Source organism: Rutidosis leptorrhynchoides, chromosome 2 (assembly GCF_046630445.1).
Source record: "Rutidosis leptorrhynchoides isolate AG116_Rl617_1_P2 chromosome 2, CSIRO_AGI_Rlap_v1, whole genome shotgun sequence".
Lineage (NCBI taxonomy): Eukaryota > Viridiplantae > Streptophyta > Magnoliopsida > Asterales > Asteraceae > Rutidosis > Rutidosis leptorrhynchoides.
The window spans coordinates 508,933,582-509,005,670 of record NC_092334.1 but is presented as its reverse complement, the minus strand read 5'-3'; the positions used below and the strand labels follow the sequence as shown (position 1 = coordinate 509,005,670).

General features: G+C 33.8%; 2 protein-coding genes across 3 annotated transcripts; both read left to right on the top strand.

Annotated features, from left to right (window-relative positions):
• Positions 1 to 39,783: 39,783 nt before the first annotated feature.
• Positions 39,784 to 43,766, top strand: LOC139892810 (uncharacterized). 2 transcript variants are annotated; one of them, XM_071875937.1, is made up of 2 exons: positions 39,784 to 39,847; positions 41,013 to 43,766. In XM_071875937.1, the coding sequence occupies exon 2, from the start codon at positions 41,089 to 41,091 to the stop codon at positions 43,312 to 43,314; it is 2,226 nt and encodes a 741-aa protein (XP_071732038.1). In that variant the 5' UTR covers positions 39,784 to 39,847; positions 41,013 to 41,088; the 3' UTR covers positions 43,315 to 43,766. The 2 variants fall into 2 exon arrangements, with proteins under 2 accessions (XP_071732038.1, XP_071732037.1); XM_071875936.1 differs by lacking the exon at positions 39,784 to 39,847 and adding an exon at positions 39,905 to 40,026.
• Positions 43,767 to 45,099: 1,333 nt separating this feature from the next.
• On the top strand, positions 45,100 to 46,093 carry LOC139892809 (uncharacterized). The gene is made up of 2 exons (XM_071875935.1): positions 45,100 to 45,736; positions 45,848 to 46,093. Exons 1-2 carry the CDS (start codon positions 45,135 to 45,137, stop codon positions 45,939 to 45,941), a joined length of 696 nt encoding a protein of 231 aa, XP_071732036.1. The 5' UTR covers positions 45,100 to 45,134; the 3' UTR covers positions 45,942 to 46,093.
• Positions 46,094 to 72,089: the final 25,996 nt, after the last annotated feature.

Here is a 72,089-nt window from a genome sequence, read left to right as displayed (position 1 = left end):
TCGGAATGAATCAACCAATTAGCTATCATCAATTCTGGATGAGTTGGGGATGGGTTCGTAATCGACTTAATCAATAGAGACGAGAAGAGAGCGATCCTTTCCATCAACCAAATTCACCTCTTGGCGATGAACCTGAAGCACTTACCGGTGAACCTATCCGAAACACCATTTTCACCCTCATTTCCAAAGTATCTCGTCATGATTATATACTATCTCAGATTCTAGATCTTATTCATTCGCTCGTCCGAACCGACAATCATCCCGGAGTAATAACAGAAGTCAACGAGCTTCGCGCCCAAATTATAGCTTTGGAAAATATGATGCAAAATTTACCAGCTTCAGCAACATCACCGGCACCAACAGTACCATCAGTAACAGCACCAGTACCACCAACAATCCAAGTTCAAACATCACACGTCTCAACATCTCATTTTGTACCTCGAGCATAATCATCGTTCTACGTATCGTTCTACATCAATTATCTTCATTCTTCATGGCGATTATGTAATCTCTAATGTTTTAGAGATTATATATTCTTGTTCTAACGGTAAATCAAATGAGTCTAAAATCATATTGACTCATTAAATCCATGATTACATCTGAAGAAAATATATATGTATATATGTTTTCATAAAGGTTGTAATTAAAAATTCTTTCGTACAAACTGTTAATGATGAAAATATTTTAACGGGTAATTAATACCCGAGGAATATTTTGATTTCACATTAATAAGTTACATTGCACATTCTTCGAATATGATTCAACAGTCATTTACTATCCTACTTACATCCACAAGATATACATATTCGTTCACCGCAGAATAACCATTTTCATTCAATTTCATATTTGGATTTTGACCTATCAGAATCCAACAAGTGGCATAATGAAGAAATTAAGAAAACATTGGACAAAATAAAATTTGTTAGAAACAAACAAATTAACTATGAGAAATTTTGTTAAGAATTCACGCTAACAAAATCCTAGTTAACTGTTCCCAGCTAACTGTTAATTCCTTATTACATTTATTTATCGCATTTTAATTATCGCAATTTTAATTCTCGCAATTTTATTTATCGTCATTTAATTTCTGTTATTTATTTTACGCACATTAAATATCGGGACACGTATACAAGGTTTTGACATATCATATCGATGCATCTATATATATTATTTGGAATAACCATAGACACTCTATACGCAGTAATGCTTGAGTTAGCTATACAGGGTTGAGGTTGATTCTATAATAATATATATACCTTGAGTTGTGATCGAGTCTGAGACATGTATATAACGGGTCACGACATGTATTAATTATTTCGAATATAATATATTAAACTATATATAAATTGTTGAATTACTAACTGTGGACAACTAATTATGGACTACTAAAATTGGACAATTAAAATGAATTAAAATATTAATTATAACATATGAAACTAAACATTTCTTCAAGTTTGCCACTTGATTTCATCTTAAACCTCAATTGTATCTTGATGATTACAATCTGCGTTCAAATCTTTCGTGATTCTTGAAAAAACCTCAATCGAGAGGATGAACCAACCGCACTTCATCTACAGAAGAAAAGATTAATGCATATAGTTATGCACCTGAAAACACTCGGAACCTGAGTAAACGTTTAACACGTATCTGTGCTAGCTGTGACGACCCTGAAATTTTTGACCAAATTTAAACTTAATCTTATAATGATTTCGACATGATAAGCAAAGTCTATTAAATCGAATTTCAGAAATTTTGAATTGTTTTATATATTCAATTGACCTTCGACCATACTCGATGATTCACGAACAATTGTTTATAGTTAGATATGTTTAAATATATATAGAGATATATAATTCTTATTGTAGCGACCCCGACAAATCGTCAAGTGACGGCGTCGGCTACGTGGGTCCCATTACCTGATTATAAGTCTTTAAGATAACGTTTGACCGAAAATATGTCGCATACAATTCATAAAGGGTGTTCCAATGTTTACAAAAGTAATTCCCAAGATAAGTACATAACAAAAGTTATTATTCATATGAAACACGCGCGACATAGTTTAAAATAGCCAAAAAGACGCTCCACGTATGCAAGTATACTCGACATCCAATGCAAGTATCAAAAAGTATGTGCGGAAGCATGTATCACTTAAGTTCAAGGACCTGAGAAGAACATAGAGAATCTGTCAACGAAAACGTTGGTGAAATCATAGGTTTAAATAAGTAAATGAGTAATAGTAAGTTGAACCACAAGATTTGCAACATCGATAAAGCCATAGTACATTCTAAAAGTTAATATTCACGAGCACCCAATTATCAAAGCTTAACGTTCCGTCCGTTGAATACCCCATCAATTAGTGCTAGAACAACACTGTTCCCGAAAATATATTTCATTCGTAAACGGTAGCGAACCGTTTGAATGAGGGTTTGTCAAACCCATATGGCCATATAACATAAGTTCTCGCTTACACCATCTGATGTAACTAATGATAATCGGATTGAGGATTTTCGTTCTAACTCGTATGTAGAATGTTTGTTTTCCCGTTCTTGTGTTCACTTAGTTCAAAAGTATCGTTTATGTTTTCTCATCCCAACTGTAAGTTTAAAAGAGTAAAAGTGGGACTATGATCTCACCTTGAGTGCACGAGTAGTAAAGTACTTCAACAAGTAAACGTGTGTAAAGAACAATGCTAGTCTTGACCTAAACAATAGGTTGTATCAATAACGGTAAACACGATAGGTCAAAGATGTTCAATTAGTCCTATGGCTCGTTACGACTCAATCATAATAGCATGTGAATCAAATTGTCATGTTTCATGCAAGGTACAAGTATAAAAACATGTTAGAACGATTGCACAAATATTTGGTTAAGTTTGATTAAAAGTCAACTTGGTCGGGTCAAAGTCAACAGAAAAGTCAACGGGGTCGGGTTGGATATCCGACAATTTTTCTAAGTTACATAATCATATATGAGCATGTTGGCCAAGTTTCATGTTAATCGGAAGTCCGTAGCATAGCAAACATTTTCATGTCAAATGACCAAGCGAACAGCCAGTTTTAGCTATATGGGACGGCGTCCTGGGAAGCTAGACGGCGTCCCGGTTTGAAGGCTGGGACGGCGTCCCGAGAAGCTAGACGGCGTCCCGGCTTGAAGGCTGGGACGGCGTCCCGAGAAGCTAGACGGCGTCCCGGCTGGTTTCCAGGCCCTGTTGTTTCTAAGTGCACGAACCAACAATCAAACCAACCCAAATTACAAACCGCAAACAATTAGAACATGTATTTTATATCACCGGAAAGGTAATTTGACGAGGAAAACACCTAGACACATTTCATCAAGCAATTCAACACTTACACACCCCAAAACCGCATTTAAACGTCCATAATCAAGGTTCAAGTTCCAAATATGCATTTCATGATTCGGGCAACCAATTTACATGTATGATATGCCGTTTCGAAGGTAATCATACACACATTGCAACAAAATTATTATCTACAATATTTCATAGCATTTGGCGCATCAAAAGTTCATCTAAAGCTTATCAAACCCTAATCCAAGTTCACAAAATCACTAATCATGTTCTTGGAGTTTCCTTAATCAACCTATACATCAAAACGAAGCTAATGATACTAGGAACACAATTAGAACATGAACTTTTAACATCTAACAACATATGATCATCCAAAATTCAAGTACAACACACCAAAATTCAAGCTCATGCTAGTTACACTAAAACAACGAGATCGAGCGTACAAATTACATACACGACATCACAATGAGCCATAGACACTAACTAACAACCTTATAACTTAAAAATCTCAAGAACACAAGAATTAGTGATTTTAGAAAGTTACCCAAAATTGATGAAATCGGTATGGAAACGAAGAGGAGATCACGAGGAGTTCAAATATGCAATTTGTTTGGCAAGACGACCGCTAGCTCGATTTTGGATGATGAATCTTTGTATGGAAGTTGAGAGAAAAGTTGAAGTAGTAAGAGTGAAAGAGATGGGATTGAATGGATGAGAATGAGGGTTGACTCTTTGACCTAGTCAAAAGTTTCAACCCTTGGCAAGTTTGGTCCCTCAACTTTAAACCGGGTGCGGAAATTACCTAAACGAGATAATTCAACGCAAAAATAACGGGATGTGTTATAAACCTATAACGGAACTTAAATAGTTAAACGGAAAAGTAAACGGAAAAAGGCGGGATGTTACATTACCTACACCTTAAAAGAAATTTCGTCCCGAAATTTAAGTAGGCGTAGTAGTCGTTGTTTCTTCCTCGAGATCTTGCGTTTCCGAATTCACGAATAGATGAGGATACTTCCTTTGCATTTGATCTTGCCTTTCCCAAGTAAACTCGGGTCCCCTTTTGGCGTTCCAACGGACTTTAACAATCGGGATTCGGCTTTGTTTCAATGTCTTGACGGAGGTGTCCACAATTTCAACCGGTTCCTCCACGAAATGAAGTTTGTCATCAATGGTGAGCTCCTCGAGAGGAATGACGATATCGGGTTCGGCAAGACACTTTTTCAAGTTGGATACATGGAAAGTAGGATGAACGGAGCTCAATTGAGGCGGAAGATCTAAACGATAAGCAACGGTTCCAATACGCTCCAAGATTTCGAAAGGACCAATATACCGCGGATTTAGCTTCCCGCGTTTCCCAAAACGGATTACACCCTTCCAAGGTGCGACTTTTAACATTACTCGGTCACCGGCTTGAAATTCAAGATCGTTGCGTCGTTTGTCGGTATAGCTCTTTTGACGACTTCGGGCCGTCCTAAGCCTATCTCGAATTTGAATGATTTTCTCGGTGGTTTCGTGAATGAGTTCGGGTCCGGTGATTTGCACGTCGCCTACCTCGGCCCAACAAAGAGGTGAACGACATTTGCGGCCATATAGCGCTTCAAAAGGTGCGGCTTTAATACTCGCGTGATAACTATTGTTGTAAGAGAACTCGGCGAGAGGTAAGTGCTTGTCCCAAGCTTTTCCGAAATCAACCACGCAAGCTCGTAACATGTCCTCTAAGGTTTGAATTGTACGTTTGCTTTGTCCATCGGTTTGAGGATGATATGCGGTGCTCATGTCTAAACGCGTTCCCAACGCTTCTTGCAATGTACGCCAAAATCTAGAAACGAAACGGCCATCTCGGTCGGAGATAATCGATAAAGGTACACCGTGTCGGGCTACGATCTCCTTAATGTAAAGTTGTGCAAGTTTCTCCATTTTGTCCGTTTCTTTCATGGCAAGGAAGTGTGCGGATTTGGTGAGACGGTCAACAATAACCCAAATGGTATCATAACCGCCCGTCGTTTTTGGTAGCTTGGTGATAAAATCCATCGTTATCCTTTCCCACTTCCATTGCGGGATCTCGGGTTGTTGAAGTAGTCCGGACGGTCTTTGGTGTTCGGCTTTGACTTTGGAACATGTCAAACACTTGGAAACATAAGTAGCTACGTCCCTTTTGATGTTCGGCCACCAATATAGTTGTTTAAGGTCGTGGTACATCTTATTGGTACCGGGGTGAATCGAGTATCGTGACTTGTGGGCTTCATCTAAAATAAGGCTTCGTAGGTCCCCATAACTAGGCACCCAAATCCTTCCGGCGTAATATCGGAGTCCGGTCTCCCTAATTTCGAATCGAGAGACGAGAATGTTCAAGAGCTCGTGTGAAAGGTTTTCATCCTTGAGAGCCTCATCTTGGGCTACCCGAATTTGGCTATTAAGGTTTGTGTGGATGGTGATGTTTAAGGCTCGGACACGAAGAGGCACCGCTCTTTCTTTTCGACTTAAAGCATCGGCTACTACATTTGCCTTCCCGGGATGGTAACGAAGCTCGCAATCGTAATCGTTTAAGGTTTCAATCCACCTTCGTTGTCTCATGTTTAGTTGCTTTTGATCGAAAATGTGTTGAAGGCTTTTGTGATCGGTGAAGATAGTACTCTTGGTTCCATAAAGATAGTGTCTCCACATTTTAAGTGCAAAGACAACGGCTCCGAGTTCGAGATCATGCGTCGTGTAGTTTCGTTCATGAATTTTGAGTTGTCGAGAGGCATAAGCAATGACTTTCGTTCGTTGCATCAATACACACCCAAAACCATGTTTTGAGGCGTCGCAATACACAACAAAGTCATCATTGCCTTCGGGAAGTGACAAGATAGGAGCGGTGGTTAGCTTCGTTTTCAAGATTTGGAATGCGGATTCATGTTCGGTCGCCCAAATGAATTTCTTTCCCTTGTGAGTCAATGCGGTTAGAGGACGTGCAACCAAAGAGAAATTTTCGATGAATCTACGATAGTACCCGGCGAGACCCAAAAATTGACGAACGTGAGTAGGAGTAGTAGGAGTCTCCCATTTGCTAATGGCTTCGATTTTTGTTGGATCGACTTTAATACCTTGGTCACTTACAACATGACCAAGAAATTGAACTTCCTTTAACCAAAATTCACACTTGGAGAATTTGGCATAGAGTTGTTCTTGTCTTAAAAGTTCAAGCACAAGTCGGAGATGTTGTTCGTGCTCTTCTTCATTTTTAGAATAGATCAATATATCATCGATGAACACAATAACGAATTTATCGAGATACGGTTTGCACACGCGGTTCATAAGATCCATGAACACCGCCGGTGCGTTAGTGAGACCAAATGGCATGACAAGGAATTCATAACTACCATAACGAGTTCGGAAAGCGGTTTTGGAGACATCTTCCCCCTTAACCCTCAATTGATGATAACCCGAGCGGAGATCGATTTTCGAATATACACAAGACCCTTGTAATTGATCAAAGAGGTCATCGATGCGAGGAAGAGGATATCGGTTCTTAACCGTCAATTTATTTAGTTCACGATAATCAATGCACATTCGTAGGGATCCGTCTTTCTTTTTAACAAACAAAATCGGAGCGCCCCAAGGTGAATGGCTAGGTTGGATAAAACCACGATCAAGTAGTTCTTGGATTTGACTTTGCAATTCTTGCATTTCAGATGGAGCGAGTCTATATGGTGCACGCGCTACGGGTGCGGCTCCTGGAATAAGATCGATTTGAAATTCAACCGGTCGATGAGGTGGAAGACCCGGCAATTCGTCGGGAAATACATCGGAGTAGTCACTAACAATTGGCACATCATCGATGTGCTTCTCATCGGACTCGACTTTCTTAACGTGAGCAAGGATCGCAAAACAACCCTTACGGAGTAGTTTTCTAACTTTAATACTCGAAACGAGGTTGAGTCCGGTGCAACTCTTATCGCCATAGACGATCAAAGGTTCACCATTCTCGATAGGAATTCGGATTGCGTTAAGATCACAAAGAATGTGAGATTTCGTTTTGACTAACCAATTCATACCGATTATTACATCAAAGCTTCCTAGTTCCATGGGTATCAAGTCAATTTCAAATTCCTTACCCAAAATTTTCAAAGTACACCCCCGGTAGTATGTGTCGGCACTTAAGAGTTTTCCATCGGCCACTTCGATGGAATAAGTAGTATCTAAAGGGTGTGGTGGAGTGCAAAGGGTAGGAGCTAAAGTCTTGGACACAAAACATTTATCGGCACCCGAATCGAATAAGCAAGTAACATAAGAGTTGTTGAGAAGAAACGTACCCGTGACTAGTTCGTTGTCATCTCGGGCTTCCTCGGTGTTGATGTTAAAGGCTCGGCCTCGGTTGTTGGGGTTGGCCTTCTTCTTCGGGCATTCGTTCTTATAATGGCCTGTTTGGCCACATTCATAACAAGTGACCGTTTTTGGAGGATTGGGCCCCTTTCGAGCGACGGGGGCGGTGCTTGTGCAATTGTTGGCCCTATGACCAACTCCTTGGCAACGGTGACAAATTAGCTTGTTACATTCGCCGTAATGATGTTCGTGGCACTTGTTGCACAAAGGTAAGTTTCCGACATAACCCTTCTTGCCGTCGTTGTTGAAGGGCTTTTTGGTGGAGGTGTTGTTGTTGTAGTTAGTTGATGGAGTGGCTTCCCATTTCCTTTTGTTGCCACCCGACTTGTCCTCGGCCTTAGGTGCCGGAACTACGACTTCGTCAACCGTTTCAATTAGTTGGCGAGCCATGTTCATAGCGGCTTGATGAGTAGTGGGTTTGGATGACATCACCCCTTGTTTGATGCTTCTTGGAAGACCGAGCATGTAGAGCTCAATCCTTTGAGATTCGGGGTTAACAAGATTAGGACACATCAAGGATAGTTCGGCGAAGCGTTGATTATAAGCCTTAAGATCGTTTCCGACCGCTTTCAAAGCTCTTAGTTCTTCCTCGAGCTTTCGGGTTTCTTCGCGCGGAAAGTATTCGACAATCATCTTTTCCTTCAAATCGGCCCAAGAGAGGGCATGAGCTTCATCGGTACCCACCGATTGAACATAGGTGTTCCACCAAGTGAGAGCAACACCGGAGAACGTGTGGGTGGAGTATTTAACCTTGTCTTGATCCCGACAACCGCTTATGCTAAAGACGGCCTCGGTTTGTTCAAACCAACGAGTAAGCACAACCGGTCCACCGGTTCCATCATAAGTGTGAGGTTTGCACCCCATGAAAGCTTTGTAGGAGCATCCCTCGTTTGAGTTACCGGCCCCATTGTTGTTGTTGTTGTGGTTGTGGTTGTTGTTATTGTTATTGTTGTTGGAAGAGTGACCGGCCATGGCCGCATCTACGGCGGTAGCTATCATCCGTTCGAGAGCTTGTTCGGGAGTTTCATTGCGGCGTACACGACGAGGAGCCATTGTTCCTTCAAAACAAAAGAATACCGTTGGTTAGTATTCTAAATGATACTAACCGTGATATGGGATAAAGATAGAGAGAAAATTATCCTTGACCCGCCTTAAATTCTTTATGTCATAATGTCGGTATGTTCATATGAGTCACCGTAATATAATTTCCGGGAATTATATTACCCTAATTCATATGTGCATTCGACATTACATCATATAGTCAAGGTGGCGTGTCAATTAAATTATACAACGCAAGATTTGAATAGGATAAGAGTAGATATGAGTAAGAGAGTTCGAGTATAAATGCACAAATAGTCAAGTAATTCCTACGTCAAGTCTATATGCCGGTTGTAGTCTAGATTCACCTATGTACCCTATGACTCGGGGTGGACACAAATGAACTCTAAATCCCTACAACCAAGGCTCTGATACCAACTGTAGCGACCCCGACAAATCGTCAAGTGACGGCGTCGGCTACGTGGGTCCCATTACCTGATTATAAGTCTTTAAGATAACGTTTGACCGAAAATATGTCGCATACAATTCATAAAGGGTGTTCCAATGTTTACAAAAGTAATTCCCAAGATAAGTACATAACAAAAGTTATTATTCATATGAAACACGCGCGACATAGTTTAAAATAGCCAAAAAGACGCTCCACGTATGCAAGTATACTCGACATCCAATGCAAGTATCAAAAAGTATGTGCGGAAGCATGTATCACTTAAGTTCAAGGACCTGAGAAGAACATAGAGAATCTGTCAACGAAAACGTTGGTGAAATCATAGGTTTAAATAAGTAAATGAGTAATAGTAAGTTGAACCACAAGATTTGCAACATCGATAAAGCCATAGTACATTCTAAAAGTTAATATTCACGAGCACCCAATTATCAAAGCTTAACGTTCCGTCCGTTGAATACCCCATCAATTAGTGCTAGAACAACACTGTTCCCGAAAATATATTTCATTCGTAAACGGTAGCGAACCGTTTGAATGAGGGTTTGTCAAACCCATATGGCCATATAACATAAGTTCTCGCTTACACCATCTGATGTAACTAATGATAATCGGATTGAGGATTTTCGTTCTAACTCGTATGTAGAATGTTTGTTTTCCCGTTCTTGTGTTCACTTAGTTCAAAAGTATCGTTTATGTTTTCTCATCCCAACTGTAAGTTTAAAAGAGTAAAAGTGGGACTATGATCTCACCTTGAGTGCACGAGTAGTAAAGTACTTCAACAAGTAAACGTGTGCAAAGAACAATGCTAGTCTTGACCTAAACAATAGGTTGTATCAATAACGGTAAACACGATAGGTCAAAGATGTTCAATTAGTCCTATGGCTCGTTACGACTCAATCATAATAGCATGTGAATCAAATTGTCATGTTTCATGCAAGGTACAAGTATAAAAACATGTTAGAACGATTGCACAAATATTTGGTTAAGTTTGATTAAAAGTCAACTTGGTCGGGTCAAAGTCAACAGAAAAGTCAACGGGGTCGGGTTGGATATCCGACAATTTTTCTAAGTTACATAATCATATATGAGCATGTTGGCCAAGTTTCATGTTAATCGGAAGTCCGTAGCATAGCAAACATTTTCATGTCAAATGACCAAGCGAACAGCCAGTTTTAGCTATATGGGACGGCGTCCTGGGAAGCTAGACGGCGTCCCGGTTTGAAGGCTGGGACGGCGTCCCGAGAAGCTAGACGGCGTCCCGGCTTGAAGGCTGGGACGGCGTCCCGAGAAGCTAGACGGCGTCCCGGCTGGTTTCCAGGCCCTGTTGTTTCTAAGTGCACGAACCAACAATCAAACCAACCCAAATTACAAACCGCAAACAATTAGAACATGTATTTTATATCACCGGAAAGGTAATTTGACGAGGAAAACACCTAGACACATTTCATCAAGCAATTCAACACTTACACACCCCAAAACCGCATTTAAACGTCCATAATCAAGGTTCAAGTTCCAAATATGCATTTCATGATTCGGGCAACCAATTTACATGTATGATATGCCGTTTCGAAGGTAATCATACACACATTGCAACAAAATTATTATCTACAATATTTCATAGCATTTGGCGCATCAAAAGTTCATCTAAAGCTTATCAAACCCTAATCCAAGTTCACAAAATCACTAATCATGTTCTTGGAGTTTCCTTAATCAACCTATACATCAAAACGAAGCTAATGATACTAGGAACACAATTAGAACATGAACTTTTAACATCTAACAACATATGATCATCCAAAATTCAAGTACAACACACCAAAATTCAAGCTCATGCTAGTTACACTAAAACAACGAGATCGAGCGTACAAATTACATACACGACATCACAATGAGCCATAGACACTAACTAACAACCTTATAACTTAAAAATCTCAAGAACACAAGAATTAGTGATTTTAGAAAGTTACCCAAAATTGATGAAATCGGTATGGAAACGAAGAGGAGATCACGAGGAGTTCAAATATGCAATTTGTTTGGCAAGACGACCGCTAGCTCGATTTTGGATGATGAATCTTTGTATGGAAGTTGAGAGAAAAGTTGAAGTAGTAAGAGTGAAAGAGATGGGATTGAATGGATGAGAATGAGGGTTGACTCTTTGACCTAGTCAAAAGTTTCAACCCTTGGCAAGTTTGGTCCCTCAACTTTAAACCGGGTGCGGAAATTACCTAAACGAGATAATTCAACGCAAAAATAACGGGATGTGTTATAAACCTATAACGGAACTTAAATAGTTAAACGGAAAAGTAAACGGAAAAAGGCGGGATGTTACACTTATAACTTGAAACCATAACATATAATATAGTTGTTAGAAATTATTGATGCACGATAATTTAAGATATAAAATAAAAATTTGTAATTTAAAATGTAGTTATATATATATATAGACTTTTAAAATATATAAACTTTGATTACTTTATTTGAAAATATACGTTTTAATTTTTCTTATGTAATAACGAATACTTATATATACAATTGTGGGTTAGTATATATAAAATACTTATAAATTTTTATACATAATTATTATATGTACATTGTAATGCATATATATAAGTTATAAATTAACTTATAAATATTACATGTAGGAATTTAGAACATTTCATTCTATATGAGGATGTATATGTTAAAAATAATTTGCTATATTAATATTATTACTGTCATTAATAATATTAATATTATTATAATTAGTATTATCATTTTTATTATCATTAATAATGTTATTATTATTATTTTTATTATTATTATGATAATTAGTATCTTATTTTATATTATTATGTATTAATATTATTTATTAATTTTATGACTTCACTATTTAAGAACTAAGTAGTAACATTTAAAAACATTTTATTATTAATATTAACCTATCTTTATATTTAATATATTTAATAATTATTATTATTAATATTAATTAACTATAATACATATAGATAGATATAGAAGCAGATATACACCATCCATCAGTTTCACCTTTATTCTGTTTTCTTTTTTTCTGTCTTTCCTTCACCCGTGAATTGCTGTCGAACATCAACCACCCCGCAAACAATATTGATAAATTATTAATTCTATATCAATCATTCAATTATCCTGATAAAACCTCTGTTGTTCTGCTATTCATAAAAAAAAAGAACAGAACAGATATATTTTTTTATTTATTTATCAAACCCATTTAACCTCTAAAATAATACACAACGAATTAAAGAAATCTTGAAATGCAGAAGTGTCCTAAATCACATCGTAATTGTTTCTTCAAAATCTCAACTCTCAATTCTTTATATCGATCTTGAATTTTCAAAGTCAAAGTTTTTGATTAAAAAAGTCAAAGATTGTTCATAGATTAAATTCGAGTTCAAGGTAATGTTTCCAGAGTAATTGTCGATTGAGAAAGATTCTTTGAGTGATTGGAAACCTTTTTGATGTTGCAAGCATTAGCTAAAACATCATCAAACTCAAGATCAATTTTTTTTTCTTTTCTAAACCGTAAGATACAGCAGCTTGCTGTTATGTTTATTTATTTATTTATTTATTTTTGCTTAATCGAATACAGATTCAATTACAGGCATTTTTCATTTATGTTTTAGGTTTAATTCAAACCTCATATTAGTTGTGATGTTTGTTAAATCGTAACATGGTCGAATTAATGGTGCAGAAGAAGAAGATGAAGAGGGAAACAGAAGTATAAACGTCTTATATTTATAAAAAGTTAGAACATAACAGATAAACAAACATGGTCCGATGGTTGAGGGTGTTGTGGTGTGAGCGAGAGGTCTCGAGTTCGATTCCGATCTGAGACATTTCTTTTTAGAAGAGCCTTTGAGGTAGTTTTTAAATTTTAAAAATTATTATTATTACTATTATTATTATTATTGTTAATATTAATTTTATTATTGTTGTTATTGATAATATAATTAATATTTGCTTATATTATCATTATTTGTTAGTATTATTAATATGCTTAATGAAACTAGGGGTTGTTATTATGATTATCATTATAAATTAGTGTTATTATTATCAGGATTATAACTATTATTATGAATGTCATTACTAATATATGTATTATTATTATTGTGATGACCCAGAAATTTCGACTAAATTTAAACTTAATCTTTGTATGATTAACATTTCCGACACGATAAGCAAAGTCTGTAAAACTGAATCTCAAAATTTTTGAATTACTTTTATATATTTAAATACCCTTCGGTTGTTTTCGACGATTCGCGAACAATTATATGTAAATAGATACATATATACTATAACATGAAAAGGTAACAATGTATTAATTGTTTGATACCGTACATTAAACTTATTGGTTTAAATATCTATTCGAATGTATATGATAAGTTGAAATATTTATTATTAAAATTTATTTATAAATAACTTCCAATGTGTATTTAAAAACTGATTTATGTATATTAAAAAGATATATACATATATATAATAAACGATAGTAACATTCGTTTATTGATTCAATTGATATTTAGTTAAGTTAACTAAGGCGTTTAAGATGAACCAGTTAAACACTAATTTGTTACAGTGTTTTCAAATTGCCACATTACTCAAAATGCTACAGTGTTTTCGAAAATCACTATTTGCTACAGTGAAATTGACTTTGCTACAGTGAATTGCTACAGTAAAATTTGACTTTGCTACAGTAACTTTGCTACAGTAAAACACTATTATAAAAATGTGTTTTAACAAATAGCGAGACGATGATTTATAGAAGTAAATGACCAAAACACTCGAAAGTTTAAGATACACTTTGAGTGATATAATTAAGGGATAATTTAAGGCTATATTTTGACAAAGGTACGTGTCACGAAATGTAAAATGCAAGTTTTCTAAGCGTACGAAAATGCGTTCGAGAAACCGGAACCGGGACATAAGTCGAGTGATGACGTACGACTTATCGGACCAAAAATATCTAGTCTACTATGCACAAGAATAAAATATAATATATAAATAATTATATTAATTATTTATATATTTATATTTATTTTATATTATGTCGACAAGCTAGGAGCCAAAACAATGTGAGCTGTCCCTGGTCCTCATGCGAGTCGCATGGCCAGAAGGCCATTTCCATGCGAGTCGCATGACTCCAGATTCCAGGCCAGGTACTATAAATTCAGGTGTTTTGCTCGAATGAAAAATCAAATATATATTACTCCGTATAATATTTATTATTATTATTATTATTATTATTATTATTATTATTATTATTATTATTAAGATTATTATTAATCTTATTAATCTTATTATTAGTATTATTATTTTTGCGATACAAAAATAATAATGTACATCAAATATTACGACGGAGTGCTGTCCAAGTAATTTTCAAAATGAGTTTTCGAGCAAGCTAGAGCTAAGGAAATTATGGGTTATTGCCAAGGAGGTTATGGGTAATGTTCGGGGGTATTTTTTTTTCTGAATCAAACCTCGTGTTTATCATCTCCGATGCGTCTACGTGCTTTCCTGCAATATTGTATATCAATATTAAACAGTGAGTTTCATAAGATCCCTTTTACTCTCTACATTTTTGGGCTGAGAATACATGCAAATGCTTTATTAACCGATATACAATATTTATATGCGTGAGTTTCATTGCTCCCTTTTTAAATGCTTTTGCAATATATTTTTGGGCTGAGAATACATGCAATTTATTTTAAACGCAATGGACACAAGTACATACTAAATTCTACACTGAGTTTGAACCGAAAATCCCTTAGCTTTGGTAACTAGTAACTGCCAGTTATAAGAACTGGTGGGCGCGAGTAGTAGTATATGGATCCATAGGGCTTGATATCCCCGTCCGAGCTAGAGCACTAGCCTTTTAACGGACGTATGCTATTTGAGAAGCGTACACGTTGGTTTGCGTGTATTATTAAGATGATTATACAAAGGGTACAAATTATATAAGCATTAAAGTTTAGTTACCAGGGTGCTCAATTTTGTAGAACCGATTGATAAACGTTTCGGATGAAACAACTGAAATCTTGTGGTCCACCTTTTATTTAAAACATAATGATAAACATTTTGAATGAAACAACTGAACTTTTGTAATCCACATTGATATACGGATTATGTGTAATATTAAAACTATGAACTCACCAACCTTTGTGTTGACACTTGAAGCATGTTTATTCTCAGGTTTCTAGAAGTCTTCCGCTGTTTGCTCATACGTGATACAAGTTATGTGCTTGGAGTCATACATGCTATATACAAGAAACTTGCATTCATCAAACCATTACCATGTATCTTATTTTGACTGTATGGTCAACAGATGTATTATTGTAAACCATTTAAATGGTGATTGTCTATACGTAGGAATCATCAGATGTAAAAAAAACTGGAATTTATATATTCATTTATGAAATACCTTTTCAAACGAATGCAATGTTACAAAACGTATCACATAGAGGTCAAATACCTCGCAATGAAATCAATGAATGACGTGTTCGTCCATATGGATTTGGAGCGATCGTCACAATTATTAACATGTTTAGGATTACTATTATTATCATTAACATAAAAACAACAAAATTAATTATTATTTTCTTTAATTAGTATCATTTTATAATTATTAGTATTTTATTATTATCATTATTAATATTATTATTATTATTATTATTAGTGTTATCATTATTAATAAAGTTATTATTATTAGTAACTCACTAATGTTAAAAACTATTATTTTTTAACAAATAAATAATTTTATATATAAAATGTATTTAATACATATACTATAACTATGTTGATTTTTTTTCATATAACTATATACATTAACATTATCTAAATAAATAATTAAAGGTAAAAACTATTGATTTTCAAACATAATAATAATAATATATATATACATACATGTATGTATATATATATATATATATATATATATATTAATATAACTAAATGAATAGATATTAATCAATTTAAAATATATATACAATATATATATATATATATATATATATAAATATATATATAACATATAATTTAAAATATAATATAAGCATATGTTTTTAAATGGAATTTAAAATAAATTCTATATAACTGCAAATATATATATAAATAATATATATTAATAAATAAAATGATGTGATCTCCATTTATATGTTTTAATATATATATATATATATATATATATATATATATATATATATATATATATATATATATATACACACAAATGATATAGGTTCGTGAATCCGAGGCCAACCCTGCATTGTTCAATATAGTCATATGTATTTTTACTACAAAATACATTAGGTGAGTTTCATTTGCCTTTTTACCCTTTATATTTTTGGGCTGAGAATACATGCGCAATTTTTATAAATGTTTTAAGAAATAGACACAAGTAATCGAAACTGCATTATATGGTTGAATGATCGAAGTCGAATATGCCCCTTTTAGCTTGGTAGCCTAAGAATTAGGGAACATCACTAATTTTGAGAATTAGTGCACGCCTAATTGACGCGAATCCTAAAGATAGATCTATGGGCCAGACGAACCCCATCCAAAGTACCAGATGCTTTAGTACTTCGATGTTGTTTTATATCATGTCCGAAGGATTTCCCGGAATGATAGGGGATATTCTTATATGCATCTTGTTAATGTCGGTTACCAGGTGTTCAATCCATATGAATGATATTTTTGTCTCTATGCATGGGACGTATATTTATGAGAAATGAAAATGAAAATCTTGTGGTCTATTAAAATGATGGAAATGATTATTTATGTTAAACTAATGAACTCACCAACCTTTTGGTTGATACTTTAAAGCATGTTTATTCTCAGGTATGAAAGAAATCTTCCGCTGTGCATTTGCTCGTATTAGAGATATTACTTGGAATCACTCATGACATATTTCAAAAGACGTTGCATTCGAGTCGTCGAGTTCATCAAGATTATTAGTAAGTCAATTACAGTTAGATATATTATGAAATGGTATGCATGCCGTCAACTTTCGATGTAAAGCAAGTTTGTCTTTTAAAAACGAATGCAATGTTTGTAAAATGTATCATATAGAGGTCAAGTATCTCGCGATGTAACCAAATGTAATGTATTCGTCCAGATGGATTAGGACGGGTCGCTTCACTAGCTCCTTTGACATTGTTATTACCGAAAATAACTTTGCAATCCCTCTCCAAGTAGCCAGTTTTGTCACAGCTCCAGCAAGTCAACTTCGACTTTTCGTTCGAAACAACCTTATTATAATCTTGATATATATGCGTGATCTTTTATTGTTACCAGAAAACCTTTTATATTCCACCATATTACCAGCAATCAGTATTTCGAATCTCGCTGCGTTTCTACATCAACAGTTATATGTATACATATAACATTTATCCCCTAGAATTTTGATCTTCCATTCTGATATTCTGAAAAGCACTTAAATTACGAATCAATACTCCAAATTTTGAAAAAGCTGATGAAGCAGTGAAAACTGAAGACTGCCTTAACAGTCAAAAGTTTAATGATAAAGAATGGAGTGTTGGAAACACTCAATGCAAAATTTATACTGGAAAATGAATTGAGCAAATCAAGAAGGAGGTTGTGGACAAATCACAAAGACTAAACCTGCCTTCAAAGAATCCAAATGATTCAACATCTGTTGAAATCTTTAGCGAATACCTTGCTCCTTAATCGCTCTAAATCGTCGTGAATAAATTTCTTCATCACAATTTGATTCTAAAATTCCAAGATATTATTGTATCTTTCATTATTAATATCCTCAATATTTCTGAAGATATCTTCATAAATATTCTCGTCCGATATTAATTATCTTTCCGCGCTATCTGTATTATATCATAAAAGGAAACTGTTTTAGTTTCTATATTCTGTGAACCTTCGACTTTAAAATATGAATATTTTTGAAGTAGTGTTGGGAACTGAGGCATGAGTTAGTATAATATAATGACACTTGATCAACGTGATTATATTACAGTAAGTCATGCTGAGTTTCTAAATGGAACGTGATGATTCACAGACTATAACGTCATCATGTGCCATGTTACAGGACTCTTACATTTTACTTAATCTCAAACATATCGAGAACATATTTTCTTGATAGTCCTATCTTTTCTCTTGAATTCTGGTAATTTAACCAATCAAGATCGTGCCATTACAATTTCCTTCTTAGAACATAAATTGTGTTCATTTCGAACTTCATATCTATAAATTCTGGACCATTATTCGCTTGACTTAAAGTCGGGAAGAGAAAGCAAAAGTATGAAACTCCGAATTATATGGGAGAATATAAAACCCGATAACAACACATAAATTACAAACTGTGTATATCAATGTTTATCGCAACATAAAGACACGGGAGAATTAAAAACACTATAACCCCAAGGGCGAAGTAGAAGTAAACAGATTCCTCTGATGGAAGTTGAAAAAGGAGAATGATTGTTGCGATAGTAAGGATAAGGACAAGGATCAGAACTGGATTAAGCATTTTCACAATCTTTTGAATTTAGGAATTGAGTATAGGAATGGTAAGAGTAATGGAACGGAAGAAGTTAATTTATAGTGAAATATCTGATAAAGAAATCAAGACAGATCTCCGCATTTAATTAGAGAGATCCTAATTTCCTGATTTACCGAAGAATCAAATCTTATATAGATTCGAAGATTATCTTTAAATCCCATGAATTCCGAAAATCAACCCTGTCTACATCAACAGATATGACGAAACTTTACTTTACTTATTTCACTCTTTTACAATAACTTCACTCGTACTCTTCGAGTAATCTAATTGTTTTATCCATATTACTCAATGGAAATAAAACTCTATTTATCAGCTCATATTCGTCATGAAAACATTTTTTATTGTTAGCCATGACGACCTCAATCAAATTTCGGGACGAAATTTCTTTAACGGGTAGGTACTGTGACGACCCGGAAATTTTTGACCAAATTTAAACCTAATGTTAATATGATTATGACACGATAAGCAAAGTCTATTTAATTGAATCTCTAAATCTTTGAACTGTGTTCATGTTTACATTTGACCTTTGACTAATCCCGACGATTCACTAACAATTGTTGTTAGAAAATATGTATATATGTATATGTATATATATACATATAAATATATGTGTATAAATAATAATATGAAATAATAAAATACAATTTAGTCATTAGAATTAAATATGTAAAAATAATATATAGAATAAATAAGTTGTAATTTAAAATGAATATATATGAGTTCAATATATAATTATTATTATATTGTAATGTATGAAGATTAAATATTCAGTATATATTATTATATATTACGTAACAAATAATATGTAATATTAATATAATAAGTTTGTTTACAGGTTAAAATATAGTTATTATATTAATAAATATTACTTTCATTATTAATATTGATATTAGTAGTATTAATATTATTAATTTAATACATAATATATAAATGTGAGATTTGATAAGCATAATTCGTTATATCAATATTATTAGTATTACTCTCATTATTAAAATTAATATTAATACTAATATTATCATTATTATTTGTATTATTTCTATTATTATAATATATAATATATAGATATAAATTGAAACATGTAATTTGATATTACTAGTATTATTATTAAGTATTTTCATTAAGAATTATTATTATTATAAATTATTATTATTATCATTAGTGTAAATGTGATTATTAGAAAATAATACAATATATTGTTTTTTTTATCATTTATAATATTAGTATTTCTATTATTATTATTATTATTATTATTATTATTATTATTATTATTATTATTATTATTATTATTATTATTAGTGTTTCTATTTTTTTTTATTAATCAATACTACTAATAATATAATTATTATTAACTAGTATTATTATTATTAATATACATATTAATTATTGATAATAATTATAAAATTTTTTTTATATAAACTTGTAAAGAATCACAGAAGTTGTTAACTGTAACTTTCAGACTTTATCTTATTCGATTGCTGTCTCTAAAATCAGTACTAATCATGACTTTAATCACAATAAAATCCAAGAAGCTGTTAAGGGTACATATCTGTTTTATTTTTTTATTTCCATCTAATTCATAGTGCTCGTACTACTTGTCTAATATGGTTATACATTTAAATCCAGCCCTAATGCAAACAAATTAGGAGTGATTATAAGTAATACAATCCACTAAATGGCTCAGGGGATTTCAATCATCACAATAATTCACAAATTAAATAGAAAAAAAAACCACGTCGACCTCTGTTCTTCATTTTTTTTTTAAAACATCGAATTTGAGTTTAATTTAAAATTCTATTAATGCAGTTTTATCCTAAAATCCTCCATTTAAACTTTCGGGAAGATTTCAAATCCCAAATTTTAGTATCGAGTGTGAATTTTGGAGTCAAAGTTTGTTTTTAAAAAGTCAACAGTTTTGTTCATAATAAAATTCGAGTTCAAATCAATGTATTGGATCCAATTGTGGTTACAGAAAGTTTATAGGAATGTTTTACTACCTTTTTTGAAATGTCCCGTTCTTATTGATTAAAAACGTTCCATATTAATTGATTTCGTTGCGAGGTTTTGACCTCTATATGAGACGTTTTTCAAAGACTGCATTCATTTTAAAACAAACCATAACCTTTATTTCATCAATAAAGGGTTTAAAAAAAACTTTACGTAGATTATCAAAGAATGATAATCTAAAATATCCTGTTTACACACGACCATTACATAATGGTTTACAATACAAATATGTTACAACAAAATAAGTTTCTTGAATGCAGTTTTTACACAATATCATACAAGCATGGACTCCAAATCTCGTCCTTATTTAAGTATGCGACAGCGGAAGCTCTTAATAATCACCTGAGAATAAACATGCTTAAAACGTCAACAAAAATGTTGGTGAGTTATAGGTTTAACCTATATATATCAAATCATAATAATAGACCACAAGATTTCATATTTCAATACACATCCCATACATAGAGATAAAAATCATTCATATGGTGAACACCTGGTAACCGACATTAACAAGATGCATATATAAGAATATCCCCATCATTCCGGGACACCCTTCGGATATGATATAAATTTCGAAGTACTAAAGCATCCGGTACTTTGGATGGGGTTTGTTAGGCCCAATAGATCTATCTTTAGGATTCGCGTCAATTAGGGTGTCTGTTCCCTAATTCTTAGATTACCAGACTTAATAAAAAGGGGCATATTCGATTTTGATAATTCAACCATAGAATGTAGTTTCACGTACTTGTGTCTATTTTGTAAATCATTTATAAAACCTGCATGTATTCTCATCCCAAAAATATTAGATTTTAAAAGTGGGACTATAACTCACTTTCACAGATTTTTACTTCGTCGGGAAGTGAGACTTGGCCACTGGTTGATTCACGAACCTATAACAATATATACATATATATCAAAGTATGTTCAAAATATATTTACAACACTTTTAATATATTTTGATGTTTTAAGTTTATTAAGTCAGCTGTCCTCGTTAGTAACCTACAACTAGTTGTCCACAGTTAGATGTACAGAAATAAATCGATAAATATTATCTTGAATCAATCCACGACCCAGTGTATACGTATCTCAGTATTGATCACAACTCAAACTATATATATTTTGGAATCAATCTCAACCCTGTATAGCTAACTCCAACATTCACATATAGAGTGTCTATGGTTGTTCCGAAATATATATAGATGTGTCGACATGATAGGTCGAAACATTGTATACGTGTCTATGGTATCTCAAGATTACATAATATACAATACAAGTTGATTAAGTTATGGTTGGAATAGATTTGTTACCAATTTTCACGTAGCTAAAATGAGAAAAATTATCCAATCTTGTTTTACCCATAACTTCTTCATTTTAAATCCATTTTGAGTGAATCAAATTGCTATGGTTTCATATTGAACCCTATTTTATGAATCTAAACAGAAAAAGTATAGGTTTATAGTCGGAAAAATAAGTTACAAGTCGTTTTTGTAAAGGTAGTCATTTCAGTCGAAAGAACGACGTCTAGATGACCATTTTAGAAAACATACTTCCACTTTGAGTTTAACCATAATTTTTGGATATAGTTTCATGTTCATAATAAAAATCATTTTCTCAGAATAACAACTTTTAAATCAAAGTTTATCATAGTTTTTAATTAACTAACCCAAAACAGCCCGCGGTGTTACTACGACGTCGTAAATCCGGTTTTACGGTGTTTTTCGTGTTTCCAGGTTTTAAATCATTAAGTTAGCATATCATATAGATATAGAACATGTGTTTAGTTGATTTTAAAAGTCAAGTTAGAAGGATTAACTTTTATTTGCGAACAAGTTTAGAATTAACTAAACTATGTTCTAGTGATTACAAGTTTAAACCTTCGAATAAGATAGCTTTATATGTATGAATCGAATGATGTTATGAACATCATTACTACCTTAAGTTCCTTGGATAAACCTACTGAAAAAGAGAAAAATGGATCTAGCTTCAACGGATCCTTGGATGGCTCGAAGTTCTTGAAGCAGAATCATGACACGAAAACAAGTTCAAGTAAGATCATCACTTGAAATAAGATTGTTATAGTTATAGAAATTGAACCAAAGTTTGAATATGATTATTACCTTGTATTAGAATGATAACCTACTGTAAGAAACAAAGATTTCTTGAGGTTGGATGATCACCTTACAAGATTGGAAGTGAGCTAGCAAACTTGAAAGTATTCTTGATTTTATGTAACTAGAACTTTTGGAATTTATGAAGAACACTTAGAACTTGAAGATAGAACTTGAGAGAGATCAATTAGATGAAGAAAATTGAAGAATGAAAGTGTTTGTAGGTGTTTTTGGTCGTTGGTGTATGGATTAGATATAAAGGATATGTAATTTTGTTTTCATGTAAATAAGTCATGAATGATTACTCATATTTTTGTAATCTTATGAGATATTTCATGCTAGTTGCCAAATGATGGTTCCCACATGTGTTAGGTGACTCACATGGGCTGCTAAGAGCTGATCATTGGAGTGTATATACCAATAGTACATACATCTAAAAGCTGTGTATTGTACGAGTACGAATACGGGTGCATACGAGTAGAATTGTTGATGAAACTGAACGAGGATGTAATTGTAAGCATTTTTGTTAAGTAGAAGTATTTTGATAAGTGTATTGAAGTCTTTCAAAAGTTTATAAATACATATTAAAACACTACATGTATATACATTTTAACTGAGTCGTTAAGTCATCGTTAGTCATTACATGTAAATGTTGTTTTGAAACCTTTAGGTTAACGATCTAGTTAAATGTTGTTAACCCAATGTTTATAATATCAAAAGAGATTTTAAATTATTATATTATCATGATATTATGATGTACGAATATCTCTTAATATGATATATATACATTAAATGTCGTTACAACGATAATCGTTACATATATGTCTCGCTTCAAAATCATTAAGTTAGTAGTCTTGTTTTTACATATGTAGTTCATTGTTAATATACTTAATGATATGTTTACTTATCATAATATAATGTTAACTATATATATAACCATATATATGTCATCATATAGTTTTTACAAGTTTTAACGTTCGTGAATCACCGGTCAACTTGGGTGGTCAATTGTCTGTATGAAACCTATTTCAATTAATCAAGTCTTAACAAGTTTGATTGCTTAACATGTTGGAAACATTTAATCATGTAAATATAAATCTCAATTAATATATATAAACATGGAAAAGTTCGGGTCACTACAGTACCTACCCGTTAAATAAATTTCGTCCCGAAATTTTAAGCTGTTGAAGGTGTTGACGAATCTTCTGGAAATAGATGAGGGTATTTCTTCTTCATCTGATCTTCACGCTCCCAGGTGAACTCGGGTCCTCTACGAGCATTCCATCGAACCTTAACAATTGGTATCTTGTTTTGCTTAAGTCTTTTAACCTCACGATCCATTATTTCGACGGGTTCTTCGATGAATTGAAGTTTTTCGTTGATTTGGATTTCATCTAACGGAATAGTGAGATCTTCTTTAGCAAAACATTTCTTCAAATTCGAGATGTGGAAAGTGTTATGTACAGCCGCGAGTTGTTGAGGTAACTCAAGTCGGTAAGCTACTGGTCCGACACGATCAATAATCTTGAATGGTCCAATATACCTTGGATTTAATTTCCCTCGTTTACCAAATCGAACAACGCCTTTCCAAGGTGCAACTTTAAGCATGACCATCTCTCCAATTTCAAATTCTATATCTTTTCTTTTAATGTCAGCGTAGCTCTTTTGTCGACTTTGGGCGGTTTTCAACCGTTGTTGAATTTGGATGATCTTCTCGGTAGTTTCTTGTATAATCTCCGGACCCGTAATCTGTCTATCCCCCACTTCACTCCAACAAATCGGAGACCTGCACTTTCTACCATAAAGTGCTTCAAACGGTGCCATCTCAATGCTTGAATGGTAGCTGTTGTTGTAGGAAAATTCTGCTAACGGTAGATGTCGATCCCAACTGTTTCCAAAATCAATAACACATGCTCGTAGCATGTATTCAAGCGTTTGTATAGTCCTTTCGCTCTGCCCATCAGTTTGTGGATGATAGGCAGTACTCATGTCTAGACAAGTTCCTAATGCTTGCTGTAATGTCTGCCAGAATCTTGAAATAAATCTACCATCCCTATCAGAGATAATAGAGATTGGTATTCCATGTCTGGAGACGACTTCCTTCAAATACAGTCGTGCTAACTTCTCCATCTTGTCATCTTCTCTTATTGGCAGGAAGTGTGCTGATTTGGTGAGACGATCAACTATTACCCAAATAGTATCAAAACCACTTGAAGTCCTTGGCAATTTAGTGATGAAATCCATGGTAATGTTTTCCCATTTCCATTCTGGGATTTCGGGTTGTTGAAGTAGACCTGATGGTTTCTGATGCTCAGCTTTGACCTTAGAACACGTCAAACATTCTCCTACGTATTTAGCAACATCAGCTTTCATACCCGGCCACCAAAAATGTTTCTTGAGATCCTTGTACATCTTCCCCGTTCCAGGATGTATTGAGTATCTGGTTTTATGAGCTTCTCTAAGTACCATTTCTCTCATATCTCCAAATTTTGGTACCCAAATCCTTTCAGCCCTATACCGGGTTCCGTCTTCCCGAATATTAAGATGCTTCTCCGATCCTTTGGGTATTTCATCCTTTAAATTTCCCTCTTTTAAAACTCCTTGTTGCGCCTCCTTTATTTGAGTAGTAAGGTTATTATGAATCATTATATTCATAGATTTTACTCGAATGGGTTCTCTGTCCTTCCTGCTCAAGGCATCGGCTACCACATTTGCCTTCCCCGGGTGGTAATGAATCTCAAAGTCGTAATCATTCAATAATTCAATCCACCTACGCTGCCTCATATTCAGTTGTTTCTGATTAAATATGTATTGAAGACTTTTGTGGTCGGTATATATAATACTTTTGACCCCATATAAGTAGTGCCTCCAAGTCTTTAATGCAAAAACAACCGCGCCTAATTCCAAATCATGCGTCGTATAATTTTGTTCGTGAATCTTTAATTGTCTAGACGCATAAGCAATCACCTTCGTTCGTTGCATTAATACACAACCGAGACCTTGCTTTGATGCATCACAACAAATCACAAAATCATCATTCCCTTCAGGCAATGACAATATAGGTGCCGTAGTTAGCTTTTTCTTCAATAACTGAAACGCTTTCTCTTGTTCATCATTCCATTCAAATTTCTTCCCTTTATGCGTTAATGCAGTCAAGGGTTTTGCTATTCTGGAAAAGTCTTGGATGAACCTTCTGTAGTAACCAGCTAGTCCTAAAAACTGGCGTATGTGTTTCGGAGTTTTCGGGGTTTCCCACTTTTCAACAGTTTCTATCTTTGCCGGATCCACCTTAATACCTTCTTTGTTCACTATGTGACCGAGGAATTGAACTTCTTCCAACCAAAATGCACACTTTGAAAACTTAGCGTACAATTCTTCCTTCCTCAATACTTCTAACACCTTTCTCAAATGTTCACCGTGTTCTTGGTCATTCTTTGAGTAAATAAGTATGTCATCAATGAAAACAATGACAAACTTGTCAAGGTATGGTCCACACACTCGGTTCATAAGGTCCATGAACACAGCTGGTGCATTAGTTAAACCAAACGGCATGACCATAAACTCGTAATGACCGTAACGTGTTCTGAAAGCAGTCTTTGGAATATCATCTTCTTTCACCCGCATTTGATGATACCCGGAACGTAAGTCAATCTTTGAATAAACAGACGAGCCTTGTAGTTGATCAAATAAGTCATCAATTCTCGGTAGTGGGTAGCGGTTCTTGATGGTAAGTTTGTTCAACTCTCGGTAGTCGATACACAACCTGAATGTACCATCTTTCTTCTTGACAAACAAAACAGGAGCTCCCCACGGTGATGTGCTTGGTCGAATGAAACCATGCTCTAAAAGTTCTTGTAATTGGCTTTGCAGTTCTTTCATCTCGCTGGGTGCGAGTCTGTAAGGAGCACGAGCTATTGGTGCAGCTCCTGGTACAAGATCTATTTGAAATTCAACGGATCGATGTGGGGGTAATCCCGGTAATTCTTTCGGAAATACATCGGGAAATTCTTTTGCAATGGGAACATCATTGATGCTCTTTATTCAGTTTGTACTTCCTCGACGTGTGCTAGAACAGCATAGCAACCTTTTCTTATTAGTTTTTGTGCCTTCAAATTACTAATAAGATGTAGCTTCGTGTTGCCCTTTTCTCCGTACACCATTAAGGGTTTTCCTTTTTCTCGTATAATGCGAATTGCATTTTTGTAACAAACGATCTCTGCTTTCACTTCTTTCAACCAGTCCATACCGATTATCACATCAAAACTCCCTAACTCTACTGGTATCAAATCAATCTTAAATGTTTCGCTAACCAGTTTAATTTCTCGATTCCGACATATATTATCTACTGAAATTAATTTACCATTTGCTAATTCGAGTAAAAATTTACTATCCAAAGGTGTCAATGGACAACTTAATTTAGCACAAAAATCTCTACTCATATAGCTTCTATCCGCACCCGAATCAAATAAAACGTAAGCAGATTTATTGTCAATAAGAAACGTACCCGTAACAAGCTCCGGGTCTTCTTGTGTCTCTGCCGCATTAATATTGAAAACTCTTCCGCGGCCTTGTCCATTCGTGTTCTCCTGGTTCGGGCAATTTCTAATAATGTGGCCCGGTTTTCCACATTTATAACGAACTACATTGGCATAACTTGCTCCGACACTACTTGCTCCTCCATTACTCGTTCCGACACCATTTGTTCCTTTCGTTCTATTAACCCCTGGTCCGTAGACCTCACACTTCGCCGCGCTATGACCATTTCTTTTACACTTGTTGCAAAATTTGGTGCAGAACCCCGAGTGATTCTTTTCACACCTTTGGCATAGCTGCTTCTGATTGTTGTTGTTGTTGCGGTTATTATTATTGTTGGGATGATTGTTGTAGTTGCTGTTGCTGTTGTTGTTGTTGTTGTTGTTGTTGTTGTTGTTGTTGTTGTTGTTGTTGTTGGGCCGTTTGTTGTAGTTGCGATTGATGTTGCGATTGTTGGGATAATTGTTGCGATTATTGTTGTAATTGCTGTTGTTGTTGTATTGGTGATTCTTATCACCGTTTTCCTCCCACTTTCTTTTGACTTGCTTCACATTGGCCCCTTCAGCAGTCTGTTCTTTAATTCTTTCTTCAATCTGGTTCACTAGTTTGTGAGCCATTCTACATGCCTGTTGTATGGAGGCGGGCTCGTGTGAACTTATATCTTCTTGGATTCTTTCCGGTAATCCTTTCACAAACGTGTCGATCTTCTCTTCCTCATCTTCGAATGCTCCCGGACACAATAGGCACAATTCTGTGAATCGTCTTTCGTACGTGGTAATATCAAATCCTTGGGTTCGTAACCCTCTAAGTTCTGTCTTGAGCTTATTGACCTCGGTTCTGGGACGGTACTTCTCGTTCATCAAGTGCTTGAATGCTGACCACGGTAGTGCGTACGCATCGTCTTGTCCCACTTGCTCTAGATAGGTATTCCACCATGTTAACGCAGAACCTGTGAAGGTATGCGTAGCGTACTTCACTTTGTCCTCTTCAGTACACTTACTTATGGCAAACACCGATTCGACCTTCTCGGTCCACCGTTTCAATCCGATCGGTCCTTCGGTTCCATCAAATTCCAAAGATTTGCAGGCAGTGAATTCTTTGTAGGTGCATCCTACACGATTTCCTGTACTGCTAGATCCAAGGTTATTGTTGGTATGTAGCGCAGCCTGTACTGCGGCTATGTTTGAAGCTAGAAAAGTACGGAATTCCTCTTCATTCATATTCACGGTATGTCGAGTAGTCGGTGCCATTTCCTTCAAAATAGTCCAATGGAACAAGTTAATCATACAGAATATTAAGAGTAGTTAATAGTATTTCGTAGCATAATATGAACTCATTTATAAAAGCTTTTTCTTCATATTAGCGTTTTATAAGTTTAAATTCGGGTAGTACCTACCCGTTAAGTTCATACTTAGTAGCTAATATACAATTCAACTGCTACAATTCTATATGAAAAACTGATTATAATAATATTTCGCGTTCAAACTTTTACACAATATTTTACAAACTTACAATACCGCTTATTTTACATATAGCATGAAATATAGCACACAATAAATTTGATATAAGATGGTTGTGAAGATAATTCTAGCTAGTACACAAGTCGTTCAGCAAAGGCAATAAAGACACGTAATTCATACGTCCAGAAACAAGTCATGCATTCTGGTTTTACTAGGACTACTTCCCATCCTTGGTCTTGTGGAACATAACCGTTATGGCCATTGATAAGACAGCGTGTTGTAACGTCGTCAAAGGGACGAGGGTTACGTAATGTCCAACAGTCCTGTAATAATCTAAAAACCTCATTTCTTACCCCAATTACCGACTCCGTCACTTGTGGAAACGTTTTGTTTAATAGTTGTAGCCCGATGTTCTTGTTCTCACTTTGGTGAGAAGCGAACATTACTAATCCGTAAGCATAACATGCTTCTTTATGTTGCATGTTAGCCGCTTTTTCTAAATCACGAAGTCCAATATTCGGATATATTGAGTCAAAATAATTTCTTAACCCGTTGCGTAAAATAGCATTTGGGTTCCCCGCAATATATGCGTCAAAGTAAACACATCGTAACTTATGGGTTTCCCAATGTGATATCCCCCATCTTTCAAACGAAAGTCTCTTATAAACCAAGACATTCTTGGAACGTTCTTCGAATGTCTTACAAACTGATCTCGCCTTAAATAGTTGTGCCGAGGAATTCTGACCGACTCTAGACAAGATTTCATCAATCATGTCTCCGGGTAGGTCTCTTAAAATATTGGGTTGTCTATCCATTTTGTGTTTTTAAACTGTAAAATAGACAAGAGTTAGATTCATAAAAAAATACTTATTAATACAAGCAATTTTTACATATATCATAAAGCATAAGCACACTATATTACATATATTACACCACACGAATACAACTATCTTATTCCGACTCGCTCGTTTCTTCTTCTTCTTCTTCGGTTTTGGTTCGTTTTGCCAAGTTTCTAGGGATATATGATGTTCCCCTAATACGAGCCGTCGTTATCCACATTGGTTTAGAAAAACCGGGTGGTTTAGAGGTTCCCGGGTCATTGTTACAACTTAAGGACTTCGGGGGTTGATGATACATATAAAGTTCATCGGGGTTGGAATTAGATTTCTCTATTTTTATGCCCTTTCCCTTATTATTTTCTTTTGCCTTTTTAAATTCAGTTGGGGTAATTTCTATAACATCATCGGAATTCTCGTCGGAATCCGATTCATCGGAGAATTGGTAATCCTCCCAATATTTTGCTTCCTTGGCGGAAACACCATTGACCATAATTAACCTTGGTCGATTGGTTGAGGATTTTCTTTTACTTAACCGTTTTATTATTTCCCCCACCGGTTCTATTTCTTCATCCGGTTCCGATTCTTCTTCCGGTTCCGATTCTTCTTCCGGTTCCGACTCTTCTTCCGGTTCCTCTTCGAAAACTTGTGAATCAGTCCACGAATCATTCCAATTTACATTTGACTCTTCATTATTATTAGGTGAGTCAATGGGACTTGTTCTAGAGGTAGACATATATCACATAATATCAAACGCGTTAAGAGATTAATATATCACATAATATTCACATGTTAAAAATATATAGTTTCCAACAAAATTTGTTAAGCAATCATTTTTCAAGTAAACACGGTCGAAGTCCAGACTCACTAATGCATCCTAACAAACTCGATAAGACACACTAATGCAAATTTTCTGGTTCTCTAAGACCAACGCTCGGATACCAACTGAAGTGTCCCGTTCTTATTGATTAAAAACGTTCCATATTAATTGATTTCGTTGCGAGGTTTTGACCTCTATATGAGACGTTTTTCAAAGACTGCATTCATTTTAAAACAAACCATAACCTTTATTTCATCAATAAAGGGTTTAAAAAAAACTTTACGTAGATTATCAAAGAATGATAATCTAAAATATCCTGTTTACACACGACCATTACATAATGGTTTACAATACAAATATGTTACAACAAAATAAGTTTCTTGAATGCAGTTTTTACACAATATCATACAAGCATGGACTCCAAATCTCGTCCTTATTTAAGTATGCGACAGCGGAAGCTCTTAATAATCACCTGAGAATAAACATGCTTAAAACGTCAACAAAAATGTTGGTGAGTTATAGGTTTAACCTATATATATCAAATCATAATAATAGACCACAAGATTTCATATTTCAATACACATCCCATACATAGAGATAAAAATCATTCATATGGTGAACACCTGGTAACCGACATTAACAAGATGCATATATAAGAATATCCCCATCATTCCGGGACACCCTTCGGATATGATATAAATTTCGAAGCACTAAAGCATCCGGTACTTTGGATGGGGTTTGTTAGGCCCAATAGATCTATCTTTAGGATTCGCGTCAATTAGGGTGTCTGTTCCCTAATTCTTAGATTACCAGACTTAATAAAAAGGGGCATATTCGATTTTGATAATTCAACCATAGAATGTAGTTTCACGTACTTGTGTCTATTTTGTAAATCATTTATAAAACCTGCATGTATTCTCATCCCAAAAATATTAGATTTTAAAAGTGGGACTATAACTCACTTTCACAGATTTTTACTTCGTCGGGAAGTGAGACTTGGCCACTGGTTGATTCACGAACCTATAACAATATATACATATATATCAAAGTATGTTCAAAATATATTTACAACACTTTTAATATATTTTGATGTTTTAAGTTTATTAAGTCAGCTGTCCTCGTTAGTAACCTACAACTAGTTGTCCACAGTTAGATGTACAGAAATAAATCGATAAATATTATCTTGAATCAATCCACGACCCAGTGTATACGTATCTCAGTATTGATCACAACTCAAACTATATATATTTTGGAATCAACCTCAACCCTGTATAGCTAACTCCAACATTCACATATAGAGTGTCTATGGTTGTTCCGAAATATATATAGATGTGTCGACATGATAGGTCGAAACATTGTATACGTGTCTATGGTATCTCAAGATTACATAATATACAATACAAGTTGATTAAGTTATGGTTGGAATAGATTTGTTACCAATTTTCACGTAGCTAAAATGAGAAAAATTATCCAATCTTGTTTTACCCATAACTTCTTCATTTTAAATCCGTTTTGAGTGAATCAAATTGCTATGGTTTCATATTGAACCCTATTTTATGAATCTAAACAGAAAAAGTATAGGTTTATAGTCGGAAAAATAAGTTACAAGTCGTTTTTGTAAAGGTAGTCATTTCAGTCGAAAGAACGACGTCTAGATGACCATTTTAGAAAACATACTTCCACTTTGAGTTTAACCATAATTTTTGGATATAGTTTCATGTTCATAATAAAAATCATTTTCTCAGAATAACAACTTTTAAATTAAAGTTTATCATAGTTTTTAATTAACTAACCCAAAACAGCCCGCGGTGTTACTACGACGTCGTAAATCCGGTTTTACGGTGTTTTTCGTGTTTCCAGGTTTTAAATCATTAAGTTAGCATATCATATAGATATATAACATGTGTTTAGTTGATTTTAAAAGTCAAGTTAGAAGGATTAACTTTTATTTGCGAACAAGTTTAGAATTAACTAAACTATGTTCTAGTGATTACAAGTTTAAACCTTCGAATAAGATAGCTTTATATGTATGAATCGAATGATGTTATGAACATCATTACTACCTTAAGTTCCTTGGATAAACCTACTGAAAAAGAGAAAAATGGATCTAGCTTCAACGGATCCTTGGATGGCTCGAAGTTCTTGAAGCAGAATCATGACACGAAAACAAGTTCAAGTAAGATCATCACTTGAAATAAGATTGTTATAGTTATAGAAATTGAACCAAAGTTTGAATATGATTATTACCTTGTATTAGAATGATAACCTACTGTAAGAAACAAAGATTTCTTGAGGTTGGATGATCACCTTACAAGATTGGAAGTGAGCTAGCAAACTTGAAAGTATTCTTGATTTTATGTAACTAGAACTTTTGGAATTTATGAAGAACACTTAGAACTTGAAGATAGAACTTGAGAGAGATCAATTAGATGAAGAAAATTGAAGAATGAAAGTGTTTGTAGGTGTTTTTGGTCGTTGGTGTATGGATTAGATATAAAGGATATGTAATTTTGTTTTCATGTAAATAAGTCATGAATGTTTACTCATATTTTTGTAATCTTATGAGATATTTCATGCTAGTTGCCAAATGATGGTTCCCACATGTGTTAGGTGACTCACATGGGCTGCTAAGAGCTGATCATTGGAGTGTATATACCAATAGTACATACATCTAAAAGCTGTGTATTGTACGAGTACGAATACGGGTGCATACGAGTAGAATTGTTGATGAAACTGAACGAGGATGTAATTGTAAGCATTTTTGTTAAGTAGAAGTATTTTGATAAGTGTATTGAAGTCTTTCAAAAGTTTATAAATACATATTAAAACACTACATGTATATACATTTTAACTGAGTCGTTAAGTCATCGTTAGTCATTACATGTAAATGTTGTTTTGAAACCTTTAGGTTAACGATCTAGTTAAATGTTGTTAACCCAATGTTTATAATATCAAAAGAGATTTTAAATTATTATATTATCATGATATTATGATGTACGAATATCTCTTAATATGATATATATACATTAAATGTCGTTACAACGATAATCGTTACATATATGTCTCGCTTCAAAATCATTAAGTTAGTAGTCTTGTTTTTACATATGTAGTTCATTGTTAATATACTTAATGATATGTTTACTTATCATAATATAATGTTAACTATATATATAACCATATATATGTCATCATATAGTTTTTACAAGTTTTAACGTTCGTGAATCACCGGTCAACTTGGGTGGTCAATTGTCTGTATGAAACCTATTTCAATTAATCAAGTCTTAACAAGTTTGATTGCTTAACATGTTGGAAACATTTAATCATGTAAATATCAATCTCATTTAATATATATAAACATGGAAAAGTTCGGGTCACTACATTTTTCATGTTATACATTTTATCTAAAAAGATTTAGAATTTGAGTTTGGATTTGAGTTTTTCGTTTTCTTTCACGAACCTGTTTTCCAGCTATTATGTATTAAATTCTCTTGTTTTTGATTCTGTTAAATTAGAATCACAATTATAAATTATTATTATTATTCAAGTATTGAAACTGAATCAAACATTTATTTGATGATTGGGATTTATTTATGATCGATGGTTAATCAAAGTGGAGAAGAAGAAGACTTTATTTATACGGGTTATATTTATTCAAAACCATATTAATTCAGAAATAGAGAAATAGCGGGATGGTGAAGAGTGTTAGCGGGTTAACGAGAGGTTGGGAGTTCGAGTCCGGGCAATGGCATCTTTTTTTTTAAATCCTATTTTAGTGAGGTAGTAACTCTAATTCTTTTAGTATTATTATTATTATTATTATTATTATTATTATTATTATTATTATTATTATTATTATTATTATTATTATTATTATTATTATTATTATTATTATTATTATTGTTCTTATTGTTATTATTATTATTGTTATTATTATTATTATTGTTATTGATGTTGTTATTATTATGATTGTTATTATTAGTGTTAAAATTATTATTATTATTACCATATGTATATCATTATCATTATTATTATTATAGTTATTAATAATACTATTATTATTATTAGTAATCTTATCATTTTAGTATTATTATCAACATTATGATTATGATTATGATTATTATTATTATGAAAGTAATAAAAATTTACTATTATTATCATTAATATTAGAATTTATATCATTTTATTATTATTAGTATTATTATTATTAGTAATAACATAAGTATTATTGTTAATGTTATCATCATTATTATTAATATGATTATTAGAATTGTTATTATTAAACTTACTATCATGATTATCATTCTTACAAAAATTATTATTTTGTTGTCACTAAAATTATCAATATTATTACGAATAGATATTTTCATATAAAAAAAAAATTACATTACAGTATATATATTATTAAAGAGATATTAATTAAGCTATATATATAAGAAATATCAATTAACATATAAATATATATTTTTATCTTATGTAAACTTTAATATACAGTTTTATTATTAATGATAAATACTAGTTATATATAACATATAAATTAAATATATTAAATTTATCTAAATAACATATAGTATAACAAGTATATATATATATATATATATATATATATATATATATATATATATATATATATATATATATATATATATATATATATATATATATATATATATTGTTATATATAATTGTTCGATTACGATTATATATATTAACGAATATACAAATGATATAGGTTCGTGAATCCGAGGCCAACCCTGCATTGTTTAGTATCGTCGTATGAATATTTTTACTACAAAATATTGTATTGTGAGTTTCATTACTCCATTTTATATATATATTTTTGGGACTGAGAATACATGCGCTTCTTTTATAAATGTTTTACGAAATAGACACAAGCACTTAAAATTACATTCTATGGTTGGATTATTAAACCGAATATCGCCCTTCAAGTCTGGTAACCTAAGAATTTAGGGAAATGGGCCCTGATTGACGCGAATCCTAAAGATAGATCTATGGACCTTGACAAGTCCCATTCGGGGTACGAATGCTTTAGTACTTCGAGATTATTATTATACAGACGAGAGGTTCTGTTTGGGGATATTCTACGCATTAAATTTAACGTCGGTTACCAGGTGTTCAATCCATATGAATGATTTTTTATTCGCAGGTTACGCGTGTTAATATGTACTCGGGTTACGTGTACAATTAAATATATGAAATCTTGTGGTCTATTAAAATGATGAAAATGAATGATTATGATAAACTAATGAACTTACAAACCTTTTGGTTGACACTTGAAAGCATGTTTATTCTCAGGTATGAAAGAAATCTTCCGCTGTGCATTTGCTCATATTAGAGATATTACTTGGAGTCATTCATGACATATTTCAAAAGATGTTGCATTCGAGTCATTTAGTTCATCAAGATTATTATTAAGTCAATTATAGTTGGATATATTATGAAACGGTATGCATGCCGTCAACTTTCGATGTAAGAAAATTTTGTCTTTTCAAAACGAATGCAATGTTTGTAAAATGTACCATAGTCAAGTACCTCGCGATGTAACCAAATGTAATGTATTCGTCCAGATGGATTAGGACGGGTCGTTATAAGGCATAACACATAAGTGTTAATCAACAACTTGTGATCTTAATTCTTATCTAGACATCCTTAGTATGATCATCAAGTACCAACACACTTAAGCCAATGTCACTAGAACAATAACTACTATTAAAGATGACTTAGTGATTAATTAAGGGAAATGCTTTCAAGTGTAACTAGTAAAGACTTGTAATTCTAAAATACACTTAGATACATTTAGGATGGTCACCAAGTCCCAACTAGATATTGCTCTTCCCTTGTGCATGTGTTGGACATTAATGTGTGCTTACACATTAATCATGCAATATGTTATATTGCAAGTAAGCTTGCTAAAAGCTTAAATTACAAGTTGTGTGAATATCTATATGATTGATCTTAGAGTAACCATCTCTTGCTATGTGTGAGTATTACTTGCTATTTGCTAATATGTCTAATACTCATAAATTTGTCAACTTGATTAACATGCTTGCTATGTGCTTACTAGTTAGGATTCAAGTAACTAGTCTACTCCAACAAATTAAGTGTAAATTGGTTCACAATGAAATTATGATCAATTGTTTACTTGATCTTGTCTAAGTAACAAATTGTGATTGCTTGTTCAAGTATGACTTAACTTTGATGTCTCTACATACTTAATGATTATCTTAGAAAGACATCATTCAATTAATCTACCTAAGCTTAAAATAAACATGACTTGTGATTCCAATTAAAACTAGGAAGTTAATGACATATTGACTAGTATTTAGAATTGAACCAAATGCATTAAAGTGACTAACTAAGTCTTGACCAATCTGAGATTTCCCAAAATATCAATCAAGACACTTCTCCAAGAATGTTGGGTTCACCACTAATGGAGTGTTATGTCACTTTCACACAATAAGACCAAATCTCACACACTTAATGCATATAGTACTTGTATAGGATGTTTGGTTTCTTTTGCAGGTGCTAGAAGGAGTAAAGGTGTCAAAATGTGGTGTTCAAATTTGAGTCAAATGGCTTTACAACGGATACCAATTTTAGACTGGAGCACGCACGGTCGAACCACGGTCGACCGTGCTGGCAACCGTGTGTCAACGACCATTTTTTGAATCCTACTATAAAAGGAAAGCATTGAAGAGCATTTGAAGTTGACCCACTTGCATATTTCAAAAGCTTATTTCCAGAGATCACAAGGGCTCTAATTACTACTCAAATGTGATCAAGCAAAAGAAGATTCTATGATCTTATAGATATAGAATTTAGTTGTTGTAAACTTACTAATCAAAATCATTAATCTTGTGAGTTTACTTAGTGTAATGTATGTCCTAGTATTGTCTTAGGATCATCATTACAAAGTGTATAAGTCTTGTAACTTCAATTAGTAGAACCATAGGCTAGCTTAGTGATCTACTTCCTTAAAGGGACTTAGGAAGTTGATTAATATTATTTGAAGATTAATACTTGTCGAAGGTGAAGATAAGTTGATCTAGGTTGGAGTTGATCTTTCAAAGGGATAGAAAGATTAGGTTTGTTGTCTACCAAAGAAGTTGAAGACTTTTAAATCGGATCTCCACCGGGTTTGAAGAAAAGTGCTTAGTGAAGCAACAAATCTCGATTAGTGTAATCGGTGAGTGGATTAAGGTGGATTAGTTAACATCCACCCGAACCACTATAAATCCTTGTGTCTATGTTCTTTACATTACTTCATTCATCATTTTGAACATATACACTACACACATCAAGTTTGAGTTGAATTGGTTGATCATAGTTAATCGAATTTGATGATCAATCGAAAAAGTGTTAAAAACGTATTAAGTAACTATTCACCCCCCCTCTAGTTACTTACAAATTCGATTAAACCAAAATTAATAAACGTTTACGAAAACATCCTACAAAATATTATGTCTCGCGGCAATTACATTTTCAATGTTTGACCAAATTTTAAAGAGAAAGAAAATGAAAAAGAAAATAAAAAGTACGTTATTTCTTTTGCGTCGTCATCCTCAATAAGTATTGTCGCAACTGGTTGGCAGACTCCGTTGATGGTCAAATAGGTAAAATAATTTCTCGTAATGGGTCTTTTTGTGGCAATATTTCATCGCCTCAAAAGAGTTAGTCACCCGTCCTCATTTTTCTTGCAGTGAAGGTCCAAAATATAGACCATATGATAGTTTTGTTGATAATCTTCCTCCCTTGTCGTGTCATGGTTCTGAACAGAATTCCAGAACTACCAATCATCAATAGAATCTAACTTAATTTTTTTTTTAACGGTAGGTAAATATAAAAAATGGGCACTTGTGGTAACTTAAATCTTTATATTTAACTAAAGATTGACTATATAGTTATCAATTTTTTTTTTATTTGCACGATCAACTTTTATCTTTGCGTTAAATCTATGTATACACACATGCTATAGAACTTGAATTTCATTCTATAAGTATGCACATAATATACATGATACAATTGCGTTACTTTATAAAAGTTAAAAAATAATGCATTTGTGAATTAGATTTTGTTATATATGGAAAAAAAATATTGGTATAATTTATATATGTTGTAATCAAATAGAATTATAGAAGGATTTAGTTTAATCAATATGTAGATATTGATTTAAGATACTTTTTAATAAATACTTTTAAAATAATTTATACAATAAAATAATTATAAATATTTTTTTAATAATGTAAAGGTAGAGAACCAAGGGTGAGAGAGAACTTATAGAACCCACATATTGAGTAAATTTGCGCAAGATTGAGCTCAATCTACACACATATTGAGTTCAGTCTTTGTTCTCTCTAGATCCTCACTACACACACACATACATATATATATATATATATATATATATACATATATATATATATATATATATATATATATATATATATATATATATATATATATAAAATATTGTTATGAGGGAAAAGTTAATCTCAATTATAATATAAAATATTATTTTGATTTTTAGTTTAAGAAGAATAAGAATAAGAATAATAATGGGCCAATAGCCTAGTGGCGAATGACTCACTCTCCCTTAGGGGAGGTGAGTGTTCGATTCCCACTAGGTGAGGATTTTTCAAATAATTGGATCAAAAACCATTCTTACCGGGCCCAAATGATCCCTTGGTCTCACGCATGCGAAGATTGAAACAATGACAATGCATGTTCGTTTATCGGGCCTGTCATGCTGTGGGGAAATGGGTGATGGTGTTTCGCCAGGCTCCAGTGGGCTACCGGGGACCGCTGGATGGGTTGAAAAAAGTCAACACATGGCTAACATGTCCCTGCCGATACACATTTTTTTTTTTTGAAACAAGAAGAATAAGAATCTTCGTATATGATTTTTTTTTTCTTGTGTATCTTAAGATAACACAATTCAAAATAGTATTGAATAATATTATATATTATATAATTATAATTATATTACATTAAATTCAAATAAAGCTAATTATTTAAATAAATTCATTTTTCAATAAATTTTGATTGGTTGATTGAATTTTAATTTTAAATTAAATTCTTAAAACTCTTTCTTTCTTTATATATAAAGAGAAAGAGATTATAGGGTTTTAAATAATCATATTATTTTAAAATTATACTATTGTATTATAATTAAAATTAAAATTAAAATTAAAGTTATATTTATTCGTAATATTTATTAAATTATTAATATTAATGTATAGATATAGATAGAAGAGTTGCTCTAAAATAAAATTAAAAATTAAATTACAGAAGAAAACAATTGGAGTACAAGAAAGCAACGTTTGCACCATCTCTTTCTCTCTGGTCCGGGAAAAGGTAACACTCACCATCCCGCCTGAAAGTTAGGGTTTCGTGATTATTTTTAAGAAACTTATTCCCTATTTCACTTTTCACTTTTCAATATTTTTATATATTCACAAATAAACCTTAGTGAGGGAAACAAAGTTTCGAACATTTTTTTTGTGTTCTTTCTACTGGTCTGTATTCCAAAACAGGTAATCAGCTCAATTTTGTATAATTATTTGTTGTTTACTATTTTTTTTTTATTTTTTTTATTTTTATCTTTGAGTGTTTCGTTCGTGTGTGTGAAAGGTGTTTAAAGTTTTGGTTTGATTAAATACTGTAGTTTAAGTTAAAATTAAGTGAATCTATGTTTGTATGGTAGTGTTAATTCATTGACAACATGCTTGTGTTTTAATTGGAGGTTGATATTATCATGTTTAATGTTTCATGCTTAGTAATAGAAAATTTTAATTTCAATTTACAGGGTATAATTATTATTAATTAATAATTTATAAATTATTAATTTAATTATTATTATAAAACTGGGGTATATTTGGAGGTGCTAATTTTGGGTTGTTTTCCCCCTTCCAAGTTAATTGTTTTTTCTGTACTTTTGAGGAAACTTTTGATATGGTTTTTGTTTATTTTTTGTTATCATGTTTCATTAGGTAAACGATGGAATAGTTGTCGTGTGGATTTGGTTGCATTGCATATTTGACATGAGTGTGAATGAATATACTTCATATGGTGATTTCATGTTCTGTTGATGAGTTTAGGACTATTTTAGGGTTAAAATTAGACGAAGACGATCTATATAACTTGCAAACAGTAGCATATTGTATAATCTTTTGATAATCTAGACAATGTCTCTTTTGTTTTTTCTATTTTTAGTATAACGTTAAGGAATTTTTTGACTTCAGTATATTATGATCTCGTGAATAGTCAAAGTGCTACATAACATAAAGAAAACCGGTAAATATAACATCAACAACCCTTGGTCACGTCTTCAAATCTTAGAAAAATATACTAAAAATAGAATCTAGGTGACATTGTCTGGACTATTTAAGAGCTCACGAGAACAATTAAGATATATTTTCGTCTATCATGCTTATTACAAATGAGTTCCCCTTCCTGAATTATTCAGGATATATTTTTGTCTATCGTACCCAACTCCACTTGTATAATGTGATGTTTGCAGGGTACAGAATAAATTTATGTAACATACTGTTTGTTTCGGTTCAAAATTAGAAATCTTAACCGGCAGGTGAATAATTATGACTTTGGAGGACTTCTTTACGTCAAGTGAGTTAAAAGATGGGCTCACAACTCCCGATAGAGTTAAGGAGCTCATCACTGTGATGCAAAGTGAGAAAGACTTGGTCAACGTTAGTCAAACAACCCGGCAGTGGTCAACGGTTGCAACCATCATTGCAGCCACAGAGAACAAGAACTGCCTTGATCTTTTCATCAATTTAGGTGGATCATCTATCATAAATAAGTGGCTCAAGGTTGCTCAGAAGCTTCAAAATGATAACGAAAACGGTGCGGTTGAAGAAGTAATGATTGCGTTATTGAGAGCACTCGAGAGACTGCAATTAGATAAGGAAAGCGTGGTTAATTCTGAAATAGGTAAAACCGTACTGGATCTTGGTGGTCATTGTAGTTCTAGGGTTCGTGAAAAATGTAAATCGTTGTGTGATAGTTGGATGCTAACTCAGGAAAAGATTGATGAAGCTCCAAAATACGTAAAAAATCCCGAGTCGTCTAGTGGTGATAATACGGAAACTAGCCCACCATCAAATAAAGAAATGGACTCAGTAAACACGAATCAGGAGGTTCTGGATTGTGTTGAGGCGTCTTGTAAATCGACAGTTAATGTTGAAAAAGATAATTTGGTTAAAGATATTTTAGTTGAGAAATTGGATGTTAAAGATGAAAGGGAGATTAATTTTGGGGCTAAAGGTGACTTGACTGAAACGTTAATTGTATCAAGTTCATTGGAACAGATAGCTTCGAGTGCTGATGTGGACAATCTGTTACAACCTTCTTCTAGAAACACTGATGTGTTAAGTGATAAAGATGAAGAAATGGTTGATGATGGTGAAAGCCCAAAAATATCTTCAAATTCAGAAGGTGACAGGGAAGCTGACACCTCAACTGGTGATATTTTGAGTAACGGAAATACAGAAAATGGTTTACGGTATTTAAAATTTTCAATAAATAGCAAGGCATCAGATATGGAGCTTGACTATGGGATGATCGACCCGCTGGATATCGCTGGACAAGTTGCTAATGAGATGGAACAACATGTTGATTCACAAGAACGAAGTTGTAGTACCACAGAGAAAATGTTGGGCGGTGGAATCGATAAACAGTCAAGAAAGTCAACAGCAGATTCCGTAAACGGTCTAGATAGTCAAACGCCAGTTGTGGCCGAATCAAATAAGGAGATCTCATCTGGGCCCGTACCCGAACATGTGAAAGATGCAGAAACCCTAGTTTCGCAAATTTCCGAGGTGGCTCAAGAATCAGAACCCGACACTGGAAGACGGTTCTCGGGGTTTGATTTGAACCAAGATGTTTGTTCTGAAGAAGACGATAATCCGGTCTCTGAAGGTAGGGGGACCCGTGAAAAGTCAAAGCAGCAGTCTGAATTTCTTGATTTCGATCTTAATGTAGCTGATGATAGTGAGGATAAAATGGAAATCGTATCTGGTCCTCCGTCTGGGGAGGAATCCTCTGTAGCGAACCCTAGGCTACTCGAAAGGCCTCAGTTGGATCTTAACAGTATTATCGGGGACAACCGAAACGGGTGGCAAAGTCCATCTCGTTCATCTTCATCGTCATCAAAATCAAAACTACCTCTAAAAAGAAACATTGATCTGAACTTAAACGATCAACACATTTTCTCAAATGACGATTCGTTCGATAATTCTGTTATTTCCATATTTGGTAAAAAAGTTCAGGTGCCGAAAAAAGACCCGTTTATCGAACCTAAAATGGATTTCGGTTTAGGGAGACCTCTAGAATCTTCCTTGCATTATGCTAAGCCCGATCCTAATCCCGGTCCTAACTCAAATCCACCCTTTTATGGGCATCATAACGGCATGTTTTTCACCGTGCCTATGTATGGATCATCGCATAGTATTCCAATGCAAATGCCATACATGCTTGATTCAAGAGGAGCCCCTTTTGTACCTCAAGTTATGCCGTCTCAGCAACCGTCACCTTTCATCATGAACATGACTGCAACCGGGGGCCCACACCTGCAGCAAAACGTTGATCTGAACACTGGTTTAATGATCAATGGTGGAAATAGGGAGACGAATCGTTTACGACAGTTATTTCCTATTCCTCAAAATGTTGATGAACGATACTTGAGACCAAATAACTCACTACAAGCGCCTTCTAGTTCGACTGTTGGGGTGAAACGTCATGAGCCCGAATCAAGATTTGATTTTGTTCCGGTTAACAAACACCATCAACCACCGTGGAGGTAGAGGTTTGTTTCCATATCATGTGAATTTGGTTTCTGCAGTCATACATAGCATAGCGTTGAGGGATGTTAGTACAACTCGAATACAGATTCTTGAAAAGTCGTTTTTGGGACATTTAGACTTGTTGGTTTTGAGAAACCAGATGGTCATTTTTAAATTTTTATCGATTAAATTAATTGATGAAAAGGAAATAGGTTTCTTATCTTTGGCCATAGACATTTATTTCTTATTCAAGTTTTGGGTACTTGATAGAAACTTTGTTTTTCTTTCTAGTTGTATATGTCTTCTCCATTCCATATTCCATATATATATATATATATATGAAAGAAAATTAGTAACGGTTCAAGTATTTACATATGTTTTTTTTTGGTCGTCTTGCTAGGCTCTATATGTTTCATTGATTGAGTAATTATGGAACAAGTCTTATTATTGTGTTTGAAACCGGAAATGTGTAATGGCATATATATGTACACATGTAGATGTAGAAGTGAACATTGTGTATTTTCCATTTTTTGTAATATATAAACTTTCTACATATCATCGTACCTCATTCGTCTACACCTAAATCTTCTGTTCCAAGATTGCTTTCCAAAGCAAGTAAGCAACTACACGTATATTATTTCCCAATCAATTAGTTACTTTGGGGTCTGTCTGATAAGAATACGAAATTAAAGTATTTTTTATTATAATTTATTACAGTATATTTTTTTTTTTTTTTTGGACGACAGTGTTGTTTGTTTACAAACGGGTAAATAGATAAAGTTTTATTACTTGGGGAGGATGAATATCGGCATAAACAGATTATTCGTGATTGGTTCTAATCTTTTTTTTTTTTCTTTTACGACCTTACTTGAACATGATTTTTTTTTTTCCTTCTTGGCAAAAGGTGTAGATGGACATGAACACTCATATCCTACATTTTCCTCGGAAATTCACCGAACTCACCCCGTAAGAGTTAGATGCTTGTAAAATACTTCCACTACCGATGTGGCAGGAGTGAGTATTGACGCCGTTCGTAAAAGAAAAAAAACGAGTATTGATATCTCTCAACTAATAGATTTACGTTGTCGTGGACGCCGTTGATAGAGTCTACAGGTTTATTGTTTATTTATGTGTTGGGTCTTAAATCTATTATTTCTTCCTTTAATAGTACATATGACATATGATCGTTCTTCCGATAAATTGAAAATAGGAGTGGAGTTGTTTTTCTAGAAACTTAAATGAGTTTAATTGTCTTTTTAGATGAAGAAAAATGTCATAAGATAACTTAGTGGTTGAGGTTCTTGTGTATTCATGAGAGGTCTTATGTTAAAAACTCGCTCTCACGGTCATGAAAAAACCCAATTACGCGGGCTACATCTCAACTCGCTATTAATAGAATAATCTGAAGTCCAAGGGCGGTTTATGCAACTACGGGAGATGAACGCGTGGGTGGTTAAGTCTCCCTGGGTGTCCCAAACTGATGTCCAAAAAAAGAAAAAAATAGAATAATTTGAAGAAGAAAAACCTTTTTAGCTTACGTTGAATCGAGAAATAGGTTTGATTGTCACATAACAATAACTTCTTTGTATCTAGTAATCAGCTTTGCCAAATGGAAAGAAAATTGGGTCATGTGTTCTTCCTGTCTTCTTCTTGTCTTCACCCCCAATTTAGACGGCAACCTCACTTTCAAAGAAAAAGACTTGGGTCAAGTCTACTAACATTGGAGTGTCGTTTGGGTTTAACTTTACTTGAAGAAAAATAATAATTATACTCTTATTTCCTTTTTAAATATCTTAAGGATCATTTAGAAAATAAATTACATATTTAAACTCAATATAACCATGCTTCCCTTTCATGGAGTTCATAGTATTGATAACAATAACATGTCCTCTCAATCAAAGCTCCATTCCATTAAAGAAACAACAGATTTCACATTTTGTGACATACCAAAAACAGAATATCACCACGTACAAAAATCTGATAATGAAGACTCTTTTGAATTTTCACCACCTCCATGGTCCAAAGACGTTCGTTCAGATCGTTCTAATAACACGCGTCAAGCATCTTCCATGGTGGAAGGAAGGAAAGAGCTAATGGAAAAGTTTGAAGACATGCCGGAATCATGTTACGAGTTGTCACTAAACCATATGGTTGCAAAAGATACAAAGCCCGAGTTGAGGGAAGAAAAAAAAGGTGCAAAAAAGAGCTCGGTTTCAAGGAGTGTGAGCCTTGATACCGGAGTCTTTCTTCTCAAGATGTTTGTCCCCACCTCTTTTGGCTTGAAGAAACATACAGTTCCTCGAAGTACGTCGATGGACGGTTTGCAAAAACGTCCCGTTGATGCAAAAAAGTGGAAGACTTGGTTTCTTGCTTATAACAAAGAAAATGATGGTAGTAGATCAGGTAACAGTAATAGAGGGTACCATACTGCCACCAAAAACAGGTTTGCATTTTTTTTAGTTCTGTTATTTGGAATAAATTTATATATAATTTATTGCTTTTTAAATGTTTTTCTAACATATCTATTTCATCTTACTTGGTGGTTTGCTTATAGGTATGCAGAAGAGACATTGAAGCCTGGATGTATGTTCAAATCAACAAACCAAAAGGGTTGCATCTTCTTTTGTTTGAAAAGTGTCAACAACTAAAACGGATCGAAAATCTGTTCATGTTACATGGGAGGGCAAATATCATTTCACTCAGATGTACTCGGTCTAAACAGGTTATCATATAATTGTTTCAGACCCTTTCGATGTCAACAACTAGAAAGCATGTAATTCGTGTTATTTTTAGAAAGGTAAGATAGATATAAATGTTATCTCATTTTTTATATTTGAGCAAAAATAGTAATCAGATCGTGTATTTACATCATTAGAATGCAGAGTACCTACAAATTTCCTTTCAGTTTGTATCTGTAGAGATGGCAATTTGCAAATATTAAATTTTATGAAACGAAAATGAAAGTAGATAACTAATTAATTCTGTTGTTTTAAATCGCTCAGTACTTTGTCATCTATCTGTAATAACCATGATAATCAGCTTGTGCTAAATAATTTACAATATCTCAAGCTTCAAAAGTTTAGATAAGTTGTCTTTGTAAATGACTACAATTTAAAAGTACATAAAACTTATTATTTTCTTTGGAACAGCGATTGAGATCACCCGAGAGGGACTAAACTACCCGTTGCGATCATCTCCCGTTTCGACTATGCCGATGCAACAATAATAACCCCGCCCCCATCGCTGCCCGGGAGTAAACCTTGAAACCGATCCAAGGGCACGGCCAAGTAAAACCCCTCTCCCCTTTACCCCCAAACGATATGGGAAAGGTATCATGGGTGGATACTTCATGGCGGCAAGGATGAAATTGTGTTTTTCAATATGTAACCAACGGAGGTCGAACTCCTGACCTCCCCTAAAGGAGGCAGACCATCAATCACTGGACCACATCACAACTTCATAAAACTTATTATTACACTAAACAATTTTGAGCCATGACTAAGTTCAAGACTGAATGTTAATGGTTGTCTTTGAGTACCCAAAAAAATTGTTACCATGATCAAAGCGTATGAATCAATCCTTAAAGCAAACATATCATCAAACGGTTCTTAAGGTTAAAATCAACCGTGTAACGAATTACTGCCTAAAATTGCACGTGATTAACCGGCGTCTGTCAGTTCTTTTACCAGTTAAAGGATAATGAAACCAAAAACACAAATACTGAATTTAGGCCACATTAATTGTTTTCCATACACAACTGCTCTGCAGTCATGATAATTTAGTATTTTTTTTTAAAGTCAAAATTGGACGTTGGGGTCATTATCTAGAATATTCTACCCATGACAAACGTTATACCATTTTCATTTTCTTTTACCATATTATCTCGTGAGTAGGTCCCACAACAGACATGAGACTTGATAACAACAAATTTCAGCATAACAATAACAAAAATTATGAAAAACTCAATAGAATTACTGAATTAGTATTCACTATTCACTATATCATGATACCACACAGTTAAAACTTGTTTAAGGATGGAGATAAATGATATTTTTAAAAGGCCCTTGATCATACTAAGAATCGTCTTAGCCTTTTCTGTTACCAAAAACAACGCAAACCCTTTCAATGTATTAATGCTTACCGGGAGAAGATGAGGCAATATATATATGGAACCCATAGGATAGCAGAAAAATGCATACAGGCACATAAAGATGGGGGCAATAAGCATAAGCATGCTTCAAGTGTATCAAGCAATGCAGGCCATTGCTATATCACGAAACAAATTTTTTTATATATTCTTGTATTGATGCAGAAGATAACGAGTGAGATCTATACTATTTAAAAGTGTTTATTAACTCTCATACGTTCATTTACCAAGATGAATAGGTCCTCGTGTAACACCAAAGAGACTTTCACCATGAATAAATACTATTTAGAGCACTGGGAGTGGTGACTTAGGTCACTTGGAATGTCAGGCTTGACTTGGTGAGTCAGAAAAAGTGGAGAGTGGTGACCTATGTCAGTTGGGTATGTCAGTTTTTATTTTTGTATATGAATGTGAGTTGAGAATATTTATATTAATTTTTAATTATTAATTATTAAATCGGTGCCTCAATTCGCGTCGCCTGTGGGACTGACCAAGGTGGGACGAGCAAATGTGAAGGGATGGGGGAGTGGTGCAACGTGCGACGAGGGTCCCGACGGGAGGGACTGGTGCTCTTAAAAGTGTTTATTAACTCTAATACGTTCATTTACCAAGATGAATATAGGTCTTCGTGTAACACCAGAGACTTTCACCATAAATAAATAAATAAATAAATAATATACAAATGAGGTTTTCAATGTTTGAGTTACCTGGAAATAGCATGTCCAAACCTTTTCTCTGGTTATAGCGATGTTTGAACATGAGACATGTTGTGAGAAATATTAGGACGCTAACCACTACTTCAATTAAAATGGTATAAGCAGCACTCTTTTTTACTAACCATAAAATTTCCCTAACAAACTATTTTGGCCAAACTATTTTCCCTAACAAACTGCTCTGTAACTTTTCTATATTTATTTTTTATTATTATTTTAATTTTCTTTCTTTGGAACAGATACTTTTTTCACGTAAAATTAGCAGTGAGAAAAAATCAACGAGGCTTACCAAGTCAATACAAGGGGTTGAGGTCATGATCATTAATTTTCTAACCCATCATAAACGCTATTTCCTTCACCTTGTTATAATTCAGTAGGCTTATAACTACCTTTAGAGGTTTGATTCTTGATGTTATAATTCAATAGGCTTATAACTACCTTTAGAGGTTTGATTATTGATTAAGAATGCTAATAATGAAGTGTAAGAACAAAGATGATAATGGAGAGAAAGAAAGAAACACTTTGTAAGTGTGAGAAATGGTGCAAGTTTAATGCTTGCATTCATGGCTATTTATAGCAAAAATATCACAAGTTTAGGTAATACAATAATATTACTTTTGTGTACCAATAATTGACTATCCATTTATATATATATTTATATATTATAACACTCCCCCTTGGATAGCAATTTTGTTTGTTGAAGATCAACTGTAAGTTACTGCCTCGTTAAAAACCTTGCTAAAGAAAACCCAGTGGAAAAAAACTTTAGCTAAGGGAAAAAGAGTGCAGCATGGAGTTGACTCCCCCTCAAGTAGACATCGCTTCAGTTGTTACATCTTTTGAACATGTCTCATGCCAATGTTATGAACGTGTGTTCTGAAAATAGCAGTTGGAAGTGCTTTCGTGAAAAGATCAGCAGAGTTTTTGCTGGATTGAACATATCTCATTTCAATCTCGTTGTCCTTAATGAGATTTTGAGTGTATGAGAAGAATCTAGGAGGTATGTGTTTGGTTCGGTCACTTTTGATATACCCTTCTTTCATCTGTGCTATGCAAGCTGCATTATCTTCATAGATAATTGTTGGACTTTTATCGCATTTTAGTCCACAAGAATCAGTAATGATTTGTGTCATTGATCTCAACCAAAAACATTCCCGAGTAGCTTCATGTAATGCAATCACTTCGGCATGATTTGATGATGTAGCAACAAGTGTTTGTTTTTTAGAACGCCATGATATTGCAGTACCTCCATTTAGGAATACATATCCAGTTTGAGATTTAGCTTTATGTGGATCAGATAAATAACCTGCATCAGCATAACCAACCAAATCTTGTTTTGATTCGTTAGAATAAAATAATCCTAAATCAGTAGTTCCTCGAAGGTATCGAAATATGTGTTTGATCTCATTCCAGTGTCTTTTGGTAGGAGCAGAGCTGAACCTTGCCAACAAATTAACTGCAAAAGAAATGTCAGGTCTTGTACAATTTGTAAGATACATAAGAGCTCCAATTGTACTAAGATATGGTACTTCTGGTCCAAGAATATCTTCATGATCTTCACATGGACGAAATGGATCAGTTTCAACATTGAGTGATCTAACAACCATAGGAGTACTTAATGGTTTTGCCTTGTCCATATTGAAACGTTTCAAAATCTTTTCAGTATATGTTGTTTGATGTACAAGTAAACCATTAGACATATGCTCAATTTGTAAACCAAGGCAATACTTGGTTTTTCCGAGATCTTTCATTTCAAATTCTTTCTTTAGAAGTTGAATGGCTTCATGGATCTCTTTATTTGTACCTATGATGTTAAGATCATCAACATAAACAGCTATGATCACATATTCGGATGTTGTTTTCTTAATGAAAACACAAGGGCAAGTAAGGTTATTTGTATACCCTTTGCTTATCAAGTAATCACTTAATCGGTTATACCACATACGTCCCGATTGTTTTAACCCATATAAAGATCTTTGTAATTTAATCGAATACATTTCTTTGGGTTTTGCATTTGATGCTTCTAGTACCTTAAATCCTTCAGGTACCTTCATATATATATCACTATCAAGTGATCCATAAAGATAAGCAGTCACAACATCCATGAGATGCATTTCTAAATTTTTAGAAACTGCCAGGCTGATTAAGTATCTAAAAGTAATTGCATCCATAACAGGAGAATAAGTTTCTTCATAATCAATTCCCGGTCTTTGAGAAAAACCTTGAGCTACAAGTCTAGCTTTATACCTTGTAACTTCATTTTTCTCATTTCTTTTTCGAACAAAAATCCATCTGTATCCTACAGGTTTCACATCTTTAGGAGTGAGAATGATGGATCCGAAAACTTTTCTTTTATTGAGTGATTCTAATTCAGCTCGTATTGCTTCTTTCCATTGAGCCCAATCATGTCTATTTTGACATTCAACCATAGATGTTGGTTCTGGATCATCATCATTATTCATGATGTCATATGCAACATTAAATGAAAATTTCTCATCAAGATTTTTCATTTCATTTCGGTTCCATAATATTTTTGAATGTGCATAATTGATTGCAATTTCTGTATTGACATCATCAATCTCCTCTGCAGTAGGAGTACTGATTTGTGGTTCTTCTTGAACACTTTCTTTTACCTTATTATCAGCTGATTTTCTTTTTCGAGGATTTTTATCTTTGGAACCAACTGGTCTCCCACGTTTCAGACGTGGCATAGATTCTTGAGTGACTACATTATCAGTTTTCCGATTTGGAATCTCAACTCGAGCTGGAGTATTAACTGCTGGTATATATGATTTAGTCACACTTTTTGTATCTGTGAATGCATCAGGCAATTGATTTGCAAGTTCTTGTATATGCATTTTCTTTTGAACTTCTGTCTTGCATTCTTTTGTGCGAGGATCAAGATACTTTAATTGAGGTTCACACCATGAAACATCATTTTCTTTATTTTTTATTTCTCCCCCTAATCTAGTAAACAATGTTTCATTAAAATGACAATCAGCAAAACGTGATGTAAAAACATCACCTGTCATAGGTTCAATATACCTTATGATTGAAGATGTTTCATATCCAACATATATTCCCAACCTCCTTTGAGGACCCATTTTTGTACGTTGTGGTGTCGCAATTGGAACATACACTGCACAACCAAATGTTCTAAGATGGAAAATATTTGGCTCTTGACCAAAAGCAAATTGTAGGGGGGAATATTTATGACTTGCACTTGGTCTGATGCGAATCAATGCAGCAGCATGTAAAATTGCATGACCCCATATAGATACAGGGAGTTTTGTTCTCATTATCAATGGTCTAGCGATTAACTGTAAACGTTTAATCAATGACTCGGCTAAACCATTTTGTGTATGCACATGAGCAACATAATGTTCAACAACAATTCCTATAGACATGCAATAGTCATTAAATGCTTGAGATGTAAATTCACCAGCATTATCAAGTCTCACCCTTTTAATGGTGTAATCAGGAAAATGAGCTCTCAATTTAATAATTTGGGCAAGAAATTTTGCAAATGCCACATTACGGCTTGATAACAGACAAACATGAGACCATCTTCTAGATGCATCTATTAGAACCATGAAATATCTAAATGGTCCACATGGTGGATGAATTGGTCCACATATATCACCTTGAATTCTTTCAAGAAACATTGGTGATTCTTTCTCAACCTTAAGTGGTGAGGGTCTAGTTATCAATTTTCCAAGAGAGCAAGATGTACATGGAACCATTGTATCATGATGGATTTTTCTATCCTTTAGTGGATGTCCATGAGTACATTCAATAATCCTTTTCATCATTGTTGATCCTGGATGGCCTAATCTGTTATGCCATAAACTGAATACACCAGGATCAATATATTTTTCGTTAACTACCATATGTATTTCTGGTACATTTATATGTGTATAATGTAATCCAGAACTAAGTCTTGGCAGTTTTTCAACCACATGACTCTTGTCAGTGATACTTAAATATTTCTCATTTTCTGTTGTCACTGACTGATAATCATACCCGTTAAGGTATATGTCGGAGAAACTCAATAAATTTCTGCTTGACTTGGGAGAAAATAAGGCATCATTTATTAAAAATTTTGTACCATTTGGTAGTATGAAATTTGCCTTTCCTATCCCTTTTATCAAGTTACCAGGTCCTGATATTGTATGTATAGTTCCTTCCGTTGGTTTTAGATCAATAAAATATTTCTCGGATTTAAGTATAGTGTGTGTAGTTCCACTGTCTGCTATACAGAGATCTCCACCACTTGATTGATGTTGTATTCCAGCAAAATTCATATTGAACTTCATATATAAGAAATAAATAGTGAGTACATTAATATTACACAATATTTTACACGCAAATAGATAGTACTGAAACATTTAGCAAACATAATGACAAAGACAGACGATATTAAATCGTTTATTTTTCGAAAGACACACAACTTAAACATTTAAGAAATCTTCATATAAATCAGATGGTTTCTCAGTGACTGTTGGATCGACGTTATCCACAAAGTTTACTTCCTTTTCTTTATCTTTCAGCGAATCCTGATACATCTTAACAAGATGTTTAGATGTTCGGAAAGTATTAGCCCAGTGGCCCATTCTACCACATCTGTAGCAAGATTCTTCAGAATTTTTAGAAGAATTTTCTTCAACATCTTATTTAGTGGGCTTGTTTTGTGGTTGATATTTATATTTTCGTGGATTATTATTTCTTTGACCACCACGGCCACGACCACGACCACGTCCTCGCCCATTACCATTACCATAAGGATGGTTTCTACCATAGTTATGGCTTTTGGCATGATGATGGTGATGGTTATTATAACCACGACCTTGCCCGCGTCCTTGTCCCTGTTTATAATTATTTGCAGTATTTGCTTCAGGGATTGCAAGTGTACCAGTAGGACGGGATTGCTGATTTTTCATTAATAGCTCATCATTTTGCTCTGCAACTAAGAGATATGAATTAAGTTTAGGATATGTTTTGAACTTTAGCATTCTCAAATTTCTTTGCACTGTGATGTTTGCAGCATTCATTGTGGAGAAAGTTTTCTCCATCATGTCTGCATCACTTATTTCATGTTCACAGAATTTAAGTTGTGAACATGTATTATACAGAGCTGAGCTATATTCATTTACTTTCTTAAAGTCTTGGAACCTTAATGTTCTCCATTGTTCCATAGCAGCTGGAAGTAAAATTTCTCTTTGATTATTGAATCTGCTTTTGAGACCTTCCCATAAAATATGGGGATCTTCTACAGTCATATAATTATTTTGTAAGCATTCATCAATATGTTGATGAATAAAGCAACATGCCGTTGCTTGTTCTTTTTCAGAACAAGTGTTGTTTTCATTTATGGCTTCAAGAATGCCCATTGATTTAAGATGCATTTTTACTTTTATAACCCATGGCATGTAGTTGTTTCCAGTTGATTCTAAAGGAGTAAATTTAAGCTTTTCCAGATTCGACATTTTCTATTAAAACAAACAACATGATAAATTATAGTCACTTTATATTCACAAGTATATAAACATTAAACATAAATTTAATATAACATAAATGATAAGTAGGTGACAGTGTCGACCATATGTAAGCAATCATTAATAAATGTTATATAACATAAATATAAATATTAGTAAACATAAATGATAATTAGGCGACAGTGTCGGCCATATAAATGTTAGATAATAGAAATATAAATGTTAGTAACATAAATGATAATTAGGCGACAGTGTCGGCCATATAAATGTTAGATAATTGAAATATAAATGTTAGTAACATAAATGATAATTAGACGACAGTGTCGACCATATATTATTTAGGTGGTATAACCGACCATATATCATTTAGGTGGCAGAGCCAACCATAATTAGTATTAAGATTATCGTGCTGATAACGTGTTATAATTCAGTAGGCTTATAACTACCTTTAGAGGTTTGATTCTTGATGTTATAATTCAATAGGCTTATAACTACCTTTAGAGGTTTGATTATTGATTAAGAATGCTAATAATGAAGTGTAAGAACAAAGATGATAATGGAGAGAAAGAAAGAAACACTTTGTAAGTGTGAGAAATGGTGCAAGTTTAATGCTTGCATTCATGGCTATTTATAGCAAAAATATCACAAGTTTAGGTAATACAATAATATTACTTTTGTGTACCAATAATTGACTATCCATTTATATATATATTTATATATTATAACACACCTTATATTCTTGGATTTGATTGTGAGTTCCACAAGAGACTTATGACTTCAAGTCAACACAACACGTATCATATCATAAAACCATACACATACACATACACATACACATACACATACACATACACATACACATACACATTTATTTATATAATAATAATAATAATTAAAATTAAATAACTAGTATTCCAACGTCATCAGTCATACAAAACTATACTCATCATTTCACAATGAAAACTAAAGGTGTCTCTACTTTACTGTTCCAGATACTAATCATACTAGCTTACTTCGGTACAAGCAATGCAGTCGAGTCAGACATTGTTGGAAATTTAGTGTAACTGAGAGATTTAATCTACACTTGTAAAAGGGTTAGGAGGTACGGAGTGTACACCCATTAAGTGATAGATTACCCGAACCCGAAAGTGGTTTTCCATTATCACAAATTTGAGTGATTACGGAAGTATTATTCATACACCCACTTTTGCTGTTAAAAAGTTGGTGAAACATCTCCATCGTGGAGTAGGTGAAACATCTCCATCGTGGAGTTAGTGAAACATCTCTATCGTGGAGTTAGTGAAACATCTCTATCGTGGAGTAGGTGAAACTTGTTTTTGGGTGCCTATAAATATGGACTATGATTCATGAGAATAGATACACACACAAAAACACCTTAATACTCTTATGCAAAAGAGTTCTTGTTTACTGCCAATAACAAGAACTAATCTCCGTCTTATCTCAAAGTGATATTCGTGTAACCCAGGCAATAAGGGTCGAATAATTACTTTCGGAAAGTGATACCACGATTCAGTGATTTATCCGGCTATCGATTATTTTACCCTACACGAAAGTTTAATAAAACCTCCAACAATCGAAAGTAATTTTTTGTTATAATCGATGGCGGTTACGATGAAACACATGATGTCGAATTTTTCCAAACTTGATAAGTTTGAGGGAATTGATTTTAGGAGATGGAAAAAGAAGATGCACTTCTTTCTGAGCAGCATGAGTGTGGTGTACGTACCCAGCACACCAATTCCTAAAGATCATGGTGATGATGCCACTGTTGAACAAATTCGGAAAAGGTGCAAGTGGGAGAATGATGACTACATCGCTAGAGGTTTAATCCTCAATGGTATGGCTGATTCCCTTTTTGATATTTACCTAAATGTTGAATCTGCTAAAGAACTATGGGACTGCTTAGAAACCAAGTATATGTCTGAGGATGCTTCTAGTAAAAAGTTCCTTGTGAGTAATTTTAATAATTACAAGATGGCCGATTCTAGACCGGTCTTGGAACAATACAATGAGCTCATTTGTATACTTGGTCAATTCACACAACATAAAATGAATATGGATGAGTCTATTAAAGTCTCAAGCATAATTGATAAACTACCTCCATCTTGGAAAGAATTTAAACATTCTTTAAAACATAAGAAGGAGGAGTTAACTCTTGTTGAGTTGGGTAGTCATCTGCGTATTGAGGAATCCCTCGGGTTGCAGGATAATGACAAGCCAAAGAGCAAAGAAGTTGCTGGTACGTCTATTGTCAATATGGTGGAGCATAAAAAGTTCACTGGTAATAATGACAAAAAGGGCAAACGTAAACATCAAGATTATAACAAGGCTAATCTGAATAAGAAGTCTAAATTGACTTGTTGAAAGTGTGGTAAAACTGGACACATGAAAAGGGATTGCAAGGTTATTTTTGGTAATAATAATGCCAAAGGATCTAGCACAAGCGGTTCGAGAAATGGTTTAAACAACCACAACTCAAAAGGTCAGAATATATTTAATAATTCAAATAAGAATTATTATGTTTCATATATATCTGAGGCTTATTTTGTGCAGGATGATGATGTCGCGTGGTGGGTTGACTCGGGAGCTACCACCCACGTATGCAAGGATAGATTTTGGTTCAAGACTTACGAGTCCGTGACTGATGGATCAATTCTTCATATGGGAAATGAGTCAACAGCCTCTATTCATGGACGTGGAAGTGTGGATTTGTGTTTTAGTTCTGGAAAAACTGTTTGTTTGTTTGATGTTTTGCATGTACCACAAATAAGGAAAAATTTAGTTTCCAGTAGTGTGTTAAATTGTTGTGGTTATAAACAAGTGATTGAATCTGATAAGTTTGTTTTGTCAAAACATGGTATGTTTGTTGGTTTTGGTTATTTATGCAATAGAATGTTTAGACTTAATATTAATCACTTGAATGTTAATTTTGCTTTTATATCTACTTCTAGCATAAATAATTCTACACTTTGGCATGCTAGACTAGGACATGTACACTTTAAAAGAATGCAAGATATGTCTAAAGATGGATTAATACCGGCCTTTGACATGAACAATGAAAAGTGTAAAACGTGTATGTTAACAAAGATCACTAAGAAACCATTTCCAAATGTACATCGTGATACTGAAATTTTGGAATTAATACATAGTGATTTATGTGATTTGCATGCTACTCCTACTTTAGGGAACAAGAAATATTTTGTTACTTTTATTGATGATGCTTCTAGGTTTTGCTATGTTTATTTGTTACATACTAAGGATGAAGCATTAGATAAATTTAAAATATTTAAAACTGAAGTAGAATTACAACAAAAGGCTTTGATTAAAAGACTTAGAACGGATAGGGGAGGTGAATACATTGACCAATCATATTTTCAATCCTTTGGTATTATCCATGAGACCACAACTCCTTATACTCCACAACAAAATGGTATATCTGAAAGGAAGAATAGGGTCCTCAAGGAAATGGATAATTCCATGTTATCCTATTCGGGTTTAAGTGAAGGATTTTGGGAGGAAGCTATGTTAACAGCTTGTTTTTTTCTTAATAGAGTTCCTAACAAAAGAAACAGGATTACACCTTATAAACTTTGGAATAAAAGGAAACCTAACTTGAATTATCTTCGGGTATGGGGTTGTAGGGCGGTCGTAAGACTGCCTGATCCCAAGAAGAAAAGTTTAGGTGAAAGAGGTATAGATTGCATATTTGTTGGATATGTTGAACATTCCAAGGCATATAGGTTCTATGTAATAGAGCCTAATGAGTTTGTCTCAATAAATTCTGTGATTGATTCAAGGGATGCAATCTTTGATGAAAATCGATTTTCATCTATACATAGACCAAAGAATATGATTCCAAGTAACAATGGAATCAACAAGGATTGTAATGATGAAGTCTCTGAAAAGGCTGTTGATCAGTCACTTGAGCTTCGAAAAAGCAAAAGAGAAAGGAAACATAAATCATTTGGACCAGATTTTCAACTATACTTAGTTGAAGGTTCCAGGGATGATGTTTCTACCCAATATTCGTATTGTTTCAATGTTGATGATGATCCCAAAACATATGATGAAGCAATGAGGTCTCAAGATGTTGCATTCTGGAAAGAGGCAATTAATGATGAGATGAATTTCATCATGGCAATAACACTTGGGTGTTAGCTGATCTACCTCCTGGTTGCAAACCTTTGGGTTGCAAATGGATCTTCAAAAAGAAGATGAAGGTGGATGGAACTATTGAAAAGTTCAAGGCAAGGTTAGTCATTCAAGGCTTTAGATAAAAGTCTGGAATTGACTATTTTGATACTTATGCTCTTGTGGCACGTATCACTACCATTAGACTGCTGATTGCTTTGGCTACAATTCACAATCTGGTTATTCACCAGATGGATGTGAAGACAGCATTCTTGAATGGTGATTTGGATGAGGAGGTTTATATGATCCAACCTCAGGGCTTTGTCATGCCAGGAAATGAAGGCAAGGTGTGCAAACTTGTGAAGTCCTTATATGGTTTGAAACAAGCACCTAAGAAGTTTGATGAAGTGGTTTTAAGTTAAACCAAGCAGATAAATGTGTATATAGTAAATTTGATAATTTTGGTAAAGGAGTTATAATTTGTCTATATGTTGATGACATGTTAATCTTTGGGACTGACCAAATTCAGGTTGATTTAACAAAAGAATTTTTGTCATCAAAATTCTCCATGAAAGATATGGGGGAGGCTGACGTTATCCTTGGCATTAGGATCAAACGTGAAAGCAAAGGAATTTCAATTTGTCAATCTCATTATATTGAGAAGGTGTTGAAAAAGTTCAATTGCTTTGAAGGTGCTCCTGTGAGTACCCCTGTTGATCCAAGTGAGAAGCTTATGCCTAATCAAGGTGAAGCTGTATCACAACTTGAGTATTCTCAGGTGATTGGCTGTTTTGTAGTGACCCGAACTTTTTCGAACCTTTATATGATTATATGTTTAATGAAAACTATATTTACATGATTAAATATTTCCAACATGTTAAGCAATCAAACTTGTTAAGACTTGGTTAATTGAAACAGAAATTTTGTAAACGTCTGATTACCCAGTTTGACCAATGATTCACGAACGCTATAAGTTGTATATGACATGATGATACATAAATGAATAAATATATATGTTTAACATGATATAATGATCATAAAGTATCTCATTAAAAATAGTAACAATAAGTTATATACTTAAAAAGGAGACTATTGACGTATGAAAACTCGAAACGATACATATAACGATTATCGTTATAACCACGTCTTACTAAATATATATGAAGCATATTAATACATTGTTATATTATATATAACATGATAATATGATAATTAAATATATCATTAAGTGTATTAACAATGAACTACATAAGTAAAAACAAGACTACTAACTTAAGGATTTCGAAACGAGACATATATGTAACGATTATCGTTGTAACGACATTTAAATGTATATATCATATTAAGATATATTAATATATCATAATATCATGATAATATAATAATTTAAAATCTCATTTTATATTATAAACTTTAGGTTAACAACATTTAACAAGATCGTTAACCTAAAGGTCTCAAAACAACACTTACATGTAACGACTAACGATGACTTAACAACTCAGTTAAAATGTATATACATGTAGTGTTTTAATATGTATTCATACACTTTTGAAAGACTTCAAGACACTTATCAAAATACTTCTACTTAACAAAAATGCTTACAATTACATCCTCGTTCAGTTTCATCAACAATTCTACTCGTATGCACCCGTATTCGTACTCGTACAATACACAGCTTTTAGATGTATGTACTATTGGTATATACACTCCAATAATTAGCTCTTAGCAGCCCATGTGAGTCACCTAATACATGTGGGAACCATCATTTGGTAACTAGCATGAAATATCTCATAAAATTACAAAAATATTAGTAATCATTCATGACTTATTTACATGAAAACAAAATTACATATCCTTTATATCTAATCCATACACCAACGACCAAAAATACCTACAAACACTTTCATTCTTTAATTTTCTTTATCTAATTGATCTATCTCAAGTTCTTACTTCAAGTTCTAAGTGTTCTTCATAAATTCTACAAGTTCTAGTAACATAAAATCAAGAATACTTCCAAGTTTGCAAGTCTACTTCCAAGCTTTCTAATCCATTTCAAGTAATCATCTAAGATCAAGGAACCTTTGTTATTTACAGTAGGTTATTTTTCTAATTCAAGGTAATATTCATATTCAAACTTTGATTCAATTTCTACAACTATAACAATCTTATTTCGAGTGAAAATCTTACTCGAACTGTTTTCGTGTCATGATTCTGCTTCAAGAACTTTCAAGCCATCCAAGGATCCTTTGAAGCTAGATCCATTTTTCTCATTTCCAGTAGTTTTATCCAGAAAACTTGAGGTAGTAATTATGTTCATAACATCATTCGATTCATACATATAAAGCTATCTTATTCGAAGGTTTAAACTTGTAATCACTAGAACATAGTTTAGTTAATTCTAAACTTGTTCGCAAATAAAAGTTAATCCTTCTAACTTGACTTTTAAAATCAACTAAATACATGTTCTATATCTATATGATATGCTAACTTAATGATTTAAAACCTGGAAACACGATGAACACCATAAAATCGGATATACGCCGTCGTAGTGAAACCGGGGGCTGTTTTGGTTTGGATAATTAAAAACTATGATAAACTTTGATTTAAAAGTTGTTCTTCTGGAAAAATGATTTTTCATATGAACATGAAACTATATCCAAAAATCTTGGTTAAACTCAAAGTGAAAGTATGTTTTTCAAAATGGTCATCAAGATGTCGTTCTTTCGACGAAAATGACTACCTCTTTAGTAATTGACATGTAACTTAAATTTTTGACTATAAACCTATACCTTTTCTGTTTGGATTCTTAAATTAGAGTTCAATATGAAACCATAGTAATTTGATTCACTCAAAATGGATTTAAAATGAAGAAGTTATGGGTAAAACAAGATTGGATATTTTTGATCTTTTTAGCTACGGGAAATGTTTAACAAATCTATACAAATCATATTCTAGCTAACTTATATTGTATTATATATATATTCTAATATATTATGTAATCTTATGATACCATAGACACGTATGCAAATATTTTGACATATCATATCGACCCATGTATATATATTATTTGGAACAACCGTAGACACTCTATATGCAGTAATGTTGGAGTTAGCTATACAGGGTTGAGGTTGATTCCAAAAATATATATACTTTGAGTTGTGATCTAGCCTGAGACGTGTATACACTGGGTCGTGGATTGATTCAAGATAATATATATATCGATTTATTTCTGTACATCTAACTGTGGACAACTAGTTGTAGGTTATTAACGAGGACAGCTGACTTAATACACTCAAATCTTTAAAATATAATAAAAATGGTTGTAATTATATTTTGATCATACTTTGATATATATGTACATATTTGTATAGGTTCGTGAATCGATCCGTGGCCAAGTCTTATTTCCGAGGAAGGAAATATCTGTGAAAGTGAGTTATAGTCCCACTTTTAAAATCTAATATTTTTGGGATGAGAATACATGCAGGTTTTATAAATGATTTACAAAATAGACACAAGTACGTGAAACTACATTCTATGGTTGAATTATTGAAATCGAATATGCCCCTTTTTATTAAGTCTGGTAATCTAAGAATTAGGGAACAGACACCCTAATTGACGCGAATCCTAAAGATAGATCTATTGGGCCTAACAAACCCCATCCAAAGTACCGGATGCTTTAGTACTTCAAAATTTATATCATATCCGAAGGGTGTCCAGGAATGATGGGGATATTCTTAAATATGCATCTCGTTAATGTCGGTTACCAGGTGTTCACCATATGAATGATTTTTATCTCTATGTATGGGATGTGTATTGAAATATGAAATCTTGTGGTCTATTATTATGATTTGATAATATATAGGTTAAACCTATAACTCACCAACATTTTTGTTGACGTTTTAAGCATTTTTATTCTCAGGTGATTATTAAGAGCTTCCGCTGGCGCATACTTAAATAAGGACGAGATTTGGAGTCCATGCTTGTATGATATTGTGTAAAAACTGCATTCAAGAAACTTATTTCGTTGTAACATATTTGTATTGTAAACCATTATGTAATGGTCGCGTGTAAACATGATATTTTAGATTATCATTATTTGATAATCAACGTAAAGCTTTTTAAACCTTTACTGATGAAATAAAGGTTATGGTTTGTTTTAAAATGAATGCAGTCTTTGAAAAACGTCTCATATAGAGGTCAAAACCTCGCAACGAAATCAATTAATATGGAACATTTTTAATCAATAAGAACGGGACATTTCAGTTGGTATCAGAGTGTTGGTCTTAGAGAACCAGAATTTTACATTAGTGTATCTTATCGAGTTTGTTAGGATGCATTAGTAAGTCTGGACTTCGACCGTGTTTACTTGAAAAATGATTGCTTAACAAATTTTGTTGAAAACTATATATTTTTAACATGTGAATATTATGTGATATATTAATCTCTTAACGTGTTTGATATTATGTGATAGATGTCTACCTCTAGAACAAGTCCCATTGACTCACCTAATAATAATGAAGAGTCAAATGTAAATTGGAATGATTCGTGGACTGATTCACAAGTTCCCGAAGAGGAACCGGAAGAAGAGTCGGAACCGGAAGAAGAATCGGAACCGGAAGAAGAAATAGAACCAGTGGGGGAAATAATAAAATGGTTAAGTAGAAGAAAATCCTCAACCAATCGACCAAAGTTAATTATGGTCAATGGTGTTTCCGCCAAGGAAGCAAAGTATTGGGAGGATTACCAATTCTCCGATGAATCGGATCCCGACAAGGATTCCGATGATGTTATAGAAATTACCCCAACACAATTTAATAAGGCAAAAGAGAACAATAAGAGAAAGGGCATAAAAATAGAGAAATTTGATTCCAAACCCGATGAACTTTATATGTATCGTCAACACCCGTATTTCTTAAGTTGTGACAATAACCCGGGAACCTCTAAACCACCAGGTTTTTCTAAACCAATGTGGAAAATGACGGCTCGTATTAGGGGAACATCATATATCCCTAGAAACTTGGCAAAACGAACCAAAACTGAAGAAGAAGAAATGAGCGAGTTGGAATAAGATAGTTGTATTCGTGTGGTGTAATATATGTAATATAGTGTGCTTATGCTTTATGATATATGTAAAAATTGCTTGTATTAATAAGTATTTTTTTTATGAATCTAACTCTTGTCTATTTTACAGTATAAAAACACAAAATGGATAGACAACCCAATATTTTAAGAGACCTACCCGGAGATATGATTGATGAAATCTTGTCTAGAGTCGGTTAGAATTCCTCAGCACAACTATTTAAGGAGAGATCAGTTTGTAAGACATTCGAAGAATGTTCCAAGAATGCCTTGGTTTATAAAAGGCTTTCGTTCGAAAGATGGGGGATATCACATTGGGAAATCCATAAGTTACGATGTGTTTACTTTGACGCATATATTGCGGGGAACTCAAATGCTATTTTACGCAACGGGTTAAGAAATTATTTTGACTCAATATATCCGAATATAGGACTTCGTGATTTAGAAAAAGCGGCTAACATGCAACATAAAGAAGCATGTTATGCTTACAAGTTAGTAATGTTCGCTTCTCACCAAAGTGAGAACAAGAACATCGGGCTACAACTATTAAACAAAACGTTCCCATAAGTGACGGAGTCGGTAATTGGGGTAAGAAATGAGGTTTTTAGATTGTTACAGGACTGTTGGACATTACGTAACCCTCGTCCCTTTAACGACATTACAACACACTGTCTTATCAACGGCCATAACAGTTATGTTCCACAAGACCAAGGATGGGAAGTAGTCATAGTAAAACCAGAATGCATGACTTGTTTCTGGACGTATGAATTATGTGTCTTTATTGCCTTTGCTGAACGACTTGTGTACTAGCTAGAATTATCTTCACAACCATCTTGTATCAAATTTATTGTGTGCTATATTTCATGCTATATGTAAAATAAGCGGTATTGTAAGTTTGTAAAATACTGTGTAAAAGTTTGACCGCGAAATATTATTATAATCAGTTTTTCATATAGAATTATAGTAGCTGAATTGTATATTAGCTACTAAGTATGAACTTAACGGGTAGGTACTACCCGAATTTAAACTTATAAAACGCTAATATGAAGAAAAAGCTTTTATAAATGAGTTCATATTATGCTACGAGATACTATTGACTACTCTTAATATTCTGTATGATTAACTTGTTTCATATGACTATTTTGAAGGAAATGGCACCAACTACTCGACACACCTTGAATATGAGCGAAGAGGAATTTCGTTCCTTTCTTGCTTCAAACATAGCCGCAGTACAGGCTGCGCTACATACCAACAATAACCTTGGATCTAGCAGTACAGGAAATCGTGTAGGATACACCTACAAAGAATTCACTGCCTGCAAACCTTTGGAATTTGATGGAACCGAAGGACCGATCGGATTGAAACGGTGGACCGAGAAGGTCGAATCGGTGTTTGCCATAAGTAAGTGTACTGAAGAGGACAAAGTGAAGTATGCTACGCATACCTTCACAGGTTCTGCGTTAACATGGTGGAATACCTATCTAGAGCAAGTGGGACAAGATGATGCTTACGCATTACCGTGGTCAGCATTCAAGCACTTGATGAACGAGAAGTACCGTCCCAGAACCGAGGTCAATAAGCTCAAGACAGAACTTAGAGGGTTACGAACCCAAGGATTTGATATTACCACATACGAAAGACAATTCACAGAATTATGCCTATTGTGTCCGGGAGCGTTCGAAGATGAGGAAGAGAAAATCGACGCGTTTGTGAAAGGATTACCGGAAAGAATCCAAGAAGATATAAGTTTACACGAGCCCGCCTCTATACAACAGGCATGTAGAATGGCTCACAAACTAGTGAACCAGATTGAGGAAAGAATTAAAGAACAGGTGGCTGAAGAGGCCAATGTGAAGCAAGTCAAAAGAAAGTGGGAGGAAAACGGTGATAAGAATCACCAATACAACAACAACAGCAATTACAACAATAATCGCAACAACTATCCCAACAATCGCAACATCAATCGCAACTACAACAAACGGCCCAACAACAACAACAACAACAGCAACAGCAACTACAACAATCATCCCAACAACAATAACAACCGCAACAACAACAATAATCAGAAGCAGCTATGCCAAAGGTGTGAAAAGTATCACTCAAGATTCTGCACCAAATTTTGCAACAAGTGTAAAAGAAATGGTTATAGCGCGGCGAAGTGTGAGGTCTACGGACCAGGGGTTAACAGAACGAAAGGAACAAATGGTGTCGGAACGAGTAATGGTAGAGCAAGTAGTGTCGGAGCAAGTTATACCAATGTAGTTTGTTATAAATGTGGAAAACCGGGCCACATTATTAGAAATTGCCTGAACCAGGAGAACACGAATGGACAAGGCCGCGGAAGAGTTTTCAATATTAATGCGGCAGAGGCACAGGAAGACCCGGAGCTTGTTACGGGTACGTTTCTTATTGACAATAAATCTGCTTACGTTTTATTTGATTCGGGTGCGGATAGAAGCTATATGAGTAGAGATTTTTGTGCTAAATTAAGTTGTCCATTGACGCCGTTGGATAGTAAATTTTTACTCGAATTAGCAAACGGTAAATTAATTTCAGCAGATTATATATGCCGGAATCGAGAAATTAAACTGGGTAGCGAAATATTTAAGATTGATTTGATACCAGTAGAGTTAGGGAGTTTTAGTGTAATAGTTGGCATGGACTGGCTGAAGAAGGTGAAAGCAGAGATCGTATGTTATAAAAATGCAATTCGCATTGTACGAGAAGAAGGAGAACCCTTAATGGTGTACGGAGAAAAGGGCAACACGAAGCTACATCTTATTAGTAATTTGAAGGCACAAAAACTAATAAGAAAAGGTTGCTATGCTGTTCTAGCACATGTCGAGAAAGTACAAACTGAAGAAAAGAGCATCAATGATGTTTTTGTCGCAAAAGAATTTCCCGATGTATTTCCGAAAGAATTACTGGGACTACCTCCACATCGATCTGTTGAATTTCAAATAGATCTTGTACCAGGAGCTGCACCAATAGCTCGTGCTCCTTACAGACTCGCACCTAGTGAGATGAAAGAACTGCAAAGCCAACTGCAAGAACTATTAGAACGTGGTTTCATTCGACCAAGCACATCACCATGGGGAGCTCCTGTTTTGTTTGTCAAGAAGAAAGATGGTACATTTAGGTTGTGTATCGACTACCGAGAGTTGAACAAACTTACCATCAAGAACCGCTACCCACTACCGAGAATCGACGACTTATTTGATCAACTACAAGGCTCGTCTGTTTATTCAAAGATTGATTTACGTTCCGGGTATCATCAAATGCGGGTGAAAGAAGATGATATTCCAAAGACTGCTTTCAGAACACGTTACGGTCTTTACGAGTTTATGGTCATGCCGTTTGGTTTAACTAATGCACCAGCTGTGTTCATGGACCTTATGAACCGAGTGTGTGGACCATACCTTGACAAGTTTTTCATTGTTTTCATTGATGACATACTTATTTACTCAAAGAATGACCAAGAACACGGTGAACATTTGAGAAAGGTGTTAGAAGTATTGAGGAAGGAAGAATTGTACGCTAAGTTTTCAAAGTGTGCATTTTGGTTAGAAGAAGTTCAATTCCACGGTCACATAGTGAACAAAGAAGGTATTAAGGTGGATCCGGCAAAGATAGAAACTGTTGAAAAGTGGGAAACTCCGAAAACTCCGAAACATATACGCCAGTTTTTAGGACTAGCTGGTTACAACAGAAGGTTCATCCAAGACTTTTCCAGAATAGCAAAACCCTTGACTGCATTAACGCATAAAGGGAAGAAATTTGAATGGAAGGATGAACAAGAGAAAGCGTTTCAGTTATTGAAGAAAAATCTAACTACGGCACCTATATTGTCATTGCCTGAAGGGAATGATGATTTTGTGATTTATTGTGACGCATCAAAGCAAGGTCTCGGTTGTGTATTAATGCAACGAACGAAGGTGATTGCTTATGCATCTAGACAATTGAAGATTCACGAACAAAATTATACAACGCATGATTTGGAATTAGGCGCAGTTGTATTTGCATTAAAGACTTGGAGGCACTACTTATATGGGGTCAAAAGTATTATATATACCGACCACAAAAGTCTTCAACACATATTTAATCAGAAACAACTGAACATGAGGCAGCGTAGGTGGATTGAATTGTTGAATGATTACGACTTTGAGATTTGTTACCACCCAGGGAAGGCAAATGTGGTAGCCGACGCCTTGAGTAGAAAGGACAGAGAACCCATTCGAGTAAAATCTATGAATATAATGATTCACAATAACCTTACTACTCAAATAAAGGAGGCGCAACAAGGAGTTTTAAAACAGGGAAATTTAAAGAATGAAATACCCAAAGGGTCGGAGAAGCATCTTAATATTCGGGAAGATGGAACCCGGTATAGGGCTGAAAGGATTTGGGTACCAAAATTTGGAGATATGAGAGAAATGGTACTTAGAGAAGCTCATAAAACCAGATACTCAATACATCCTGGAACGAGGAATATGTACAAGGATCTCAAGAAACATTTTTGGTGGCCGGGTATGAAAGCCGATATTGCTAAATACGTAGGGGAATGTTTGACGTGTTCTAAGGTCAAAGCGGAGCATCAGAAACCATCGGGTCTACTTCAACAACCCGAAATCCCGGAATGGAAATGGGAAAACATTACCATGGATTTCATCACTAAATTGCCAAGGACTGCAAGTGGTTTTGATACTATTTGGGTAATAGTTGATCGTCTCACCAAATCAGCACACTTCCTGCCAATAAGAGAAGATGACAAGATGGAGAAGTTAGCACGACTGTATTTGAAGAAAGTCGTCTCCAGACATGGAATACCAATCTCTATTGTCTCTGATAGGGATGGCAGATTTATTTCAAGATTCTGGCAGACATTACAGCAAGCATTAGGAACTCGTCTAGACATGAGTACTGCCTATCATCCACAAACTGATGGGCAGAGTGAAAGGACGATACAAATGCTTGAAGACATGCTACGAGCATGTGTTATTGATTTCGGAAACAGTTGGGATCGACATCTACAGCAGAATTTTCCTACAACAATAGCTACCATTCAAGCATTGAGATGGCTCCGTTTGAAGCACTTTATGGTAGAAAGTGCAGGTCTCCGATTTGTTAGAGTGAAGTGGGAGATAGACAGATTACGGGTCCGAAGATAATACAAGAAACTACTGAGAAGATCATCCAAATTCAACAACGGTTGAAAACCGCCCAAAGTCGACAAAAGAGCTACGCCGACATTAAAAGAAAAGATATAGAATTTGAAATTGGAGAGATGGTCATGCTTAAGGTTGCACCTTGGAAAGGTGTTGTTCGATTTGGTAAACGAGGGAAATTAAATCCAAGGTATATTGGACCATTCAAGATTATTGATCGTGTCGGACCAGTAGCTTACCGACTTGAGTTACCTCAAAAACTCGCGGCTGTACATAACACTTTTCACGTCTCGAATTTGAAGAAATGTTTTGCTAAAGAAGATCTCACTATTCCGTTGGACGAAATCCAAATCAATGAAAAACTTCAATTCATTGAAGAACCCGTTGAAATAATGGATCGTGAGGTTAAGAGACTTAAATAAAACAAGATACCGATTGTTAAGGTTCGATGGAATGCTCGTAGAGGACCCGAGTTCACCTGGGAACGAGAAGATCAGATGAAGAAGAAGTACCCGCACTTATTTCCAGAAGATGAGCCAACACCTCCAATCGCTTAAAATTTCGGGACGAAATTTATTTAACGGGTAGGTACTGTAGTGACCCGAACTTTTCCGAACCTTTCTATGATTATATGTTTAATGAAAACTATATTTACATGATTAAATGTTTCCAACATGTTAAGCAATCAAACTTATTAAGACTTGGTTAATTGAAACGGAAATTTTGTAAACGTCTGATTACCCAGTTTGACCAATGATTCACGAACGCTATAAGTTGTATATGACATGATGATACATAAATGAATAAATATATATGTTTAACATGATATAATGATCATCAAGTATCTCATTAAAAATAGTAACAATAAGTTATATACTTAAAAAGGAGACTATTGACGTATGAAAACTCGAAACGATACATATAACGATTATCGTTATAACCACGTCTTACTAAATATATATGAAGCATATTAATACATTGTTATATTATATATAACATGATAATATGATAATTAAATATATCATTAAGTGTATTAACAATGAACTACATAAGTAAAAACAAGACTACTAACTTAAGGATTTCGAAACGAGACATATATGTAACGATTATCGTTGTAACGACATTTAAATGTATATATCATATTAAGATATATTAATATATCATAATATCATGATAATATAATAATTTAAAATCTCATTTGATATTATAAACTTTAGGTTAACAACATTTAACAAGATCGTTAACCTAAAGGTCTCAAAACAACACTTACATGTAACGACTAACGATGACTTAACGACTCAGTTAAAATGTATATACATGTAGTGTTTTAATATGTATTCATACACTTTTGAAAGACTTTAAGACACTTATCAAAATACTTCTACTTAACAAAAATGCTTACAATTACATCCTCGTTCAGTTTCATCAACAATTCTACTCGTATGCACCCGTATTCGTACTCGTACAATACACAGCTTTTAGATGTATGTACTATTGGTATATACACTCCAATGATCAGCTCTAAGTAGCCCATGTGAGTCATCTAACACATGTGGGAACCATCATTTGGCAACTAGCATGAAATATCTCATAAAATTACAAAAATATTAGTAATCATTCATGACTTATTTACATGAAAATAAAATTACATATCCTTCATATCTAATCCATACACCAACGACCAAAAACACCTACAAACACTTTCATTCTTCAATTTTCTTCATCTAATTGATCTATCTCAAGTTCTAACTTCAATTTCTAAGTGTTCTTCATAAATTCTACAAGTTCTAGTTACATAAAATCAAGAATACTTCCAAGTTTGCAAGTCTACTTCCAAGCTTTCTAATCCATTCCAAGTAATCATCTAAGATCAAGGAACCTTTGTTATTTACAGTAGGTTATCTTTCTAATTCAAGGTAATATTCATATTCAAACTTTGATTCAATTTCTACAACTATAACAATCTTATTTCGAGTGAAAATCTTACTTGAACTGTTTTCGTGTCATGATTCTGCTTCAAGAACTTTTAAGCTATCCAAGGATCCTTTGAAGCTAGATCCATTTTTATCATTTCCAGTAGTTTTATCCAGAAAACTTGAGGTAGTAATGATGTTCATAACATCATTCGATTCATACATATAAAGCTATCTTATTCGAAGGTTTAAACTTGTAATCACTAGAACATAGTTTAGTTAATTCTAAACTTGTTCGCAAATAAAAGTTAATCCTTATAACTTGACTTTTAAAATCAACTAAACACATGTTCTATATCTATATGATTTGCTAACTTAATGATTTAAAACCTGGAAACACGATGAACACCATAAAATCGGATATACGCCGTCGTAGTGAAACCGGGGGCTGTTTTGGTTTGGATAATTAAAAACTATGATAAACTTTGATTTAAAAGTTGTTCTTTTGGGAAAATGATTTTTCATATGAACATGAAACTATATCCAAAAATCTTGGTTAAACTCAAAGTGAAAGTATGTTTTTCAAAATGGTCATCAAGATGTCGTTCTTTCGACGGAAATGACTACCTCTTTAGTAATTGACATGTAACTTAAATTTCCGACTATAAACCTATACTTTTTCTGTTTGGATTCTTAAATTAGAGTTCAATATGAAACCATAGCATTTTGATTCACTCAAAATGGATTTAAAATGAAGAAGTTATGGGTAAAACAAGATTGGATATTTTTGATCTTTTTAGCTACGGGAAATGTTTAACAAATCTATACAAATCATATCATAGCTAACTTATATTGTATTAAACATATATTCTAATATATTATGTAATCTTGGGATACCATAGACACGTATGCAAATGTTTTCACATATCATATTGACCCATGTATATATATTATTTGGAACAACCATAGACACTCTATATGCAGTAATGTTGGAGTTAGCTATACAGGGTTGAGGTTGATTCCAAAAATATATATACTTTGAGTTGTGATCTAGCCTGAGACGTGTATACACTGAGTCGTGGATTGATTCAAGATAATATATATCGATTTATTTCTGTACATCTAACTGTGGACAACTAGTTGTAGGTTATTAACGAGGACAGCTGACTTAATACACTCAAATCTTTAAAACATAATAAAAATGGTTGTAATTATATTTTGATCATACTTTGATATATATGTACATATTTGTATAGGTTCGTGAATCGATCCGTGGCCAAGTCTTATTTCCGAGGAAGGAAATATCTGTGAAAGTGAGTTATAGTCCCACTTTTAAAATCTAATATTTTTGGGATGAGAATACATGCAGGTTTTATAAATGATTTACAAAATAGACACAAGTACGTGAAACTACATTCTATGGTTGAATTATTGAAATCGAATATGCCCCTTTTTATTAAGTCTGGTAATCTAAGAATTAGGGAACAGACACCCTAATTGACGCGAATCCTAAAGATAGATCTATTGGGCCTAACAAACCCCATCCAAAGTACCGGATGCTTTAGTACTTCGAAATTTATATCATATCCGAAGGGTGTCCCGGAATGATGGGGATATTCTTAAATATGCATCTTGTTAATGTCCGTTACCAGGTGTTCACCATATGAATGATTTTTATCTCTATGTATGGGATGTGTATTGAAATATGAAATCTTGTGGTCTATTATTATGATTTGATAATATATATGTTAAACCTATAACTCACCAACATTTTTGTTGACGTTTTAAGCATGTTTATTCTCAGGTGATTATTAAGAGCTTCCGCTATCGCATACTTAAATAAGGATGAGATTTGGAGTCCATGCTTGTATGATATTGTGTAAAAACTGCATTCAAGAAACTTATTTCGTTGTAACATATTTGTATTGTAAACCATTATGTAATGGTCGCGTGTAAACAGGATATTTTAGATTATCATTATTTGATAATCAATGTAAAGCTTTTTAAACCTTTATTGATGAAATAAAGGTTATGGTTTGTTTTAAAATGAATGCAGTCTTTGAAAAACGTCTCATATAGAGGTCAAAACCTCGCAACGAAATCAATTAATATGGAACATTTTTAATCAATAA

Excerpts from the sequence above, each read along its gene's own strand:
- LOC139892809 (XM_071875935.1), top strand. The coding sequence starts at position 45,135 with ATGCTTCCCTTTCATGGAGTTCATAGTATTGATAACAATAACATGTCC. Across the intron at positions 45,737-45,847 it reads CATACTGCCACCAAAAACAG|GTATGCAGAAGAGACATTGA; the intron begins GTTTGCATTTTT and ends GTTTGCTTATAG.
- LOC139892810 (XM_071875937.1), top strand. The coding sequence starts at position 41,089 with ATGACTTTGGAGGACTTCTTTACGTCAAGTGAGTTAAAAGATGGGCTC.